This window comes from Pristiophorus japonicus, chromosome 23, assembly GCF_044704955.1.
Source record: "Pristiophorus japonicus isolate sPriJap1 chromosome 23, sPriJap1.hap1, whole genome shotgun sequence".
In the NCBI taxonomy this organism is placed as follows: Eukaryota; Metazoa; Chordata; class Chondrichthyes; family Pristiophoridae; genus Pristiophorus; species Pristiophorus japonicus.
This window is the reverse complement of record NC_091999.1, coordinates 62,829,547-62,901,635: the sequence shown is the minus strand read 5'-3', so window position 1 is coordinate 62,901,635 and position 72,089 is coordinate 62,829,547. Positions and strand designations below refer to the sequence as shown.

At 45.9% G+C, this 72,089-nt stretch overlaps 1 pseudogene; it reads left to right on the top strand.

Annotated features, from left to right (window-relative positions):
- Window positions 1-35,077: 35,077 nt before the first annotated feature.
- On the top strand, window positions 35,078-47,757 carry LOC139235568 (zinc finger protein 239-like; annotated as a pseudogene).
- The last annotated feature ends 24,332 nt before the right edge of the window (window positions 47,758-72,089 follow it).

The window sequence follows — 72,089 nt, the reverse complement described above, 5'->3', positions numbered from 1 at the left end:
TATCAAGCCCCGGGAATTTATCGACCTTCAATCCCATTAATTTCCCCAACACAATTATCTGACTAATAAAGATTTCCTTCAGTTCCTCCTTCTCGCTAGATCCTCGGTGCCCAATATTTCTGGAAGGTTATGTGTGTCTTCCTTCGTGAAGACAGAACCAAAGTAATTGTTCAACTGGTCTACCATTTCTTTGTTCCCCAAGTGACCTGAGTTTGTCTGCTCTAATCTTTTTGTCTTCACATATCTATAGAACTTTATTATGTTCCCAGCAAGCTTCCTCTCATAATCTATTTTCCCCCTCCTAATTAAACCCTTTGTCCTCCTCTGCTGAATTCCAAGTTTCTCCAAGTCCTCAGGTTGCGACTTTTTCTGGCCAATTTATTTGCTTCTTCCTTGGATTTAACACTATCCTTAATTTCCCTTGTTAGCCACGATTGAGCCACCTTCCCCGTTTTATTTTTACTCCAGACAGGGAAACACAATTGTTGAAGTTCATCCATGTGATCATTAAATGTTTGTAATTGCCTATCCACCGTCAACCCTTTAATTATCATTCGCCAGTCTATTCTAGCCAATTCACGTCTCATACGATCGAAGTTACCTTTCCTTATGTTCAGGACCCTAGTCTCTTAATTAACTGTGTCACTCGCCACCTTAATGAAGAATCCTTCCTTATTATGGTCACTCTTCGCCAAGAGGCCTCGCACAACAAGATTGCTAATTAGTCCTTTCTCATTACACATCCCCCAGTCTAGGATGGCCAGCCCTCTAGATGGTCCCCGATATATTGGTCGAGAAAAACATCCTCAGTACGCTCGAGGAAATCCTCCTCCACCGTATTGCTTCTTGTTTGTTTCGCCCAATCTACATGTAGAGTAAGGTCACCCTTGATAACTGTTGTATCTTTATGGCACGCATCCCTTATTTCTTGTTGGATGCTGTCCCCAACCTCACTACTACTGTTTGCTGATCTGTACACAACTCCTCTAGCGTTTTCTTCCCTTTGGTATTCAGCAGCTCCACCCACACATGTTTCCCATCATCCAAGCTAATGTTGTTCCTGACTATTGCCTTAATTTCCTCTTTAACCAGCAACGCTACCCCACCACCTTGTCATTTCTGTCAATGCTTCCTGAATGTTGAATTCCCAGCCTTGGTCACCCTGGAGCTATGTCTCCGTCATGCCAATTATATCTTATTCAGTAATAGCTGCTTGTGCAGTTAATTCGTCCACCTTATTACGAATACTCCTCGCAATGAAGCACAGAGCCTTCAGGCTTGTTATTTTAACACATTTTGACCCATAGAATTTGGCTGTAAAGTGGCCCTATTTGATTTTTGCCATGGGTTTCTCTGCCCTCCAACTTTACTTTTATTCTTTCGCTTCTGTGCCCATTCTACTTCCCACTATCTCTCGTCGCCCTGCCATATTACTTTAAACCCTCACCAACAACACTCGCAAACACTCCCCCTTGGACATTGGTTCTGGTCCTGCCCAGGTGCAGACCTTCCGGTTTAGATCTGGTCCCACCTCCCCCAGAACCGGTTCCAAAGTCCCAGGAACTTGAATCCCTCCCATCTGCAACACATTTCAAGTCATGTATTTATCTGAGCTATCCTGCGATTCCTGCTCCGACTAGCAGGTGGCACTGGTTGCAATCCTGAGTTTGCGACCTTTGAGGTCCGACTTTTTAATTTAACTCTGAGCTCCCTTAATTCAGCTTGTAGGTCCTCAGACAGAGTGAATCAGAGAGTGACAGAGTCTCAAGCACATAAAGATATACAGGCCTCTCAAAGACAGAGAGTGAGAGGCACAGATACATTTCACAATCCCATTTCTTTGTCAGTTGAGAGTGTGACAGAGTTACAGATTCAACAGAAGGCATTCGGATATCACTGAGCAGGATGGGAGAAAATCGGTGTTAAATTCAAGAGTTACCAGGAGTGGGCTTCGAGCCCACGCGGGTATAAAGCCATTAAATCTTAAATGCAACGATTTATACACTCGGCAATTCTGGACTTGTGACCCTTCACATTCTGTCCCTGTGAGAATCTGGGCTTGAGCTCCACCCTCATCGACACACGCATACACACAGGTTTTCAGTGAGCATTTCACAATATTTATATAAAAGTGACACGGGGACAACTCACTGCTCTTTATCGAATAATGCTGTCGGAACTTTCACATTCACCCGAGGGTGCAGACGGTGGTTCAATTTAATATTTCATCCTAAAGTCAACAGCTTCACCAATGCAAAATTCCGCAAGTACTGCACTTGAGTGTCAGATAAGATTATATGCACAAGTCTCAGGAGTGGGACTTGAAGTCGAAAATGCTGCCGCTAAACCAAAGCCGATATCAAATGTCACAACCGTATTATTTTCCCCAAGTCTTTTTAAAAATTTCCAGGACATACCAAATTCATGGTGATGATATCCACAGACAGTTGCACATGATATATACAGATAGACAGACACAGAGACACACACACACATAACCAAAAATATACACGCACCAACGGACATACACAGAGTGCCTTCGACATAAAGAGGGATAGAAAGGCTGAATCACTGTCGCTAATTTGGCTGATTTTTACGTTTTCCTATCCGTTTGTATCGTGAATTTTGCAGATTAATGAAAATGAGAAAAAAATGTCAGTGTTGAAAGGTGTGGGACGTTATTCCAGCCAACTCATGATCCGTTTTGCATGGATCTGGTTAAATTGTAAAATGGAATGGAAAATGCTGAAATCGGTAGTTGGCAGGATCGACCCTGCGCGGGGAAACCCCAATGGGTCTTTTAGGCCATCGCCTTAACCACCCAGGCACGACTATTGGGTTTCTGCCTCTTTAAATGTTCCTCAGATAAAACTCAATCATCCATCTCTCTGCATCAGAACACCACAGAGTCCTGAAAAAGTCTCCGTTTCCTAAAAATCTTGAAGAGCCAATCTCCTCTTGCTGTATTTTTACTCTTCTATGTTGCTCTGGAACTTTTAATATGAATCTATACCGAATAACAGAAGTATAATTCTACATTTCGAAAATGCTTCCTCCCGCGTGACAGGCGGGGATACTCACGACTATACTAATGAGGTACTGACGGGTGTAGATTTTGAGATAGCAGGAATCGAGCTGTGAAAAGAGGTGGACACCATGAGAAAGAGTCAGACACGTTGAGAGACAGACACAAAAAGAGAAACAGGGAGAGACAGACAACGAGCTAGAGAAATAGAGAGAGAGCAAGTGTGAGACTGAGAGGGATAGGCAGACTGAGTGAGACAAAGACTCAAACACACACATACACAGAGATGTGTGTGTGTGTGTGCTCCAAAAAGAGAGGGAGGCAAATAGTAATGGAAAACCAGAGACAAAGAAAAAGACATGGACAAAGGGAGCGACAAAGAGAGAGAGAGATAGAGAGAGAGAAGATAGAGAGAGAGAGAGACAGAGATAAACACAGAAAATGATGGAAATATTCAACAGGTTAGAGACAGGGTCGAACAGAGACAGGCAAAGAGAGACAGACAGGCAGAGACATAGACAGACAGTAATGATGGGAAAGAGAGCGACAGTCAGACAGAGAGGCTGAGAGAATCCCTTTGGAACAGAACTGGACACTGTGAGAAAGACACGGGCAGATTGAGAGACCGAGACAAACAGAGAAACAGGGAGAGACCGAGTGAGTCAGAGCGAGGCAGAGTGAGGGAGACAAAGACTCAAACACGCAAACACATGCACAGATCTCTAAAGAGACAGAGGTAGAGAGTGAGGCAGAGACTGAGAGACACAGATACATTTCACGATTCCATTTCTTTATCGGTTCAGAATGTCATAGAGTTACAGTAAAATGCAGATTCAACAGATTCTTACTGCAGTTGTACAGGGCCTTGGTGAGGCTTCATCTGGAATATTGTGTTTAGTTTTGGTCTCCTAATCTGAGGAAGGACGTTCTTGCTATTGAGGGAGTGCAGCGAAGGTTCACTAGACTGATTCCCGGGATGGCTGGACTGTGATATGGGGAGAGACTGGATCAACTGGATTTTTATACATTGGAGCTTAGAAGGATGAGAGGGGTTTCATAGAAACATAAAGATTCTGTCGGGACGGGACAGGTTAGATGCGTGTAGCTTGTTCCCGATGTTGGGAAAGTCCAGAACCAGGGACACAGCCTTCGGGCAGCCATGTCAACGTGGTGCCAATTATATCATATTCATTAATTGCTGCCTGCGCAGTTAATTCGTCCACCTTATTACGAATACTCCTCACATTGAGGCACAGAGCCTTCAGGCTTATCTTTTTAACAACTTTGTCCCTTTAGACTTTAGCGGTAATGTGGCCCTTTTTGAAAGGAATGACAAGGGTGTATGCGGTTACAGGAAGATGTGAGGGGAAACAAACATAATATGAGGGGAAGAGTACATCCGCGATGGACCAGTATGAGATCAAAAAGAATGGAAATATAAGGGGAATATCTTGATCCATATGTCGGAGAGGAGGAAGCCTAATTATAGGTCCTCACCCTCTGGGAGACGGGAGAAGGATAGATGCGGGTTTGACAATACTACGGAAGGATGTGTCATTGGAATATACCCTGCCCGAACCGAACCCACACATTACACCTATCAAGGGCGAGGAGAATATTGTGTGGTAACTAGCCTGGGAACTTACGTTATTCCAAGACAATCGGTGTCAGTGGGAAGAGCACGCATGACAGGCCAGGAAGACAATGACATGAAATATAAGCGGTGAGATTAAGCAAGATATTGATCTTTACATGTAAGAGCAAGCACAATCAATTCCCCTGTTACTTGAAGATTTAACTGAGCTCAAGAAATAACGTTAAAAGATATTAAGAGCTGAAGGATAAAGCAAAAGAACTGGACAGTGAAATGAAGGAAAACCTGAAAAACCCGCCTTGGTACTTGAGATTAGACATCCCTGGATAACGATCCTTTCAAATAACCTAGTGGCAGTACAAATAGTAATTGCCTTGAGTTACTATCTTGTTATGTAATAAGTGCAAAGACAGGCGAGGCTTACCCGAGCAAAGTTACAAGATAGGGATCAGTATTATATCCCATGTGTTAGTCCTAGTGTAGCTGATCGTGGTGTTGATGCTCCTGGGAGACTGTGCAGGCAGATACAAGAGAAGCAGAAAGAAGAGATTGGCCAAGGCCCGTAACCAAGAATGCAGAAAGCCTTTGCGAGATCCAAAGAAGGTTAATCAATCAAAAAGACGGCATGAATACCTTATCTGAGTCGTGAGTGTCCCAATCTTATTGCCTGATCAATGAAATCGAGGCGGGAGACACACGAATCAAGACAGAATAAGGCAGGGAAAGGAAAATTGTTGTTAATGGTGGGATATTTTTAAGGGCTGTGCAGTCCTCAAATTGATGTGGCATTCAATTGTGATAATAATGGTAGTGGAAGAGATATGTATCGTGATCCAACTATATCTGATGTGTAAGATCAGAGAGATATACAACCACGTGGTTCTAGCCGAACAGCAAACAACCTTGTTAATTGTGTAATGTAGGCATGATAGCGAGGCGAATAACTTTGTAATGCATGAGGGAAACAGCCAAGACCCCCGAGCTTATGCACTGTATGTACAAAAAGAAATATAAGTGGCGTGCCAATATCCCAGGGAAATGGTCAGGGGTAGTATGTAAAGACTCCGCAAAAGATGGAACTACAATGATCCCAGGGATATTGTCTTGATATCACCATTTCCAGCAGATGGATCAGAAGATATATGTGGTCAGCTGATTATTGAGAAATAATCAGGGACCAACAGGGGGGGACTGAAAGGGCAGATTACAAATTGTAATTACAATTAATAACAATAATTGTGATGTTTTAAAATGGAGTTAACAGGTTTTTAAAATGGATCCCACAGCCTGTTTTTCAGACTGTGGGAAGCATATGTGGGATGCCTTCCACAGAGGAGCAGATGTTCCAATTCATAGACCAAAGGGAGCTGGGCACGGACACAGATAACATAGAATTTGAATTTTATAGCAAGATAATAGTTAAATTTAAAAAATCATAACAACATGTATTTGCATTTAATAATTAAGGCATATAGAAGCCAGATTGGAGGAATCGCTGTACCAATCATTCATGTATTAATCAAACAGCATGTATTAATTGTAACTTGCGTAATTATGTAATGCTATAATCTGAAACTGTATAACTTAAGATGCATTTGGCAGTATCTTCGAGGATTCCTTCAAGGATAGCTCCCCTGCCGGCTTGTATTCATAAAACCTGCATTTAGTTTAAGGCTAACAGAATCCGAGTGGTGGTTTGAAGTTAACCCTAACAAGGTTAGAGAGATAGGGAGAGTTGTTGGGGCTCGAGGAGTTTAGAGAGATATGGAGAGGTATAGGGCTGGAGGGGGTTACAGAGATATGGAGGGGTGTCAGGCTGGAGGAGGGTACAGAGATATGGAGGGGTGTAGGGGCTGGAGGAGGTTCGAGATAGGGAGGGGTGTAGGGGCGGGAGGAGGTTCGAGATAGGGAGGGGCGGGGCCATCGAGGGATTTGAACACGAGGCTGAGAATTTTAAAATCAGCGCCTCGCTGGGGCCGAGGAGGAGGAAGAAGTGCAGGAACACACCCCCCTCATCACCTACCCTGCACTAACCCCCATCATCTTTGGACTTTCAGAAGGCTTTCGACAAGGTCCCACACAAGAGATTAATGTGCAAAGTTAGCACATGGGATTGGGGGTAGTGTGCTGACATGGATTGAGAACTGGTTGTCAGACAGGAAGCAAAGAGTAGGAGTAAATGGGGACTTTTCAGAATGGCAGGCAGTGACTAGTGGGGTACCGCAAGGTTCTGTGCTGGGGCCCCAGCTGTTTACACTGTACATTAATGATTTAGACGAGGGGATTAAATGTAGTATCTCTAAATTTGCGGATGACACTAAGTTGGGTGGCAGTGTGAGCTGCGAGGAGGATGCTATGAGGCTGCAGAGCGACTTGGATAGGTTAGGTGAGTGGGCAAATGCATGGCAGATGAAGTATAATGTGGATAAATGTGAGGTTATCCACTTTGGTGGTAAAAGCAGAGAGACAGACTATTATCTGAATTGTGACAGATTAGGAAAAGGGGAGGTGCAAAGAGACCTGGGTGTCATGATACATCAGTCATTGAAGGTTGGCATGCAGGTACAGCAGGCGGTTAAGAAAGAAATTGGCATGTTGGCCTTCATAGCGAGGGGATTTGAGTACAGGGGCAGGGAGGTGTTGCTACAATTGTACAGGGCCTTGGTGAGGCCATACCTGGAGTATTGTGTACAGTTTTGGTCTCCTAACCTGAGGAAGGACATTCTTGCTATTGAGGGAGTGCAGCGAAGGTTCACCAGACTGATTCCCGGGATGGCGGGACTGACCTATCAAGAAAGACTGCATCAACTGGGCTTGAATTCACTGGAGTTCAGAAGAATGAGAGGGGACCTCATAGAAACGTTTAAAATTCTGACGGGGTTAGACAGGTTAGATGCAGGAAGAATGTTCCCAATGTTGGGGAAGTCCAGAACCAGGGGACACAGTCTAAGGATAATGCGGAAGCCATTTAGGACCGAGATGAGGAGGAATTTCTTCACCCAGAGAGTGGTGAACCTGTGGAATTCTCTACCACAGAAAGTTGTTGAGGCCAATTCACTAAATATATTCAAAAAGGAGTTAGATGAATTCCTTACTACTAGGGGAATCAAGGGGTATGGTGAGAAAGCAGGAATGGGGTACTGAAGTTGCATGTTCAGCCATGAACTCATTGAATGGCGGTGCAGGCTAGAAGGGCCGAATGGCCTACTCATGCACCTATTTTCTATGTTTCTATGTTTCTATATGTTAAATCACCTGGAATGTCAGGGACACTCCTCCCCCTCTCTCTTGGTATTTATCTGCTCACTGCCTCACTCAAAGCTTATCTCCTATTGACAGTCCGTGTGAGAGCCCTCGTTGTCCCAGAATTACTCCCCATGGACACCGACTGACCTTCCCTGTGCCTCCGCCGCTCCCCTCCTTTTCCGTGATGGCCGACAAATTCAGGTTGTGTTCCGGTCAGCAAGCAAGAAATCGGGGCAGCGCGGGGGGAGGGCTCGTATAAATTAAAACACGTGGTGGGCCGGTTAGGAATTGGGGGGTTGGGGGGGGCGGGCCGTGTCCGGCCCACACGCCATATGTTTGACACCCCTGATCTAGCCTGTTAAGCACTGTAAGAATTTTGTATGTTTTAAAATGAGATCACCTCTCATTCTTCTAAACTGCAGAGAATATAGGCCGAGTCTACTCAATCTCTGCTCACAGGACAATCCCCCATCCCAGGAATCAATCTGGTGAACCTTCGTTCCAATCCTCAATGGCAAGTACATCCGTCCTTCGGTAAGCAATCAAAAATGTACACAATAATCCAGGTGTAGTCTCACTAGGGCCCTATATAATTGCAGTAAAACGTCCAAGAGCAAGTTATTATTTAAATGGAGAAAGGTTGCAAAGTGCAATGGGACCTGGGGGTACTTGTGCATGAAACGCAAAAGGATAGTATGCAGGTACAGCAAGTGATCAGGAAGGCCAATGGTATCTTGACCTTTATTGCAAAGGGGATGGAGTATAAAAGTGGGGAAGTCTTGCTACAGCTATAAACATTTTTGGTGAGGCCACACCTGGAAAACTGCGTGCAGTTTTGGTTTCCATATTTATGAAAGGATATAATTGCTTTGGAGGCAGTTCAGAGAAGGTTCACTAAGTTGATATAAGGGATCAGCAGGTTGACTTATGAGGAAAGGTTGAGCAGTTTGGGCCTCCACTCATTGGAATTCAGAAGAATGAGAGGTGATCTTATCGAAACGTGTAAGGTTATGAGGGGGCTTGACAAGGTCGATGCAGAGCTGATGTTTCCACTGATGGGGGAGACTCAAACTAGAGGGCATGATCTTAGAAGAAGGTGCCGCTCATTTAAAACAGATGAGGAGGAATTTCTTCTCTCAGAGGGTTGTAAATCGGTGGAACTCGCTGCCTCAGACAGCTGTGGAAGCTGGGACATTAAATAAATTTAGGACAGAAATAGTTTCTTAAATGATAAGGGGATATGGGGAGCGGGCGGGTAAGTGAAGCTCAGTCTATGATCAGATCAGCCGTGATCTTATTGAATGGCGGAGCATGCTCGATGGGCCGTATGGCTACTCCAGTTCCTATTTCTTATGTTCTTATGTTTACTATTATTCTCAAATCCTCTTGTAATAAGCAACATATCATTTGGTTTCGTAATTGCTTGCTGTACCTGCATATTAACTTTCAGTGATTCGTGTACAGGGACACCAAGGTCCCTCTGAACACAAACATTTCCCAATCTCTCACCATTTCAAGTAGCTGTTTCCACTCCAATTTGGCTAAATCACATCTCAGCATAGTAAAATTGGCTTTTCCCCAATTGAGAACTTTTATTCCTGGTCTATCTTTGTCCTTTTCCATAACTACCCTAAATCTAACTGAATTACGATCGCTAGCACCAATGCTCACCCACTGATAGCCCTTCCACCTGCCCAGCTTCAGTCCCTAATATTAAGTCCAGAACTTCCCCCTCTCTTGTTGGGCTTGCTACGTACTGGCTAAAAGGTTCAGCTGGTTGCTGACCCCTCTGCGAAGGGAAATAGATCCTTCCTATCCACTCGACCTCGGCCCCTCATTATTTGATACACCTCATTAACGTCTGCCCTCAGCCTCCTCTGTTCCAAAGAAAACAAACTATTAAGAGGGTTGATGGGCTGGAGGAGGTTACAGAGATAGGGATGGATGAGACCCTGGAGAGATTTGAACAAGAGAAGGTGTATTTTAAAGGCTGATGCCACCAGCCATCTCGCCCATCACAGAATGTGACTCACTACCAATAGGAAGGATGTTACGTTAACTACTACAAATGCATAATTTGAGGAAATTAATCTCTGTCCCTTTAACTAACAGCTACATGGAAAGAGGGAAACGAACGACCTTTAAATACCTGGTCCACTTGGCACTGAAGTGTCTGAAACTCATAATAGGAACTCATAAATAGAAATAAAATACTGACAGATGTTAAACTGTTTTGTTGACAAAATAAATCTTGATTTAACTTTTAAAAGATAAATTGTTTAACAGGGGTTCACACAGACTCACCTGATAGGCCGACTCAGGATCCACCCCTCAAGCACCGCGATTGGTTGCAGAACACGCTGCTCCCTTGGCCCTCCGGTCTCTGACCTCTCTTCCTGTTGGTTCCCAGGGCAATCATTCACCACTCATCAACATTACACTGCCAGATTAAGTTGAGGGTCTCGGAGGAAGAAATAAAATGAGGCCGTGAATCTGAGTTAAGAAATAAAATTAGAAAAGCATGATTAATTGAACGAGGAGAGACAATATAAATGAAAGGGTACAATCCAAAAGGGGCTGCATGAACAGTGAGACCTATGTGGAAAAATCGCTGAAGAGACAGGAAAGGTTGGGAAAGCAGTTTAAAAAAGCTTGCAAGATCCTGGGCATCACAGAGTAGAAAAGCAAGGAGGTTATGATGAACCTTTGTAAAACACTGGTTCGGCCTCAACTGGAGCATGTGTCCAATTCTGGGCTCCGCCCATTGGGATGGGATACCCTTAGAAAGGGTGCAGAAAAGATTGACAAGAATGATTCACGAGATGAGGGACTTCAGTTATGTGGATTGACTGGAGAAGCTGGGGTTGTTCTCCTTGGAGCAGAGAACGTTGAGAGGAGAATTGATAGAGGTTTCCAAAATCATGAGGGATCTGGACAGAGGAGATAGAGAGATACCGATCCCATTGGTGGAAGGGTCAAGAACCAGAGGAGACTGATTTAAGGTGGATGAGCAGAAGAACCAAAGGCGATGTAAGAAAAATCTATTTCATGCAGCGAATCGTCAGGATCTGGAATGCACGGCCTGAAAGGATGGTGGAGGCAGACTCATTCACAGCTTTCAAAAGGGAATTGGATAAGTATCTGAAAGAAAACATTTGCAGGACTGGGGGGAAGTGCGGGCAGTGGGACTAGCTGGGAGCCGGCAAGGGCTCGATGGGCCGAATGGCCTTCTGTGTTGTAACCATTCTCTGATTGTGTGAGCAGAACGACTCTGTTTCCTGACTCAATCTAAAGCCTTCCTGATTGTGAGCACCTCTGTTAAACCTGTCTATCTCCGCCTTAAATATATTCAATGATCCAGCCTCCACAGCTCTCTGGGGCCGAGAATTCCACAGATTTGCAAGAAGAAATTCCTACTCATCTCGTTTTTAAATGGTCTGAGGAGAAAGGCTGCATTTGTAAATAGAACAGGATTTACTGGGATTGCTTTGGGCCCTGAACCATGTTCATTCTGGCAGCTCTTGTTTGTTTCTGATTATCTTAATAGCCCCTATATATGGGCTGGAGATTAATATCTTGTATAAATGTTGAACAAATTATCTTCGTTTCAAACACAGCGTGTCGAATATTTGATTCCTCCATGATCAGAGGAGACGAAATGATGTTCTGTTACCGACTGTTTCATTTTAGTGCTTTTTCTTAATCTAACTTATATCACTTCTCACCTAGTTCACCTTCTATTATATCAAACCCCAAACTTGTCCCGTTTGAGTACATGAGTTGTAATTGTAGTAGACTTAACTGCAGTGTCTTACTTTAATCTCAGCTGAAATCCTTTGAACCGCCCCTTTATTGAACTGCCTTGCAAAAGGTTTGAAATCCGTTACTTTCTGTAACCTGGTTTTGGAACCGATTGAATTTTAAAATGCATCCACACATTTTGCACGTGATAGCCTGTGAAATATTCTGATATTTGTAATTGTCATTGTCACAAACTCAGCTCTCTAGCCACCGACTCAATCCCTCTCCCCAACTTGTGTCTGTGCCTGAACCGGACTGTTTGCAATCTTGGTGCCATATTTAATCCTGAAGTATGTTTTTAACCACATATCCACAGCTTAATTAAGAATGCATATTCCCACCTCTGTAACACCGCCCTTGCCTCAGCTCATCCGCTGCTGACCCCTCATCCCTGCCTTTCTTACTTCGGGACTTGACTATTACAACGCACTCCTGCCACATGCTCACCTGCATAAACTAGAGTGGATCCAAAATTCGGTTGCCCGTGCCCTAACTCTCACCAAGTCCAGCTCACCCATCAGCCCTGTGCTCGCTGAACTACATTGGCTTCTGGTTCAGCAACGCCTTGATTTCAAAATTCTAAAACTTATTTTCAAAACTCTTCATGGCCTCGCCCCACCCTAGCTCTGTAAACTCCTCCAGCCCCAACCAGCACCACATCGCCCCACCCCCTCCGCCCACCCATGTGATATCTATCTTCCTGAGCATCCCTGATTATAATTGGTGGCTGTGCCTTCTGTTGTCCAGACCCCAAGTTCCTGAAAACCCAGCCTAAACCTTTCTGTCTAACCTGTGCAGTACCTGCCCTGGCAGTTCCTGATGGGATACTGCAGAGCAAGCTTTTCTCTCTTATCTAATCAATGCTGCATCTTTCCACGGAGTGTTTGATAGCAGAGTGTAGGGTGAACTTTACTCAGTATCGAACCAGTGTTGTTCCTCCTCTGGGTATGTTTGATGGGATGGTGTAGAGGGGGATTTACTCTGTATCTATCCCGTGCTTTACCTGTCCTGGAAGTGTTTGATGGACAGTGTCGGGGGAGCTTTACAGCATATGTAAACTGTACTGTACCTGCGCTGGGAGTGTTTGATGGGGCAATGTCGCAGGAGTTGTACTCGATATCTAACCCATGCCGTAACTGCGATGGGAGTGTTTGATGGATCAGTCTAGGAGCTTTACTCTCTGACTAACCCATGCTGTGCCTATTGTGCGAGTGTTTGATGGAACAGTGTAAAGGGCGATTAACTCTGTAACTAAGCAGTGCTGTACTTACTTTGGGAGTGTTTGGGACAGGCTTGAGGATGATTTAACCTTCAATATCCAAAGCTTTATCTGCCTGGGAATGTCTGGTGAGACATTGTAGAGGGAGCTTTGCTCTGCATCTAACTCGTGTTGTCATCATCATCATCATCATCATAGGCAGTCCCTCGGAATCAAGGAAGACTTGCTTCCACACCTGAAGTGAGTTATTTGGTGGCTGAACAGTCTAATACGAGAGCCACAGACTCTGTCACAGGTGGGACAGATTGTCGTTGAAGGAAGGGGTGGGTGGGACTGGTTTGCAGCACGCTCTTTCCACTGCTGCACTTGTTTTCTGCATGCTCTTGGCGATGAGACTCCCGGATGCACTTCCTCCACTTAGGGTGATCTTTGGCCAGGGACTCCCAGATGTCAGTGGGGATCTCGCACTTTTTCAGGGAGGCTTTGGGGGTGTCCTTGTAACATTTCCGCTGCCCACATTTGGCTCATTTTCCGTGAAGAAGCTCCGCATAGAGCACTTGCTTTGGGAGTCTCGTGTCTGGCATGCGAACTATGTGGTCTGCGTCGCGGAGCTAATCGAGTGTGGTCAGTGCTTCAATGCTGGGGACGTGAGCCTGAACGAGGACGCTGACGTTGGTGTGCCTGTACTGCCAGGTTATTTGTAGGATTTTGCGGAGACATCGTTGGTGATATATCTCCAGCGAGAAAAAGTGTCTACTGTCCATTGTCCATGCCTCGGAGCCATACAGGAGGGCGTGTGTTGCTACAACCCTGTAGACCATGAACTTGGTCGGACCTGCCCAGGGAATGGTTAATGAGACAATGTCGAGGAAACTTTACTCTGTCTCTAACCCATGTTGTATCTGTCCTGGGAGTGTTTGATGGGACAGTGTAGAGGGAGCTTCACTCTGTATCTCACCCGTGCTGCACCTGACCCGGAAATATCCGCTGGAATAGTATAGAGGGAGATTTTCTCTACATCTAACAGATGCTGTGTCTGCCTTGGAATGGCTGGGCCAAGTTAGAGGGAGATGTAGTCTGTGTATAACCTGTGCTATACTTGCACTGTAAACGTTTGGTGGATTAGTATAAAGGGAGCTTTATTCTATATTGAACTTGTTAAGTCCAGAAAAAGTAATGTGATTGAGTACTGTAGACGTGAGTAAGTGTGACCTGTCTCTTTATTCTAACTTCAGAGTGCACGGACAACATGGAATGTCTGCTTCTATACCCTGCTGCCAAGGGACGCTGGGATCCCTTGGGACTCCAACAGATACGTCCTGTGGTGGTGGTAGAATTCTGGTTACATAGGGTTGTATACATAACATCACTCCCTCCCAAAGTCAAGAGTACACTTATTTGCAAGTTGAGACGATCTGGGGCTTTTCGCTCCCGAGTCGATCGTCTCGGTACAAATGCAGGTGCAGGTGAGTTGCTTGGTTCTTCGCTGGTCTGCTGCACAGCTGACCTTGCTGGGATGCTGGGGATGATGAGTTCAGCTTCGTGGTCAACCATGATGTTGGTTTCCACTTGTGTGTTTGTCGGAGGGTGGAATTTGGTTGCTTGTGGCTGCCTGTGAATCTCAGATTGGCTTGGTCAAAATGCTTTCTGCAAGTTAATCCATTTGCGAATTTGGCCTGAAACACCCTCCTCCCTTCTTTGGCTATGACAGTGCCAGCAAGCTATTTGGAACCATGTCCATAGTTGAGTACAAATACAGGGTTATTGATTTCAATATTGCGTGACAAATTTGTGCAATCACGGTACATGCTTTGTTGATGCCGCCTGCCTTCGACTTGATCATGGAGATCAGGGTGAACGAGAGAAAGCCTTGTTTTGAGCACCCTTTTCAGGAGCTGCTCAGCTGGTGTACCCCGGTGAGAGAATGGTGTCTGGTGCAGTGGCTGAGCAGGACTCAGGATAGGTGGGTCTGCAGGGAGCCTTTTGACATGTGTATCAAGCTTTGCTTGATGGTTTGGACTGCACATTCTGTCTGGCCATTGGATGCGGGCTTGAACGGGGCAGATGAGATGTGCTTGATCCCATTGCATGTCATGAATTCCTTAAATTCAGCGCTGGTGAAGCATGGCCCGTTGTCACTGACAAGGACATCAGGCAGGCCATGCGTGGTTCGGAGGTTTTCGAGGATGGCAGTGGACGTGCTTACAGACATTATTACATACTCAATCCAGTTAGAATAAACATCCACAAGAACGAAGAACATTTTGCCTAGAAATGGGCCAGCAAAGTCAACGTGGATCCTAGACCACGGTTTGAAGGGCCATGACCGCTAACTTGGGTGCCCTGGGTGCATTGCTCAGTTGCGAGCAAGTGGTGCATTGGCGCACGCAAGACTCCAAATCTGAGTCGATATCGGACCACCACACATGGGGTCTGACTATAGCTTTCATCATTACTATGCCTGGGTGGGCACAGTGTAGGTCATGTTTGAACATTTACCTCGCTTTCTTGGGCAAAACCACTTGATTACCCCACAAAAGACAGTCCGTCTGTATGGACATTTCGTATTTACGCTGCTGGAACAGTTTGATCTCTTCATGCATCTCTGCTGGAAGAACTCCCATGGAGGACACAGTTTTTACAAGGGACAGTAATGAATCCTGGCTGGTCCAGGTCCTTATCTGGCGGCCGTAACGGGTGACTTTTCATTTTCAAATGCATTCATCACCAAGAGCAAGTCTGCAGGCTGTTCCATTTCCACCCCGGTGGTGGGAAAAGTAGCCGACTGAGGGCATCAGCGCAGTTCTCTGTGCCTGGCCAGTGGTGAATTACATACTTATATGCATACAGCGTGAGCGCCCATCTTTGGATGCGAGCAGATGCATTTGTATTAATACCTTTGCTCTCTGTGAATAGCGATATGAGCGGCTTATGGTGAGTTTCTAACTCGAACTAAATCCCAAAATGATACTGGTGCATTTTTTCACCCCGTAAACGCATGTCAGAGCTTCTTTTTCAATCATGCTGTCGGTCCTTTCGGCCTTGAATGAACTCCTAGACGCATAGGCGACAGGTTGCAATGTTCCCAATTCATTTGCTTATTGTAACACACGCCCGACCCTGTACAAAGATGCATCGCAAGCTAGCACTAAACATTTACATCGATCATACAGGACAAGCAGTTTGTTGGAACATAACAGATTTCGGGCTTCCTCAAAATCAGTCTCTTTTGATTTTACCCATGCCTAATAATCTCCCTTGCGCAGCCATATGTGTAGAGGTTCTAGCAAGGTGCTTAACCCGGGTAGGAAATTACCAAAATAACTGAGGAGCCCCAGGAAGGACCACAGCTCCGTCACGTTCTGTGGTCTCGGCGCATTCTTGATGGCCTCCGTCTTGGCGTCAGTGCGTCTGGTGCCATCTGCCACGATTCTTCTCCCTAAAAACTCGACCTTTGCCGCCAGGAAAACACACTTCGAGCGTTTCAACCTGAGTCCCACATGATCGAGCCGACTTAGAACCTCTTCCACGTTCTGCATGTGCTCGATGGTGTCCCGACCTGTGACCAGTATATCATCCTGGAAAACCACGATGTGCAGCACAGACTTTAGCAGACTCTCCATGTCCCTCTGAAAAATAGCCGCGGTCGATCGAATTCCAAACGTGCATCTAATGTCGATGAACAGACCTTTGTGCGTGTTGATGCAGGTGAGGCCTTTTTAAGATTCCGTCAGCTCCTGCATCATGTGGGCCGAGGTCAGGTCCAACTTGGTGAATGTCTTTCCTCCTGCCAGTGTCACAAATAGTTCATCTGCCTTGGGTTGCGGGTACTGGTCCTGCAGTGAAAAATGGTTAATCATTACTTTATAGTCCCCACAAATTCTGACCGTGACATCGCCCTTGAGAACCAGAACAACCTGACTGGCCCACTCGTTGAACTCCATGAGTGCGATGATGCCCTCTCGTTTCAGCCTGTCTAACTCGATCTTCACTTTCTCTCGCATCATATATGTCACTGTCCTTGCCTTGTGATGGATGAGTCATGTACCGGGAATTGAGTGGATCTGCGCCTTCGCCCTCAAGAAACTTCCGATCCCTGGCTCAAACAACAATGGAAACCTGCTCAGAACTTGGTCACATGAGGCATCATCGATGGATGAAAGCGCTCGGATGTCATCCCAGTTTCAGCGTATTTTTCTCAGCCGGCTTCTGCCGAACAGTGCGGGGCCATCTACTGACACTAACCTTAGTGGTAGTTCGTGTACTGTTCCATCATAAGAGACTTTTTAATATGCTGTGCTGTCAGTTACAGGGATCAGCTCTTTAGTGTAAGTTTGCAGTTTGGTGTGAAAGGGGCTCAGCTTGTGCCTGTCGTAGGCCCTTTTCCCATGATGGACTGACTCGCACCCATGTCCAATTCCATGAATACTGGAATTCCGTACAGTTCAACATTTAACATGATCGGTGGATATTTCGTGGTGAAGGCGTGTACCCCGTACACTTCTGCCTCCTCGTGTTGAGTCTCTAGTTCAGTTTGAACCACCATGGATCGGTCTTCCACTGCAATGTGCTGCTTTGCAGTGTTTGCAGCTCATCTGCACATTCGCTGGAGGTGTCCCCTTGTTCCACAGCCTTTGCACGCATAGTGTTTGAAGCTGCATTGATGGGCTCGATGATCACCTCCGCAGTGCCAACAAGCTGTTAACTGCCTCGCATTAACGCTTTATGGCAGACTCTGAGTCATCTGAGATCAGGCAGCTGCAGGCGTGCACATTCTGCCATATGCATTCCTGCCTGAAAACGATTTTACTTTGTGCACAGTATTTGCCGAAACATCTGTACACTGCGAAATTTGTTTCGTGTTATTGCTGGTGGACATAAATGCCTAGGCTATCGTTATGGCTTTGCTCAGGAGCAGTGTTTCAACAGTCAATAGTTTGCGAAGGATATCCTCATGGCCAATGCAAAGCACAAAAAATCTCTTCGCATTTACTCCAGGCATCCATCAAATTCACAATGTCCTGCAAGATGCCTTATTTCACCGACGTAGCTCGCCACTTCCTGGCCTTCAGACCGTTGACATGTGTAAAATCGATACCTTGCCATCAGAATGCTCTCCTTCGGATTTAGGTGCTCCTGGACAAGAATACATAGTTCTTCATGCGATTTGGTTGTTGGTTTCACCGGAGCATGAAAATTCTTCATGAGGCCATAGGTTGTTGCCCCGCAGAGAGTGAGGAGGATCACCCTTTGTTTGGCAGCATTCACATTCCCTGCCAGCTCGTTGGCCATGAAGTATTAGTCGAGTCGCTGCATGAAGAGCTCCCAATCGTCCCCTTCTGAGAATTTCTCCAGGATATCAACAGTTCTCTGCATTTTCGCATGATGGTTCATTATCTCATCGCCAATTGTTATGTCCAGAATAAAGTAATGTGATTGAGTACTGTAGACGTCAGTAAGTGTGATCTTGGTCTCTTTTTTGTAACTCCAGAGTGCACGTACAGCATGGGAGGCCTGCTTCTATACAGTGCTCCCAAGCGATGCTGGGATCCCTTGTGACTCCAACAGATATGCCCTCTGATGGCGGTAGATTGCTGGTTACATCGGGTTGCGTACACAACATAACCCATGTTGTACTTGCCCTGGGAATGTCTGATGGGACAGTGTAGAGGGAGTTTTAATCTGTATGTACTCCATGTCCGTTGTACTCCGTAGAGGACGAAATCCACATTGTGACTCCAGGAGGAGCTCCTCAGCCACAGGGGAAGACGGTTGAGGAGGATTCTAGCGATGAATTTCCCAGTGGCTGGTAACAGGGAGACTCATCTGTAATTGCCACAGTCGTACTTGTCCCCTTTGCTAAAAATGGTCACGATTACTGCATCTCTGTGATCTCCAGGCCTGCTCTCCTCCTTCCAGATGAGAGAGATGAGATCAAGCATTCATGCCAATATTGCCTCTACACCATACTTTAGTGCCTCAGCGGGGATTCCATCCGCTACCATTGTCTTGTTGTTCTTGAGCTGGTGGATGGCCTTTTCTATCTCGTGCAGGGCTGAGGTTTTGCTGAGATGTTGGCGGGCAGCATGCTGCAGGATGGAGTCGAGGACACTCGAGTCAAAGGCAGAGTCTCGGTTAAGGACATCTTTGAAGTGTTCCTTCCAGCGGGTCCTGACTGCCTCAGTGTCCTTGTTGAGTGTTTCCCCATTCTTGGCCAGCAGTGGAGTGGTGCCTTGGGTGCTTGAGCCATAGGTGGCCTTGACTGCAATGAAGAATCCTCGCACATCATGGCTGTCGGCCAGCTGCTGAAACTCCTGTGATTTCTCCACCCACCATTTGTGCTTTAGATCACAGATTTTTTCTTGGACCTCGGCCTTAAGCCCTCTGTAATGATGCTTTGCTGCTCCCGAGTTGGGTTGTTGTTTTAGGTTCAGAAATGCCCTGTGCTTGCAATTAATTAGCTCTTGGATCTCTTGCTCATTCTCATCAAACCAGTCCTGGTGTTTCCTCGATCAGGCCAACATCCCCAGCATCGAAGCACTGACCACACTCGACCAGCTGCATTGGGTGGGCCACATTGTTCCCAACTATTTTAAGTAGAACGCTAATCAAGTTCCTCCTGATTAAAGGGTGTCGGGGGGTCACACTCCAGAAACTTTCAGGAAAGTGCCCACTTTTTATTTAGCAACTAAAAACACAAATTAACAATTCAACATAAAGGTAACTTTTGTCAAATCAAATCAAATTAATTAAAATTACAACTTTGTTCCCTCTTGAATGATGCACTCCAGTCTCTCTGGTGCTCACCTCTCATGGAAGGCCACGAGTCTACCGGTGGACACTGCATGCTCAATCTCCAGGAATACCATGGCTCGACACATTGTTCACATGCCTGGCACAAGACTCCTAAAGCAAGGCTCCACTCGGAACTCCTACACGGCAAGTGAACCTACAGTGGGAAGAGGAAACCTTTCAACGACACCCTCAAAAGGCTCCTTGATCAAATTCAACAACCCCCCGATACCTAGGAGTCGCTGACAAAAGTCCGCCCTAAGTTGAGGAAGTGCATCCGGGAAGGCTCTGAGCACCTCGAGTCTCATCGCTGAGTGCATGCAGAAACCAAGCATAGGAGCATGTGGCAAACCAGTCCCACCCACCCATTCGTTCAACGACTCTCTGTCACACCTGTGACAGAGACTGTCATTCCCGTATTGAAGTGTTTGGTCACCAAATAACTCACCTTTCGAGTGTAAGCAAGTCTTCCTCGATTTCGACGGACTGCCTGTGATGATGATGATGTGTACCTAAACTGTGTTGTGCCTGTCCTGTGCGTTTTTGGATTGGCTGTTTAGAGAGACGTTTACCCTGCATCTAAATTATGCTGTACTTGCCCTGGGAATGTTTAATGGGACAGTATAGAGGGAGCTTTATTCTGTATCTAACCTATACTGTGCATGCCCTGGGAATACCTGGTGGGACAGTGCAGATGGATCCTTGCTGTGTATTTAATATGTGCTGTACCTGCCCTGGGAGTGTTTGATGAATCAGTGTATAGCAAGCTTTAAATTGTAACTAACCCGTGCTGTACCTGCCCTGGGATTCTATAGGACAGTACAGAGGGAGCTTTACTCTGTGTATAACCCGTGTATTATCTGCCCCACTTCTGCTCCGGTTTCTCATGCTCTTATGTACCCAGCATGCCCCGCGGGTGAGAATGTGCCGCACCCAGACGACAGGAGCACAATGCGCAGGCGCGGGCCCTGGCTGTGTTTGGAGCATGCGCGGTGCGTGTAATGACGGAGAAGGCATGTTTTGTCCAGGCTCCTCAGAAGTATCCTTTTCATCGGGACGGAGCGAACTAAGGGACCAGCGGGAAGCCGGGGAGGCTTCATAAACAACCGGTGCCCGCCGTAAGCCCGGAGTAATAACCGGAATATCGGTGGTTGCAGCTTCACGGCTTTCTCCGGTCACAGGCCCAGGATAACGGCGGCCATCTTCGTACAGGTTCCGCGTTCGGCCATCTTGATTCAGTGAGTAGCACAGCGCATGCGCTACCATCTTGGTGCAGGATCAATGTGAACGATGTCACTGGAACTGAACCCAGCCAGAGTCAGTACCTTCAGGGGAGGGGAACCAGTGAGTGTAGAACTGAACCCAGCCAGAGTCAGTACCTTCAGGGGAGGGGAACCAGTGAGTGTAGAACTGAACCCAGCCAGAGTCAGTACCTTCAGGGGAGGGGAACCAGTGAGTGTAGAACTGAACCCAGCCAGAGTCAGTACCTTCAGGGGAGGGGAACCAGTGAGTGTCGAACTGAACCCAGCCAGAGTCATTACCTTCAGGGACCAGTGATTGATTGGTGCCCGGCCCCGCCCCCCGCCACTGATTGGCGCGGAGCAGCGCGCTGGGTGGGCTGGTGCCCCGCGCCGCCTCGCCATTGGCTGCGGGCTGAGTGTTGCGGTTGAGGGGTTTGTTGGGGGGGACTCCGCTCGCAGCCTTTAAGCTCGGGGCCCAGGTGAGGCGAGGCGGAGTTGTGCGCAGGCGCGGGGCCAGCCTATTGTGGGAGATTAGCTGCGGACGGACGATGTTTTGCCCCCTCCCCCGCGGAGGATGGATGAGCAGCCCGGGCAGTGCGCTCAGCCTCCCTGAGGACTCACCTTCTCACGGACACGCGCGGGCGGTGAGATTTGCCGCGGGTGGCGGCTGTGGGGCACCTTCGGTTGGGGACGGGCCTTGGTTACCGTCGGAGATTACCGGGAGTTTAGCCGCCATCTTTGGGCAGCACGGGTCCGCCCGCCACGGGGAGCAGGGAGCAACAGGGACGGGGCTTCCTCGACGTCACAATACTTTCCATTGTCCCGCTGCAGGGCAGGGAGCATGCGCGGCGGCCATCTTACTGCAGGGAGCAGGTGCAGGATGGGGACCAGTGACATGAACACATGAGAACATCAGAAATAGGAGATGAGTCGGCCCTTTGGCCTCTCGAGCCTGCCGCCATTCAATAAGATGATGGCTGCAGCATCTGGGGTGGTTCTCCTTGGAGCAGTGAAGGTGCAGGGCAGGTTTAACAGAGATGCTCACAATCAGGAAGGCTTTAGATTGAGTCAGGGAACAGAGTGGTTCTGCTCACACAATCAGAGAATGGTTACAGCACGGAAGGCCATTCGGCCCGTGGAGCCCTTGCCTACTCCCAGCTAGTCCCACTGCCCTGCCCTTCCCCCAGTCCGGCAAATGTTTTTTTTCAAATACTTATCCAACTTTTTTTTTTGAATGCTGTGATTGAGTCTTCCTCCACCACCCTTTCAGGCCGTGCTTTCCGGATCGTAACCACTCGCTGCGTAAAATAGATTTTCTGATGTCACCTTTGGTTCTTTTGCCATTCACCTTAAATCCATCTCCTCTGATTCTCTACCCTTCTGCCAGTGGGAACAGTATCTCTCTATCTACTCTGTCCACACCCCTCATGATTTTGAACACTTCTATCAATTCTCCTCTCAACCTTCTCTGCTCCAAGAGGAACAACCCCAGCTTCTCCAGTCAATCCACGTAACCGAAGTCCCTCATCTCATGAATCATTCTTGTCAATCTTTTCTGCACCCTCTCTAAGGCCTTCACATCCTAATCTGCGGTGCCCAGAATTGGACACAATGCTCCAGTTGAGGCCGAACCAGTGTTTTACAAAGGTTCATCATAACCTCCTTGCTTTTTTACTCTGTGGTGCCCAGCAACCTGTAAGCTTTTTAAACTGCTTTCTCAACCTGTCCTGTCACGTTCAGTGATTTGTGCACACATACCCGCAGGTCTCACTGTTCATGCACCCCCTTTCAGATTGTACCCTTCAGTTTATATTGTCTATCCTTGTTTATATCATCATGCTTCTCTAATTTTATTTCTTCACTCAGGTTCACGGTCTTGTTTTATTTCTTCCTCCAAGCCCCTCAACTTAATCTGGCAGTGTAATGTTGGCGAGTGGTGATTGATTGCCCTGGGAACCAACAAGAAGAGAGGTCAGAGGCCGGAGGGCCCAGGGAGCAGCGTGTTCTGCAACCAATCACGGTGCTTGAGGGGAGGATCCTGAGTCGGCCTGTCAGGTGAGTCTGTGTGAATCCCTGTTAAACATAGAAAATAGGTGCAGGAGTAGGCCATTCGGCCCTTCTAGCCTGCACCGCAATTCAATGAGTTCATGGCTGAACATTCAACTTCAGTACCCCATTCCTGCTTTCTCGCCATACCCCTTGATCCCCCGAGTAGTAAGGACCTCATCTAACTCCTTTTTGAATATATTTAGTGAATTGGCCTCAACAACTTTCTGTGGTTGAGAATTCCACAGGTTCACCACTCTCTGGGTGAAGAAGTTCCTCCGCATCTCGGTCCTAAATGGCTTACCCCTTATCCTTAGACTGTGACCTCTGGTTCTGGACTTCCCCAACATTGGGAACATTCTTCCTGCATCTAACCTGTCTAACCCCGTCAGAATTTTAAATGTTTCTATGAGGTCCCCTCTCATTCTTCTGAACCCCAGTGAATACAAGCCCAGTTGATCCAGTCTTTCTTGATAGGTCAGTCCCGCCATCCCGGGAATCAGTCTGGTGAACCTTCGCTGCACTCCCTCAATAGCAAGAATGTCCTTCCTCAAGTTAGGAGACCAAAACTGTACACAATACTCCAGGTGTGGCCTCACCAATGCCCTGTACAACTGTAGCAACACCTCCCTGCCCCTGTACTCAAATCCCCTTGCTATGAAGGCCAACATGCCATTTGCTTTCTTAACCACCTGCTGCACCTGCATGCCAACCTTCAATGACTGATGTACCACGACACCCAGGTCTCTTTGCACCTCGCCTTTTCCTAATCTGTCACCATTCAGATAATAGTCTGTCTCTCTGTTTTTACCACCAAAGTGGATAACCTCACATTTATCCACATTATACTTCATCTGCCATGCATTTTCCCACTCACCTAACCTATCCAAGTCGCTCTGCAGCCTCACAGCATCCTCCTCGCAGCTCACACTGCCACCCAACTTAGTGTCATCCGCAAATTTGGAGATACTGCATTTAATCCCCTCATCTAAATCATTAATGTACAGTGTAAACAGCTGGGGCCCCAGCACAGAACCTTGCGGTACCCCACTAGTCACTGGCTGCCATTCTGAAAAGTACCCATTTACTCCTACTCTTTGGTTCCTGTCTGACAACCAGTTCTCAATCCATGTCAGCAAACTACCCCCAATCCCATGTGCTCTAACTTTGCACATCAATCTCTTGTGTGGGACCTTGTCGAATGCCTTCTTAAAGTCCAAATATACCACATCAACTGGTTCTCCCTTGTCCACTCTACTGGAAACATCCTCAAAAAATTCCAGAAGATTTGTCAAGCATGATTTCCCTTTCACTAATCCATGCTGACTTGGACCTATCATGTCACCTCTTTCCAAATGCACTGCTATGACATCCTTAATAATTGATTCCATCATTTTACCCACTGCCGATGTCAGGCTGACCGGTCTATAATTCCCTGTTTTCTCTCTCCCTCCTATTTTAAAAAGTGGGGTTACATTGACTACCCTCCAATCTTTTGGAACTGATCCAGAGTCAATGGAATGTTGGAAAATGACTGTCAATGCATCCACTATTTCCAAGGCCACCTCCTTAAGTACTCTGGGATGCAGTTCATCAGGCCCTGGGGATTTATCGGCCTTCAATCCCATCAATTTCCCCAACACAATTTCCCGGCTAATAAGGGTTTCCCTCAGTTCCTCCTCCTTACTCGACCCCCCGACCCCTTTTATAACCGGAAGGTTGTTTGTGTCCTCCTTAGTGAATACCGAACCAAAGTACTTGTTCAATTGGTCTGCCATTTCTTTGTTCCCCGTTATGACTTCCCCTGATTCTGACTGCAGGGGACCTACGTTTGTCTTTACTAACCTTTTTCTCTTTACATATCTATAGAAAGTTTTGCAATCCGTCTTAATGTTCCCTGCAAGCTTCTTCTCATACTCCATTTTCCCTGCCCTAATCAAACACTTTGTTCTCCTCTGCTGAGTTCTAAATTTATCCCAGTCCCCAGGTTCGCTGCTATTTCTGGCCAATTTGTATGCCACTTCCTTGACTTTAATGCTATCCCTGATTTCCCTTGATAGCCACGGTTGAGCCACCTTCCCTTTTTTATTTTTACGCCAGACAGGAATGTACAATTGTTGTAGTTCATCCAAGCGGTCTCTAAATGTCTGCCATTGCCCCTCCACAGTCAACCCCTTCAGTATCATTCGCCAATCCATCCCAGCCAATTCACGCCTCATACCTTCAAAGTTAGCCTTCTTTAAGTTCTGGACCATGGTCTCTGAATTAACTGTTTCATTCTCCATCCTAATGCAGAATTCCACCATATTATGGTCACTCTTCCCCAAGGGGCCTCGCACAACGAGATTGCTAATTAATCCTCTCTCATTACATAACACCCAGTCTAAGATGGCCTCCCACCTAGTTGGTTCCTCAACATATTGGTCTAAAAAACCATCCCTTATGCACTCCAGGAAATCCTCCTCCACCGTATTGCTTCCAGTTTGGTTAGCCCTATCTATGTGCATATTAAAGTCACCCATTATAACTGCTGCACCTTTATTGCATGCACCCCTAATTTCCTGTTTGATGCCCTCCCGGACATCACTACTACTGTTTGGAGGTCTGTACACAACTCCCACTAATGTTTTTTGCCCTTTGGTGTTCTGTAGCTCGACCCATAAAGATTCCACATCATCCAAGCGAATGTCCTTCCTAACTATTGCCTTAATCTCCTCCTTAACCAGCAATGCTACCCCACCTCCTTTTCCTTTTATTCTATCCTTCCTGAATGTTGAATACCCCTGGATGTTGAGTTCCCAACCCTGATCATCCTGGAGCCACGTCTCCGTAATCCCAATCACATCATATTTGTTAACATCGATTTGCACAGTTAATTCATCCATCTTATTGCGGATACTCCTTGCATTAAGACACAAAGCCTTTAGGCTTGTTTTTTTAACACCCTCTGTCCTTTTATAATTTTGCTGTACAATGGCCCTTTTTGTTCTTTGCCTTGGGTTTCTCTGCCCTCCACTTTTCCTCATCTCCTTTCTGTCTTTTGCTTTTGCCTCCTTTTTGTTTCCCTCTATCTCCCTGCATTGGTTCTCATCCCCCTGCCATATTAGTTTAACTCCTCCCCAACAGCACTAGCAAACACTCCCCCGAGGACATTGGTTCCGATTCTGCCCAGGTGCAGACCGTCCGGATTGTACTGGTCCCACCTCCCCCAGAACCGGTTCCAATGCCCCAGGAATTTGAATCCCTCCCTGCTGCACCATTGCTCAAGCCACGTATTCATCTGTTAAAAGTTAAATCGAGATTTCTTTTGTTAACAAAACAATGTAACGTTTGTCAGTATTTTGTTTTCCTAGAGTTCCTATTATGAGTTTCTGACACTTCAGTGCCAAGTTAATCAGGTGTTTAAAGGTCATTCATTTCCCTCTTTCCATGACGCTGTTAGTTAAAGGGACAGAGATTGATTTCCCCGCATTATGCATTCGTAGTAGTTAAAGTAACATCCTTCCTGTTGGTAGTGAGTTACATTCTGTGCTGGGCGAGATGGCTGGTGGCATCAGCCTTTAAAATACGCATCCTCTTGTTCAACTCTCTCCAGGGTCTCACCATTCCCTATCTCTGTAACCTCCTCCAGCCCAGCAACCCTCTTAATAGTTTGATTTCTTTGGAACAAAGGAGGCTGAGGGGAGACCTTAATGAGGTGTATACAATTATGAGGGGCCTAGATAGAGTGGATAGGAAGGTCCTATTTCCCTTCACAGAGGGGTCAGCAACCAGCAGAACTTTTTAGCCAGTACGTAGCAAGCCCAATAAGAGAGGGGGAAGTTCTGGACTTAGTATTAGGGACTGAAGCTGGGCAGGTGGAAGGGGTATCAATGGGACAGCATTTTGGTGCTAGTGATCATAATTCAGTTAGATTTAGGGTAGTTATGGAAAAGGGCAAAGACAGACCAGTAATAAAAGTTCTCAATTGGGGAAAAGCTGATTTTACTAAGCTGAGATGTGATTTAGCCAAAGTGGACTGGAAACAGCTATTTGAATTGGTGAGAGATTGGGAAACGTTGGTGTTCAGAGGGACCTTGGTGTCCTTGTACACGAATCACTGAAAGTTAATATGCAGGTACAGCAAGCAACGAAGAAAGCAAATGGTATGTTGGCCTTTATTATAAGAGGATTTGAGTACAGGAGTAAAGACATCTTACTGCAATTATATAGGGCCCTGGTGAGACTGCAGCTGGAGTATTGTGTACAGTTTTGGCTGCTTACCAAAGGAAGGATGTACTTGCTGTTGAGGATGGCAACGAAGGTTCACCAAACTGAATTCCTGGGGTGGGAGGATTGTCCTATGAGGAGAGATTGAGTAGACTAGGCATGTATTCTCTAGAGTTTAGAAGAATGAGAGATGATCCCATTGAAACAAACAAAATTCTTACAAAGCATGACAGGATAGATGCAGGGAGGATGTTTCCTCTGGCTGAGGAGTCTCGAACCAGGGGTCACAGTCTCAAAATAAGGGGTTGTCCATTTAGGACTGAGATGAGCAGAAACTTATTCACTCATTAATCTTTGTAATTCTCTACCCCAGAGGGCTGTGGAGGCTCTGTCTTTGAGCATATTTAAGACAGAGATCGATAGATTTTTGTAAATTAAGGTAATCAAGGGATATGGAATAGTGCAGGAAAGTGAAGTTGAGGTAGAAGATCAGCCATGATCTCATTGAATGGCAGAGCAGGCTCGAGGGGCCGAATGGCATACTCCTGCTCTGAAATCTTATGTTCTTATGTTGAAGTTAAATCAGTCTCAGAGCAGTGGGAGGCATTCAATGAAGAGATAATGAGGGTTCAGAGGAAGTATGTTACCTTCAAGAAAAAGGGTGGGACTAATAAATCTAGAGTCCCCTGGATATCAACATAAGAAATAGCGGCAGGAGGAGGCCATAATGTCCCTCGAGCCTGCACGGCCATTCAATAAGATCATGGCTGATCATCGCCCTCAACGCCACTTTCCCGCCTGATCTCCATATCCCTTGCTTCCCTTAATATACAAAAATCTATCTATCTCAACCTTGAATAGACTGAGCATCCACAGCCCTCTGGGGGAGAGAATGCCAAAGATTCACAACCCTCTGAGTGAAGAAATTCCTCCTCAACTCTGTCTTAAATGGCCTACCCCTTATCCTGAGACTGTGCCCCTAGTTCTTGACAGTCCAGCCAGGGGAATCAACCTCTCAGCATCTAACCTGTCAGTCCCCTTCAGAACCTTGTATGCTTCAATGAGATCACCTCTCATTATTCTAACCTCGAGAGTATATAGGCCCATTCTACACACTATCTCCTCATAAGACAGCCCTCTCATCCCAGGAATCTTGTGAACCTTTGTTGCACTGTCTCCAAGGCAAGTGTTTCCGTCCTTTGATAAGAAAACAAAACTGTGACCAGTACTCCAGGTGTGGTCTCACCAAGGCCCTGTACAATTGTAGCAAGACCTCCTTACTCTTTTCCTCCAAACCCTTGCAATAAAGGACAAACCATTTCCCTTCCTTATTGCTTGCGTACCTGCATGCTCACTTTCTGTGTGTCTTGCACAAGGACACCCCAAATCTCTCTGAACACCAATGTTTAAAAGTTTCTCATAATTTAAAAGATACTCTGTTCTTCTGTTGTTCCTACCAAAATGAATAACCTCACATTTCCCTACATTATACTCCATCTGCCACCTTACTGCCCACTCACAGTCTATATATATATCTTGCAGACTCTTGTGTTCTCACAGCTTACTGTCCCACCTAGTTTTGTATCATCAGCAAATTTGGATACATTACACTCGGTCCCTTCATCTAGATCATTAATCATAAAATCATCGAACTTTACAGCATGGCAGGAGACCATTTCAGCCCACCGCGTCCGTGCCGGCCAACAAACAGCTATCCAGCCTAATCCCACTCTCCAGCTCTCGGTCCGTAGCCCTGTAGGTGATGACACTTGAAGTGCACATCCGAGTATTTTTCAAATGTGCTGAGTGTTTCTGCCTCTACCACTACCACTCTTTCAGGCAGTGAGTTCCAGACCCCTACCATCCTCTGGGTGAAGAAAATTAACTTCGTATCTCCTCTAAACCAATTACTTTAAATCTGTGTCCCCTTGTTGTTGATCCCTCTGCCAAGGGAAACAGGTCCTTCCTATCCACTCTATCCAGGCCCCTCATAATTTAATACACTTTCATCAGGTCTCCCCTCAGTGTCCTCTGATCCAAAGAAAATTGACTCTGCATCTCCAATCTTTCCTCATAGCCAAAATTCTCCAGTCCAGGCAACATTCTTGTAAATCTCCTCTGTACCCTTTCCAGTACAATCACATCTTTCCTGTAATGTGGTGACCAGAACTGCACACAGTATTCCAATTGCAGCCTAACCAGTTCAAGCATAACCTCCTAGCTCTTGTATTCCATGCCTTGACGAATAAAGGCAAGTATTCCATGTGCCTTCTTAACCACCTTATCGACCTGGCCTGCCACTTTCAGGGATCTGTGGACCTACACTCCAAGGTCCCTTTGTTCCTCTACAATTTTCAGTGTTGTAGCATTTAATGTATATTCCCTTGCCTTGTTAGACCTCCCCAAATGTATTACCTCACACTTAGCTGGATTAAATTCCATTTGCCACTTTACTGCCCACCTGACCAGTACATTTATAGTTTCCTGCAGTGTGCAGTTTTCTTCTTAATTCTCAACCACACAGCCTATTTTAGTGTCACCTTCAAACATTTTAATCATACCCCCAACATTGATGTCCAAGTCATTGATATATACCACAAAAAACAAGGATCCCAGCACTGAGCCCTGCAGAACCCCACTGGAAACAGCCTTCCAGTCACAAAAACACCGAATGGTCCACTACTGCAACTATTTTCTATGTTTCTATGACCCAACTTCCACAGCTCTCTGAGGCAGCAAATTCCACAGATTTACAACCCTTTGAGAGAAGACATTCCTCCTCATCTCAGTTTTAAATGGGTGGCCCCTTATTCTAAGATTATGCCCTCTAGTTCGAGTCTCCCCCATCAGTGGAAACATCCTCTCTGCATCCACCTTGTCCCGCCCCCTCATAATCTTATACGTTTCGATAAGATCACCTCTCATTCTTCTGAATTCCAATGGGAAGAGGCTCAAACTACTCAACCTTTCCTCATAAGTCATCCCCCTCATCCCCGAAACCTTCTCTGAACTGCCTCCAAAGCAAGTATATCCTTTCATAAACATGGATCAGGAAGGCCAAGATTCCGTTCGCCTTTCTGATCACTTGCTGTACCTGCATACTATCCTTTTGTGTTTCATGCACAAGTACCCCCAGGTCCCGCTGTACTGCAGCACTTTGCAATCTTTCTCCATTTAAATAATAACTTGCTCTTCGATTTTTTTTTCTGTCAAAGTGCATGACCTCATACTATCTAATATTATATTCCTTCTGCCAAATTTTTTCCCATTCACTTAGCCTGTCTATGTCCTTTTGCAGATTTTATGTGTCCTCACACATTGCTTTTCCTCCCATCTTTGTATCGGCAGCAAACTTGGCAACGTTACACTCAGTCCCTTCTTCCAAGTCCTTTAATATAGAATGTAAATAGTTGGGGTCCCAGCACTGATCCCTGCAGCACTCCACAAGTTACTGGTTGCCGACCAGAGAATGAACCATTTATCCAACTCTCTGTTTTCTGTTAGTTAGCCAATCCTCTATCCTTGCTGATATATTACCCCCAACCCTGTGAACTTTTATCTTGTGCAGTAACCTTTTACGTGGCACCTTGTCAAATGCCTTCTGGAAGTCCAAATACACCACACTCACTGGTTCCCCTTTATCCACCCTGTTTGTTACATCCTCAAAGAATTCCAGCAAATTTGTCAAACATGCCTTCCCCTTCATAAATCCATGCTGACTCTGCCTGACTGAATTTTGCTTTTCCAAATATCCTGCTACTGCTTCTTTAAGAATGGACTCCAACATTTTCCCAAGCACAGAAGTGAGGCAAACTGCTCTATAGTTTCCTGCTTTTTTTCTGCCTCCTTTTTTAAATAAGGACGTTACATTTGCAGTTTTCCAATCGCTGGGACCTCCCCAGAATCCAGGGAATTTTGGTAAATTACAACCAATGCATCCATTATCCCTGCTGCGACTTCTCTTAAGACCCGAGGATGCAAGCCATCAGGTGCAGGGGATTTATCCGCCTTTAGTCCCATTATCTTACTGAGTACCACCTTCTTAGGGATTGTGTTAAGTTCCTCCCCTCTAGCCCCTTGACTGTCCACTGTTGGGATATTGTTCGTGTCCTCTGCCGTAAAGGCTGATAGAAAATATTTGTTCAGAGTTTCTGCCATCTCCATGTTCCCCATTACTAATTCCGCGGTCTCATCCTCTAAGGGACCAACATTTACTTTAGCCACTCTTTTCCATTTTATATACCTATAGAAACTCTTGCTATCTGTTTTTATATTTTGTGCTCGTTTACTTTCATAGTCTATCTTCCCTTTCTTAATCATTTTTTTCAGTCATTCTCTGCTGGCTTTTAAAAGCTTCCCAGTCTTCTGTCCTCCCACTAGTTTTGGCCACTTTGTATGCCCTTTTTTTTAATTGGATACCGTCCTTTATTTCTTTAGTTAGCCACGGATGCTATATTTTCTTTTACACCATTTCCTCCTCACTGGAATATATTTTTCTTGAGAGTTATGCAATATCTCCTTAAATGTACACCACTGTTCATCAACCGTCCTGCACTTTAATTTATTTTCCCAGTCCACTTTACCCAACTCTGCCCTCATACCTGCATAGTCTCCTTTATTTAAGATTAGTACGCTGGTTAGAGATCCAACTTTCTCACCCACCATCTGAATTTCAAATTCAGATCATGCTATGATCACTCATTCCAAGGGATCCTTTACTAGGAGATTGTTAATTAATCCTGTCTCATTACACAGGACCAGATCTAAGATAGCCTGCCCCCTGGTTGGTTCCGTTACATACTGCTGAAGGAACCCATCACTTATGCACTCTATGAACTCCTCCTCAAGGCTACCCTGACCAATTTGGTTTGTCCAATCAATATGGAGGTTAAAATCACCCATGATTATTGCTGTTCCCTTTTTACAAGCCCCCACTATTTCCTGGTTTATGCGCTGACCAACAGAGTAGCTCTTGTTGGGGGGCCTATCGACTACACCCACCAGTGACTTTTTCCGCTTATTGTTCCTTATCTCCACCCAAACCGTTTCAACATCCTGATCATTTGAGCCAATATCGTTTCTTACTATTGCAGTGATTCCATCCTTTATCAAAAGAGCTACTCCACCTCCTTTTCCTTTCTGTCTGTCCTTCCGGATTGTCCAGTACCGCTGAATATTTAATTCCCAGACCTGGTCACCTTGCAACCACGTCTCTGTAATGCCGATCAGATCATACCCATTTGTATCTTTGTGCCGTCAACTCATCTATTTTGTTACAAATGCTACGTGCATTTAGACAAAGTGCCTTGTTTTTTTACACTTTTTTCCTGCTTGTTTCCTCTCTCCTTCAAACTCACTTTCTTTCTTTTTGCTTCCTAATTCCAGCTTTACTCCCCTCCCTACTGACTCTATTTTCAGGTTCCCTTCCCCCTGCCAAGCGAGTTTAAACTCTCCACAACAGCACTAGCAAACCCCCCGCGAGGTTATTGGTCCCGGCTCTGTTGAGGTGCAATCCATCTGGTTTGTCCATGTCCCACCTCCCCCAGAAGTGGTCTCAGTGCCTCAGGAAACTAACGCCCTCCCGCCTGCACCATCTCTCCAGCCAGGCATTCATCTGCTCTATCCTCCTGTTTCTGTACTCACTAGCTCGTGACATTGGGAGGAATCCGGAGATTACTACCTTTGAGGTCCTGCTTTTTAATCTCTCTCCTAGCTCCCTAAACTCTGCCTGCTGGAGAGGGGAGGGAGGGGAAACAGTGAGTGTGGAATTGAACACAGCCAGAGTTAGCGCTTTAAGGGACAGGGCAGATGGGAGGGAGGGGAACCACTGAGTATACAACTGGACCCAGCCAGAGTCAGCACCATCAGGGGAGGAGATGGAGGGGAACCAGTGAGTGTAGAACTGATCCCAGGCAGAGTCAGCACCTTCAGGGGAGGGGAACCAGTGAGTGTAGAACTGAACCCAGCCAGAGTCAGTACCTTCAGGGGAGGGGAACCAGTGAGTGTAGAGCTGAACCCAGGCAGAGGCAGTACCTTCAGGGGAGGGGAACCAGTGAGTGTAGAACTGAACCCAGCCAGAGTCAGTACCTTCAGGGGAGGGGAACCAGTGAGTGTAGAACTGGACCCAGCCAGAGTCAGCACCTTCAGGGGAGGGGAACCAGTGAGTGTAGAACTGGACCCAGCCAGAGTCAGTACCATCAGGTGAGGAGAGGGAGGGGAACCAGTGAGTGTAGAACTGGATCCAGCCAGTGTCGGCATCTTCAAGGGATAAGAGGGAAACCAGTGAGTGTAGAACTGATTCCAGCCCGAGACAGCACCTTCAGGGGCAGGGACAGAGGGGAGGGAGGGGAACCAGTGAGTGCAGAACTGAAACCAGACAGATTCAGCATCTTCAGGGGAGGAAAGGAGAGGCAGTTGGAAGAAGGTTCATGAGTTGATTCCGGAGATGAGAGGGTTGACTTATAAGGAAACATTGAGTCGGGATAAATGGTTCATTCTCAGTTTGGGAATCAGTAACTAGTGGGTTGCCGCAGGGTTCAGTGCTGGGACCCCAACTATTTACAATCTATATTAGCGACTTGGAAGAAGGGACCGAGTGTAGTGTAGCCAAGTTTGCTGATGATACAAAGATGGGAGGAAATGCAATGTGTGAGGAGGATACACAAAATCTGCAAAACGACATTGACAGGCTACGTGAGTTGGCAAAAATTTAGCAGATGGAGTATAATGTTGGAAAGTGTGAGGTCATGCACTTTGGCAGAAAAAAAATCACAGAAGAAGTTATTATTTAAATGGAGAAAGATTACCAAGTGCTACTGTACAGCGGGACCTGGAGGTACTTGTGCATGAAACACAAAAGATCAGTATGCAGGTACAGCAAGTGATCAGGAAGGCCAATGGAATCTTGACCTTTATTACAAAGGGGATGGAGTATAAAAGCTGGGAAGTCTTGCTACAGTTGTACAGGGTATTGTTGAGGCCACACTTGGAATACTGCGTACAGTTTTGGTTTCTGTATTTACGAAAGGATATACTTGCTTTGGAAGCAGTTCAGAAAAGGTTCACAAAATTTATTCTGGAGATGAGGGGGTTGAATATGTTGGGCCTCTACTCATTGGAATTCAGAAGATAGAAAAGTGATCTTATCGAAATATATAAGATTATGAGGGGGCGTGACAAGGTGGATGCAGAGAGGATGTTTCACTGATGGGGGAGAGTAGAACTAGAGGGCATAATCTTAGAATAAGGAGCCCCCATTTAAAACTGAGATGAGGAGAAATTTCTTCTGAAGGTTGTGGATGTGTGGAATTCACTGCCTCAGAGAGCTGTGGAAGCTGAGACATTGTATAAATTTAAGACAGAAATAGACACTTTCTCAAACGATAAGGGGTTATGGGGAGCGAGCAGGGAAGGGACCTGAGTCCATGATCGGATCAGCCACGATCGTATTAAATGGCAGAGCAGGTTCGAGGGGCCGCATGGCCTACTGCTGCTCCGATATCGTATGTTAACCAGTGAGTGCAGAACTGAACAAAGCGAGAGTCAGTGCTTTCAGGGAGGAGGCACAGAGGTTTCGGGAGGGAGTTCCAGAGCTTGGAGCCTCGGCAACAGAAGACAAGGCCACCAATGGTTGGGCGATTATAATCAGGGATGCTCAGGAGGCAGAATTAGAGGAGAGTAGACATCTCTGGGGGTTGTGTGGCTGGAGAAGATTACAGAGATAGGGAGGGGCGAGACCATGGAGGGGTTTGTAAACCAGGATGAGAATTTTGAAATCGAAGCTTTGCTTAACCGGGAGCCAATGTAGGTCAGTGAGCACAGCGGGTGATGGGTGAACGAGACTTGGTGCGAGTTAGGACACGGGCAGCCGAGTTTTGGATTAGGTGAAGATTACGTGGGGTAGAATGTGGGAGGCCAGCCAGGAGTGTGTTGGAATAGTCAAGTCTAGAGATAACCGAGGAATGGGCGAGGGTTTCAGCAGAGGGTGAGCTGAGGCAGGGATGGAGACGGCCGATATTACACAGATGGAAATAGGCGGTCTTGGTTTTCTGGGGATATGTGGTCGCAGCATTCTGGAAAAGATCATCCGCCATTTTCATAGAATGAAAGTGCAGGAGACCATTCGGCCCATCGTGCCTGTGCTGGCTCTATGGTCGAGCTATCCAGTTAGTTCCACTCCCCTGCTCTTTCCCCATAGCTCTGCAAATATTGTCCCTTTAGTATTTATCCAATTCACTTTTGAAAGCCACTATTGAATCTGCTTCCACCGCCCTATCAGGCAGTGCATTCCAGATTGCAACAACTCGCTGCTTATACAATGGTTCCTCATGTCGCCTCTGCTTCTTTTACCAATCACCTGAACTCTGTGTCCTCTGGTTACTGACCCTTCTGCCACTGGAAAGTGTTTCTCCTTATTTAGTCTATTAAAACCATTCATGATTTTGAACACTCTATCAAATCTCCTCTTAACCTTTTCTGCTCCAAGGAGAATTACCGCAGCTTCTCCAGTATCTCCACATAACTGAAGTCCCTCCTCCTTCGTACCATTCCAGTAAATCTCTTCTGGTCCCTCCCTAAGGTGTAGATACCCTTCTGAAAGTGTGGTGCCCAGAATTGAGCACAATGTGTCAGCTGAGGCCTAACCAGTGTTTATAAAGTTTGGTCATAACTAAACATCAAATGCTGCTATTTGTGTGATGGGGTTTAGACGGGCGAGGATTATCCAGTCAGTTGGATGTGAGCTGAAACATGTGCACTTGGAGCGGGGAGCCAGGGACACGCTGTGTAACCGGGCACAGACACTCTGCACAGCCCACACATCACTTGTTTCCACTTGGCCCAGAAGGATGTATTAAATGCAACAATTCATTTGATTTGACTTTAAATAGTTTTGTTTATAAATTTAATTATGCTTCTCTAATTTTATTTCTTATATCAGATTCACGGCCCCATTTTATTTCTTCCTCTGAGCCCCTCAACTTAATGTGGCAGTGTCATGTTGGCGAGTGGTGATTGATTGTCCTGGGAACCAACAGGAAGAGAGGTCAGAGACCGGAGGGCCCAGCGAGCAGCGTGTTCTGCAACCAATCGCGGTGCTTGAGGGGTGGATCCTGAGTCGGCCTGTCAGGTGGGTCTGTGTGAACCCCTGTTAAACAATTCATCTTTTAAAGTTAAATCGAGATTTCTTTTGTCAGCAAAACAGTTTAACATTTGTCAGTATTTTGTTTCCCTGGAGTTCCTATTATGACTTTCAGACACTTCAGTGCCAAGTGGACCAGGTGTTTAAAGGTCATTCATTTCCCCCATGTCACTGTTAGTTAAAGATACAGAGATTGATTTCCCTTCATTATGCATCTTTTGTAAGTAAACACAAATCCTTTCTGTTCGCAGTGAGTCACATTCTGCACTGGGGGAGACGGCTGGTGGCTTCAGGCTTTAAAATTCTCATCCTCTTGTTCAAATCCCTCCAAGGCCTCACCCCTTCCTATCTCTGTAACTTCCTCCAGCCCGCCAATCCTCTTAATAAGGAGAAACAATTTCCAGTGTCAGAAAGTTCAGTAACCAGAGGCACAGATTGAATGTGATTGGCAAATGAACTAGATGCTACATGAGGGGACTAATGAAGCAGCGAGATGTTCTGGCCTGGAACGCACTGCCTGTTCGGGTGCTGGAAGCAGATTCACTTGTAACTTTCGAAAGAGATAAACATGAGTTTAAAACATTTTCAGCGTTATGGGGCAAGAGTAGGACAGGAGTCCCCTGAGTGCATCTCGCTCGCTAACCGGTTTTCAGTTCTGGATACCGCTGGTTTCTCTGGGGAGTGCAGCCAGAGCCATGTCCACGACACCGTGGGTGGCTCAGCTGCACAGAGCGGGGAGGAAGAAGAGTGGAAGAGCAATAGTGGGAGTGGATTTGATAGTTAGGGGAACAAACAAGCGCTTCTGCAGGCACAGACATGATGCCAGGATGGTATGTTGCCTCCCTGGTGCCAGGGTCAAGGATGTCACTGAGTGGCTGCAGGACATTGTTGAGGGGGGAGGATGAACATCCAGAGGTTGTGGTCCACATCGGGACCAATGACATTGGCAGAAAGAGGGATGAAATCCTGCAGGCAGATTTTAGGGAGCTAGGAAAGAGATTAAAAAATAGGACCTCAAAGGTAGTAATGTCCGGATTACTCCCGGTGCCACGTGCTGGTGAGTACAGAAATAAGAGGATAGAGCAGATGAATGCATGGCTGGAGTTTGGTGCAGGAGGGAGGGTTTTAGATTCCTGAGGCATTGGGAGCGTTTCTGGGGGAGCTGGGACCAGTACAAGCCGGACAGGTTGCACCTCAACAGGACCGGACAATATCCTCACTGGATAGAGAGAGAGGGCACGGTATGGATAGAGAGAGAGGGGACAGTATGGATAGAGAGAGAGTATGGCTATTGTTTGGAAGGCAGAGGAAACAAAGGCTAGAAAATAGACAATAAGGGAGTTTGGCAGCGCTAAATGCCAGTGCCAGTGTGTTTCAATGAGATCACCTCTCATTCGTCTAAACTCCAGAGAGTATAGGCCCATTCTACACAAACTCTCACCATAAGACAGTCCTCTCATCACAGGAATCAATCTAGAAATACTTCAATGCCAATGCAAGGAGTCTAGGGATTAAGGCAGATAAGCTGAGGGCACAGACTGTCTTGTGGGGGTATGATATTGTAACTATTAGTGAAACACAGCTCAAAGAACTGCAGGAATGGCAGCTCAACATTCCTGGTTTCAGGGTTTTAAGACGAGATAGAGACGGGGATAAAAAAAGGAGAGCGCGTCGCAGTGTTGATTAAAGAAACAATTCCAGCTGTGGAGATGGATGATATGTTCGAAGGATCATCAAATGAGGCCACATGGGAGAAGTGAAGAACACAAAAGGGGCGATCACACTGCTGGGGATGTACTATAGATCCCCAAACAGTCAGAGGGAGACAGAAGAGCAAATATGTCGGCACATTTCTGATACGTGCAAAAATAATAGGGCAGCAATAGTCGGGGATTTCAACGACCCAAATATTAACTGGGATAGAATTAGTGTGAAAGATATAGAAGGAGCAGAATTCTTAAAATGCATTCAGGAGAACTTTTTTTAGCCATTACGTAGCAAGCCCAACAAGAGAGGGGGTGGTTCTGGACTTAGGTTTAATGAATGAAGCTTGGGCAGGTGGAAGGGGTATCAGTGGGAGAGTATTTTGGTGCTGGTGATCATAATTCAGTTAGATTTAGGGTCGTTATGGAAAAGGACAAAGATGGACCAGGAATAAAAGTTCACAATTAGGTTAAAACTAATTTTACTAAGCAGAGATGTGATTTAATCAAAGTGGACTGGAAAAAGCTTCTTGAAGGTAAATTAGTGTCAGAGCAGTGGGAGGCATTCAAGGAGGAGATAGCGAGGGTTCAGAGCAAGTATGTTCCCTTAAGATAAAGGGTGGGACTAATAAATCTAGACCCTTCAGATATCAATATTAGAATATCAGAGATAGGAGCAGGAGTAGGTCATACGCCCCCTCGAGCCTGCTCCGCCATTCAATAAGATCATCGCCCTCAACTCCACTTTCCCACCTGATCTCCATATCCCTTGATTCCCCGAGAGTCCAAAAATCTATCTATCTCAGCCTTGAATAGACTGAGCATCCACAGCCCTCTGGGGGAGAGAATTCCAAAGATTCACAACCCTCTGAGTGAAGAAATTTCCCATCTCTGTCTTAAATGGCCTCCCCCTTATTTTGAGCCCCCGAGTTCTAGCTCTCAGCATCTCCCCTGTCAATACCCTTCAGAATCTTGTATGTTTCAATGAGATCCCCTCTCATTCTTCTAAACTCCAGAGAGTATAGGTCCATTCTACACAATCTCTCATCGGAAGACAGCTCTCTCATCCAGGCAATCAATCTTGTGAACCTCCGTTGCACCATCTCCAAGGCAAGTATATCTTTCCTTCGATAAGGAGATCGAAACTGCCCAGTACTCCAGCTGTGGTCTCACCAAGGCCCTGTACAATTGTAGCAATAGATCCTTACTCTTATACTCCACCCCCTTACTGCTTGCTGTACCTGCATGCTCGCTTTCTGTGTTTCTTGCACAAGGCCACCCAAATCTCTCTCAACACCAACATTTAAAGTTTCTCACCATTTAAAAGATATTCTGTTTTTCTATTCTTCCGACCAAAGTGAATAACCTCACATTTCCCGACATTGTACTCAATCTGCCACCTTACTGCCCATTCACATCGTCTGTCTATATATCTTTGCACTCTTGTGTTCTGCTCACAGCTTACTGTCTCACCGAGCTTTGTATCGTCAGCAAATATTACACTGGGTCCCTTTATCTAGGTCATTAATATAGATTGTAAATAGCTGAGGCCCCAGCACTGATCCTTGCTGCACCCCACTAGTTACAGCCTGCCGGAAGCCCCGCCCCTCACACACTCCAATTGGTTGGAGGACCAACCACCCATCCGGTCCTCCAGCCCCGCCTCACTCTTCCTATTGGTGGAGAGCTGCCGTTAATCACCCGGGCAGTGTGAGCTGAGCATGTGCAGGCGGTGGTGGCAGACGCTGACGCAGGAGGTGAGCGAGCTCCAGGGAGCGGGTTAAAGAAACGCTGGGGACAACAACACCGAGTGCAGCCCTGGGCCCGGATATAAACCGGGGAACATTCTCCCCACACCGGGGGGGGGGATATAAACCGGGGAACATTCTCCCCACACCGGGGGGGGGGATATAAACCGGGGAACATTCTCCCCACACCGGGGGGGGGGTGGATATAAACCGGGGAACATTCTCCCCACACCGGGGGGGGTGGATATAAACCGGGGAACATTCTCCACACACCGGGGGGGGATATAAACCGGGGAACATTCTCCCCACACCGGGGGGGATATAAACCGGGGAACATTCTCCCCACACCGGGGGGGATATAAACCGTGGAACATTCTCCCCACACCGGGGGGAGGGGGGGATATAAACCGGGGAACATTCTCCCCACACCGGGGGTGGGGGGGATATAAACCGGGGAACATTCTCCCCACACCGGGGGGGGGGATATAAACCGGGGAACATTCTCCCCACACCGGGGGTGGGGGGGATATAAACCGGGGAACATTCTCCCCACACCGGGGGGGGGGGATATAAACCGGGGAACATTCTCCCCACACCGGGGGGGGGGGGAGATATAAACCGGGGAACATTCTCCCCACACCGGGGGGCGGGGGATATAAACCGGGGAACATTTTCCCCCTGTCTGCCGGGTCCTGGGTCCGCTCCAGCCCGAAGGAGCGGTCAGTGCATGCGCTGTGTCTGCGTCAAACTCTCGGAGCGTCTGTAAATCAACGAGAAATAGTAATGGACCAGGGAGCATCTGTAAATGAAGGAGCAATGGTGACTGAGCAGGGAGCGTCTGTAAAGAATTCTAGAATCACAGAATATTGCAACACAGAAGGGGGCCATTCGGCCCATCGAGTCTGCGCCGATACTTTCGGGGAGCAATCCGGTTATCCCACTTCCCCGCCCTTTCCCCAAATCCCTGCAATATCATTCTGCTTCAAGTCTTTGTCCAATTCACTTTTGAAGGCCACTATTGACTCTGTCTCCACCGCTCCGTCAGGCAATGCATTCCAAACCCTAACCACTCCTTGTGTGAAAATGGTTTTCCTCATGTGACCTCTGTTTTTGCCAATCGCCTCAAATCTGTGCCCTCTGGTTATTAGTGTTACAAACAGTTCCTCTTTTTATTCTATCTCATCTTCATGATTTTTAACATCTCTATCAAATCTCGTCTTCACCTTCTCTGCTCGAAGGAGAACAATCCCAGCTTCTCCAGTCTCCACATAAATGAAGTTCCTCATCCCTGGCACCATTCCAGTAAATCTCTTCTGTCCCCTCTCCAAAGCCTTTGTGTCCTTCCTGAAGTGTGCCCAGAATTGGGCCCAATCCTCCAGCTGGGCTCGAGCGAGTGTTTTATATTGCTTTAGCAGAACTTCCCAGCTTTAGTACTCTGTGCCTCGATTTATAAAGCCCAGGATCCTTTACGCTTTATTAACAGCTTTGTTAACCTGTCCTGCCACCTTCAAAGATTAAAATCTTTAAATATTTCAAAAAATGGAGCAGAAATGTAGAGTGGTCAGGGAGCGTCTGTAAAGGAAGGAGAAATGGAGAGTGGTCAGGGAGCGTCTGTAAAGGAAGGAGAAATTGAGATTGGTCAGGGAGCGTCTGTAAAGGAAGGAGAAATGGAGAGTGGTCAGGGAGCGTCTGTAAAGGAAGGAGAAATGGAGAGTGATCAGGGAGCGTCTGTAAAGGAAGGAGAAATGGAGAGTGGTCAGGGAGCGTCTGTAAAGGAAGGAGAAATGGAGAGTGGTCAGGGAGCGTCTGTAAAGGAAGGAGAAATGGAGAGTGGTCAGGGAGCGTCTGTAAAGGAAGGAGAAATGGAGAGTGGTCAGGGAGCGTCTGTAAAGGAAGGAGAAATGATGACTGGGCACGAAGCCTCAATTTAAAAATTCTCATCCTTGTTTTCAAATCCCTCCGTGCCCTCGCCCCTCCCTATCTCTGTAACCTCCTCCAGCCCTACAACCCTCCAGGATCTCTGGCCTCGCATTCCTGGCTTTAATCACACCATCATTGGTGGCCATGCCCTCAGCTGCCGAGGCCCTAAGCTCCAGAATTCCCTCCCTAAACCTCTCCCTCCTCCTTTAAGACCCAAACAACAGAAGAAATAGGAGCAGGAGTAGGCCATTTGGCCCCTCGAGTCTGCTCCGCCATTCAATAAGATCATGGCTGATCTGATCATGGACTCAGCTCCACTTCCCTGCCCGCTCCCCGTAATCCTTTACACCCTTATTGTTCAAAAATCTGTCTATCTCCACCTTAATTATATTCAATGCCCCAGCCTCTGCAGCTCTCTGGGGCAGAGAATTCCACAGATTTACAACCATCTGAGAGAAGAAATTTCTCCTCATCTCTGTTCTAAATGGGCGGTCCCTTATTCGAAGACTATGTCCTCGAGTTTTAGTTTCCCCTATGAGTGGATGCAAATATCCTCTCTGCATCCATCTTATCGAGCCCCCTCATTATCTTATATGTTTCAATAAGATCACCTCTCATTCTTTTGAACTCCAATGAGTGTAGGCCCAACCTATTCAACCTATCTTCAGAAGACAACCCCCTCAGATCCGGAATCAACCTAGTGAACCTTCTCTGACAGCCTCCAATGCAAGTATATCCCTCCTTAAATAAGGAGACTAAAACTGTACACAGTACTCCAGGTGTGACCTCACCAATACCCTGTACAGTTGCAGCAGGACTTCTCTGCTTTTATACTCTATCCCCCTTGCAATAAAGGCCAACATTCCATTTGCCTTCCTGATTACTTGCTGAACCTACATACTAACTTTTTGTGTTTCATGCACAAGGACCCCCAGGTCTCTCTGTACTGCAGCACTTAGCAATTGTTCTCCATTTAAATTATAATTTGTTTTTCTATTATTTCTGCCAACGTGGATAATCTCACAGTTTCCCACATTATACTCCATCTGCAAAATTTTTGCCCACTCACTGAGCCTTTGCAGATTTTTTGTGTCCTCCTCACAATTTGCTTTCCCATCCATCTTTGTATCATCAGCAAACTTGGCTACATTACACTCTGTCCCTTCATCCAAGTCATTAATATAAATTGTAAATAGTTGAGGACCCAGCACCGATCCCTGCTGCACCCCACTAGTCACTGTTTGTCAACTGGAAAAAGACTCATTTATCCCGACTCTGTGTTTTCTGTTAGTTAGCCAATCCTCTATCCATGCTAATATATTGCCCCCAACCCAGTGAGCTTTTATCTTGTGCAGTAACCTCTTATGTGGCACCTTATCGAATGCCTTCTGGAAATCCAAATACACCACATCCACTGGTTGCCCCTGATCCATCCTGCTCATTACATCCTCAAAGTACTCCAGTGAATTTGTCACACCTGATTTCCCTTTCATAAAACCATGCTGACTCTGCTTGATTGAATAATGCTTTTCCAAATGTCCCATTACTGCTTCTTTAATAATGGACTCGAGCATTTTCCCAACGACAGATGTTCGGCGAACTGGGCTATAGTTTCCTGCTTTTTGTCTGCCTCCTTTTTTGAATAGGGGCGTTACATTTGCGGCTTTCCAATCTGCTGGGACCGCACCAGAATCCAGGGATTTTTGTGAGATTACAACCAATGCATCCACTATCTCTGCAGCCATTTCTCTTAAGACCCTGGGATGCAAGCCATCAGGTCCAGGGGAGTTGTCCGCCTTTAGTCCCATTATTTTACCTCGTACCACTTCATTACTGATAGTGATTGTATTAAGTTCCTCCCTACCTATAGCCCCTTGATTATCTAATATTGGGATGTTTTTAGTGTCTTCCACCGTGAAGACCGATACAAAATATTTGTTCAATGTCTCTGCCATTTCCCTGTTCTCCATTATTAATTCCCCAGTCTCATCCTCCAGGGGACCAACATTTACTTTAGCCACTCTTTTCCTTTTTAACCCTCTTTAAAATGTGCCTCTTTGACCCTCGGTGTCAAATTATATCTGATAATGCTCCTGTGAAGCACCAGGGGACATTTTACAGAGTTATTTCAAGGCTGAGATAGATACATTTTTGGTGTTTCGGGGAATCGAGGGATATGGAGATCGGGCGGGAAAGTGGAGTTGAGGTTGATGATCAGCCATGATGTTATTGAATGGTGGAGCAGGCTCGAGGGGCCGTATGGCCTATTCCTGCTCATAACTCTTATGTTCTTAAAGGCGCTATATAAATGAAAGTTGTTGTTGTCTATAGAGGAAGGAGAAATGGTGATGGGTGAGGGAGAGCATTTGATCAGAACTGGGAGATAGGCAGATGGACAGCTTATAGGGAGCGATAGAGTGAGGGAAAGGAGAGAGAGAGACCATGTACACAAGAAATGAACTGTAAAGTTGGGTGGGGAAGAAGAGGTGGGGAAATGACAGCAGACAAAAGGAGGCACAATGGGAGAAGGGAGAGGAATAAAAGACACATAGAAAATAAAAAGACTTGCATTTATTTTGCACCTTTCACCACCACCAGATGCCCCAAAGCCCTTTACAGTCAATTAAGTTCTTTTTGAAGTGTAGTCACTATCGTAATGTAGGAAACGCAGCAACCAATTTACAATGTGATAATGACCAGATAATCTGCTTCACTGATGTTAAGGGAAAATATTGGTCAGGACATCGGGGATAACTCCCCTGTTCTGCTTGAAATAGTGCAATGGGACCTTTTACGTCCACCTGAGGGAGCAGACGGGGCCTCGGTTTAACATCTTATCCAAAAGACAGCACCTCCGACATTACAGCAGTCCCTCAGCACTGCACTGGAGCATCAGCCGAGAGTTTTGTGTTCATGTCTCTGGAGTGCGACATCAACCCACAACCTTGTGACCCAGAGGCAAGTGTGTTACCCACTGAGTCACAGCTGACACAAATACTGACATAGTTAGAGCAGGTTAGCTCAGTTGGAGATGTTAGATGATGCATTTATCAATGCTTAGATATTTTTCTATTGCTCAAAATCAGTAACATTTTGGAAGGTTCAGGTCAAGGTTCACAGATTAACAATAAGAAATAGGAGCAGGAGTAGGCCATTGGATCCCTCGAGCCTGCTCTGCCATTCAATAAAATCATGGCTGATCTGATCTTGACCTCAACTCCACTTTCCTGCCTGCTCCACATAACTCTTGACTCCACTATAATTCAAAAATCTGTCTATCTCCCCTTTAAATATATTGACTGACTCAGCCTCCACAGCTCTCTGGGGTAGAGAATTCCAAAGATTCACCACCCCGAGAGAAGAAATTCCTCCGCATCTCCGTTTTAAATGGGCGACCCCTTATTCTGAAACTATGCACCCGAGTTCTAGATTCCCCCACGAGGGGAAACATCCTCTCTGCATCTACCCTGTCAAGCCCCCTCAGAATCTTACACATTTCAATAAGATCACCTCTCCTTCTTCGAAACTCCAATGAGTACAGGCCCAACCTGCTCAATCTTACTTCATAAGACAACCCCTTCATCTCAGGAATCAACCTCGTGAACCTTCTCTGAACTGCCTCCAATGCAAGTATATCCCTCCTTAAATAAGGAGACCAAAACTGTACGCAGTACTCCGGGTGTGATCTCACGGACACCCTGTACAGTTGTAGCAAGACTTCTCTACTTTTATACTCCATTTCCCTTCAATAAAGGCCAACATTGCATTTACCTTCCTGATTACTTGCTGTACCTGATGCTAACTTTTTGTGTTTCATGCACAAGGACCCCCAGATCCCTCTGTACCGCAGCATTTTGTAGTCGCCATTTAAATAATAATTTGCTTTTTTATTCTTCCTACCAAAGTGCATAACCTCACATTTTCCCTCATTATACTCCATCTGCCAATGTTTTACCCACTCACTGAGCCTGTCCATAACCCTTTGCAGATTCTTTGTGTCCTCCTCACAACTTGCTTTCCCACCTATCTTTGTATCAGCAGCATATTTGGCTGCAGTGCACTCCGTCCCTTCATCCAAGTCATTAATATAGATTGTAAATAGTTGACGCCCCAGCACTGATCCCTGTGGCACCCCACTAGTTAGAGTTTGCCAACCTAAAAATGACCCATTTATCCCGACTCTGTGTTTTCTGTTAGTTAGCCAATCCCACATCTATGCTAATATATTACCCCCAACCCTGTGAGCTATTATATTGTGCAGTAACCTTTTATCTGGCACCTTATCGAATGCCTTCTGGAAATGTAAATACACAACTGCTACTGGTTCCTCTTCATCCACCCTGCTCGTTACATCCTCAAAAGAACTCGAGCAAATTTGTCAAACCTGATTTCCCTTTCATAAAACCATGCCGTCTCTGCTTGACTATTATGGTTTTCTAAATGTCCTGCTACTATTTCCTTAATAATGAACTCCAGCATTTTCCCAATGATAGATGTTCAGCGAACTGCTCTATAGTTTCCTCCTTTCTCTCTCTCTCTCCCTCCCTTGTTGAATAGGGGTGTTGCATTTGAGGTTTTCCAATCCACTGGAACCTTGCCAGAATCCAGGGAATTTTGGTAGATTACAACCAATCCATCCACTTTCTCTGCAGCCACTTCTTTTAAGACCCCAGGATGCAGGCCATCAGGTCCAGGGGACGTCCACCTTTAGTCCCAATAGTTTGTCTCGTACTTTTTCTCCAGTGATAGTGATTGTTTTAAGTTTCTCGCTCCCTGTGACCCCTTGATTATCGATTTATTATTGGGATGCTTTTAGTGTCTTCCACCGTGAAGACCACACAAAATATTTGTTTAAAGTCTCTGCCATTTCCCCGTTTAATTCTCTCAGGGACCAACGTTTATTTTTGCTATCTCTTCCTTTTTATATATCTGTAGAAGCTCTGACTGTATTTATGTTCCTTGTCAGTTTACTCTCAATCTATCTTCTCCCTCTTTATTATTTTTATTAAGTCAATACTTAAAGCCACACAGCAGAAGGAAAGAATGTTCCATAGAAACTAGAATTGTCTCTTCTGAATTTCGATCCTGTACTTAGTGATGACTTTTGTAAACTCCTTTTGCAGGGTGTTAGAAGGAGAGGATTTGAAGGAGGGAAACTCAAACTAAACATCACTTCATGATCAGATAGAGTCACTCGATTCATCAGGACTTGAATATCATCGGCCTTTGAATGTGGAAGGAGCATTGTTTGTTTATTCTGTCTGTGGCGAAAGATTACAAACATCAGTGTGACTGAAAAAGCAGAGACCCACACACCCGAGTGAGAGTGTTTCAGTGCACTGATTGTGGGAAGAGCTTTAACCAGTTACACAGCCTGAAAAACCATCGCACCATTCACAGCGGGGGAAAACTGTAAACGTGTTGTGTGTGGAGGAGGCTTCAACTGATCATCCAACCTGGAGAGACGGAAGCACACCCGCACCACGGAGAAACCGTGGAAATGTGGGGACTGTGGGAAGGGATTCAGCTACCCGTCTGCGCTGCAAATTCATCAACACATTCACACTGGGGAGAGGCAGTTCACCTGCCCCGTGTGTGGGAAGCCATTCACTCAGTCATCCAGCCTGGTGAAACACCAGCTTGTTCACACTGGGGAGAGGCCGTTCACCTGCTCTGAATGTGGGAAAGGATTCACTCAGTCATCCGATCTACTGGCACACCAGCGAGTTCACACTGGGGAGAGGCCGTTCACCTGCTCCGTGTGTGGGAAGGGATTCACTGTTTCATCCAACCTGCTGGCACACCAGCGAGTTCACACTGGGGAGAGGCCGTTCACCTGCTCGGAGTGTGGGAAGGGATTCACTGTGTTATCCAATCTGCTCAAACACCAGTGAGTTCACACTGGGGAGAGGCCGTTCACCTGCTCGGAGTGTGGGAAGCGATTCACTCGGTCATCCAACCTGCTGACACACCAGCGAGTTCACACTGGGGAGAGGCCGTTCATCTGCTCCGTGTGTGGGAAGGGATTCACTGTGTCATCCCGCCTGCTGACACACCAGCGAGTTCACAAGTGACTGCAGTGGTTAGATTCTGCTATCATTGCTGCTGTTAATCACATCCCGACTGAATCGTGTCCATTCCGACAGTTGAAGTTTGTTTCTGATGATAATAACCCCTATAACTGGGCTGGAATATAATATTTGATGTTTCAATAACAGAGTGTGTCGACATTTAATGTTCCAAGATAAGAGGAGACTAATTGATGTCCTGTTACTGACTGCACCATTTTGGGGCCTTTTCTCCTTTCTAACTCTGGATTATTTCAGTTCTCATACCTTTGGTTACTCACGTGGACAAATGCCAGTTCCCCATACCTTCCAGAGTGCCTCTCCTCGCCTTGGTATTGTGGGAAGGTGTCGGTAACATGCCCCGGATCACTAAACACAAAACCCAGTCTGTGAATCACTTTCAGATACTGGACTTAGTGTGCCCCACAGCATCTCTCTCACCTTCGATGGGTGAATGGAGCATCACGCCTGCAAATCTGGGTTCAATTTAAATTTGAATTTATTCAGGAAATGTATTTAAGAAAATACAGATCACATCAAATAATTGGCAACGCTTTAGAGTCAACAAAATGAACAAGTAAATACATTCCGGCCCAATATTCCAGCTCTACATTCACAGGAGAAAGCCTGTTATCAAACTCCTCGAGTAGACAGAATATAGAACAATGCTAACTCTAAGAATATCGAGCATCTGTTGCAAATATCTTTCAAATCCCGACTGTTAAAATCTGGCGTTTTCCTTTCAGTTGAAGTGAATGGAAGATGAGAGGGGTGTTGGCATCCGGAACTCGGTTAATTCAGCTTCTGAAAGGTGTTCATGTTTAGTTCATTCCATATCGGGGAAAATGTGGTTGTTATCATTAGAGAGAGATTTCACTGAGCAGCAGTTGGTGTTTGCAACCAACTGGCCGTGGATATTTTCATCATAGAATGTTTAGATTAGAAATATTATGTTCGAATAAGAAAAGTTCAGAGACTAGTGGTTTGTGCTTGCCACAGGAAGACCAGTGTTTTACGTGCTTCTAACATTGTTGATGTATGTTGAAGAAAATGCAGACTTGTGTCTCTGGACTATGCCGTAGCCAAAGACTACCATATTAGGCAATGCCAGTTGCAGTTGGATAAGAGGTTGATGGAATAGCAAAAGATCCAGCAGTTAAAACAAAATTATCTCCAGTTATCTGCAGCATGCTGACAAAGTTGGACTTAAGAATTTAAAGTATTGAGTTAAATTATTGGGATCGATTGTTATAGAATTGAATTGTTGTAGAATAGAAAAGTAGTGAAGTTATGCTAAACTTGTATCGAACCTTGGTTAAACTTTGTGTGTGCAATTCTGGTCACCATATTATAAAAAGGGTATGGAGGCACTGGAGAGGGTGCAGAGAAGATTTACAAGGATGATACCAGAAAGGCGAGTGTATACCTATCGGAAAAGGATGGACAGGCATGGTGTCTTTTCTCTTGAAAAAAGAAGACTGAGAGGTGACCAAATGTTTTTAAAATGATGAAAGGTTTTGATAGAGTAGACACAGTGTTTCCACTTGTGGGGACCAGCATAACTGGAGGCCATGAACATAAGATAGTCACCAAGAAATCAAAAAGGGAATTCAGAAGAAACCTCTACCCAGAGAGTGGTGAGAATGTGGAACTCACTGCCACAGGGAGGGGTTGAAGCGAATAGTATCGCATTTAAGGGGAGGCTAGACAAGTATATGAGGGAGAAGGGAATCGAGGGTTATGTGGATATAGTTAGATGAGGAAATAAGGGAGGAGGCTCGAGTGGAGCATAAACGCCGGCATGGACTGGTTGGGCCGAATGGCCTGTTTCTGTGCCGTATATCCGATGTAATCCTATTGTCCAAGTCACACTGCTCGAAGGGGAAGATAAATGACCTGTATCCAAACACGATTGTTACTTTTGTCTTCTATGTAAAATGACAAAGTCTGGGCATAATTTGTTTGTGAAATTAAAACTGATTTTATATATATATATATATATTGCTAAGCGTCGCTGGTTAAACACATGGGAAGGAAAATTTAGCTCAAAATTGAGATAATTAAGTTTTATTTTTGAAAAAGTCCCGTATCTGGGGTTCTGTCCAAACTATGTATTCAGAAATAAGTTTTTGGGGGAGACTGTTATGCTAAAGGTAACTAACATCCTTCCTCTTGTAGACTGAATTGATCTCTGGCATATTTTGTAGAATAAAAGGTCCAAGAAGAGGTTCGGTTAAATAAAATTAAACAAAGAAACTGGGTCAAAACTTGGACCAAGTGGGAATGTTTGATCGATGTTTAAAGACAGTATGATAATATTGTATTCGACAGTAAAGTTCCTCCGGGCTCATGAATGAAATGGTGAACACTGTATAAAATGTAATGAGAGGAAATGAGTGAGGATATAAGAAGAAAACAGGAAAGTTACACCTCCAAATAGAAATGTTTGTTCACTCATTGTTCCTGGGTGAATTGTCATAAATCACCTGGGTACAATCTGGTGTTAATGTAAATTCTTGTTAAAGTCAGGGAAATGTAGGAAATTGCTAAGATTTCTCTGAGATGTTTGTGTCATTGCCTACACTGAACAATAAGAAAACTGAATTTGATCGCCTGGCCACTACCCCAGACATCGGGACCGTGCAGAGGGAGATGAGCAAAGATCTTCAGACACCCCACGATCTTTTGATAAGATCACCTCAAATGGCTTGGATCAGATGTCACATGTGGCATGATACTGGGATACCGCTGCGTGTGTGTGTGAACGGGTCTCAGGCATGCTCAGTTATCGACAACAGCACAACATGAAATGGCTAATGTGGCTCAGGAGAGTGAGTGAACTTTTTTAAACCATCAAGGCCGTGACACATTCTCCATAGAGAAACCGACTTTGAAATAATCCGGATAGAGTTAAACACACTGCTACCTGTCAGAGGCATTAGAATTAACAGGAGCGAGAATGCTGATCAAATTAGGATTTCCTTACAGCTGGAATGGTCATCAGTTTCAAGGCCTCCACTAAGTACTGAACAAAGAAAGCTTGTAGAGAGGCTAAAAACAAAAAAAGTCAGCCTGTCTCTGTCTGGACAAGGTGCCATGGCTGTGTACAGATCAGCTACAAACTGAAGGTGGGAGATAAGGAGGCCAGACCTTACAAGCTCCATAAAAAAAACATGGATCCAAGTGAAAGGCGATCTCCAGTAGGAAACAGAGGACCTCAAAAGAGTGAGTTTTGGAATCCGTGATAAACCGAGGTATAGACCCTCAAAAGCATAATTTTAGAGGTAATAGAGAAAGAACCCTAAAGCGTGCTTCTTGGGAAGATTGGGAGACCAGGAAGACTCCCCTGAACCAGGTGGGTTAGGACACATCCTGACCCCAAACACTAAATTAATAGTGTTCACTTAAAGAGTTAGTATCACTCCAGGACAATAAGTAATTCAAGACCATTATAAAATACTTCAATACAAACTTAAAAGGTAATGACGACAGGTTATTTTAAAGTAAGAAATATTGTATGTTGATCAGTAATGTTAACTATTGGTTTGCCAAGTACAAACGCTGATCGTGATCATCATATGTGGGACTTAAATAAAATGACATCCCACCTCACAAAGAGAACTCGACCTGTCCCATCCAGTAAAAGAACCCACATTTAATGGACTAGAAGTAACTGAATTAGGAAATGTATTATATGACAATGTGTGTTTTTAAATTGTTCATTGAAATCAAAAGTTTTAAACATGAGCTTGAATCTATCAACTAGATTTTGTGAAGGGAGATATTCACAATTAATAGACAAAATGGGAAGTGAATTAGTAAAGAATGTGTTAGTAAAGAATAGAAAACAAGAACCAAGCAATGAGGAAGATGGAGAACACAAGGAGAATCAGTTTAAATCACAAGGAAAGTGAGAGCTGACAGGATAGCTCAGAATAGGAGCCACAGCAAGGTTAGCAGGAGTAAACAGAATAGATATAGAAAGTGAATGGGAACACGATGTGTCTTACTGGTGGTATTGTGTGTAGCCTCTGTGACATTTATGATGAATGTGGTACAGAAGGGACTGGACAAGAGAGAGAGTAATCAAATCCCTTTGTTTATTCATGAAGAACAACTGAGAAAATGGTTTAGGGGAACCAAGTCATAGGCTTTGATGTGATGCAGCCAATAGGAATGGGGATTTTGGCCCCGAGGGAAGAAGAAAGAAGTGAAGATATTAGACCAGTGGGATTGATCTTGCCTTTGCTAAAGAAAAGTGGAAATGAAACGAAACCTTGGCCGGTGTATAGGGTAGAATCGTTTGCAAGGGTGGAAGACTGAGTTAGGTCCGATCCATAAACAGTATGAGGAATATCCAAGATATCTGATTAAGAAGGGAGGAACTTGGATAGCACCAGATATGTACTGTTGTACTCTGAAAGGGACAACATGGGTTTGTAGATGTTCCAGCTTGTGGGTTCACCCTCGACAAAGAATCTCCAGAATGCCAGATTGAAATAGTAAATGGGGTGAAGGCCAAACTAATACAGTGTATAAAGGGAAAGGACAGTATTGTGTGACTACTACTTTCACGTATATGACTGTGGGTTTAACCCGATGCCCCATACTAGAACATCACTTTAGCTTGATTCCACCGAGGAACACATTTATCGGTGCTAAACGTTGGTTCTGGTACATCATCATAACGCAACTTATCTGCAGATGAGACTGCCTCTGGAGGATGAAGCCATTCGAGTCATTCCACATATAGGACATTATATTCTCCCTGTTTCTGGCTTTAAAGCTCATAATTTAGCGAATTAGGACATCCCAGAAACACACAGTGCAAATCATATAGAGGAAGAGAGAGACAGATCAGGCAATCCCGAGACATGAGAATCAGGAATGGTGGAAAGTAGCATCTAGTTAGATTGTTCCAGCTGGGATTGGTGATAGCACGGATAATAGCTTCAGGGATTCTGGTCTTTGCATTATGCTGTAAGGAAGTCAATAAGGGACATTGAAAATATAAGAAAAGGGAAGGACGCTGAGAGGAAACCAGGATTAGTAAAGACAAAGAAAGATATAAAACACTTTATCAACAGGTAATGTAACCCATAAAAAAACCTGTAGGACAGGTTGACATGTGGACCCTGGTTAATTCAGCTTCTGAAAGGGGTTTATGTTTCATTCATTCGATAGAGGGAAAAATGTGGTTCGTATTATTAGGGAGAGAGAGAGACAGAAGAGCAACAGCTGGTGTTTTGCGATCAACCAGGCTTCGATATTCATAATAAAATGGATTAGAAGTATTGTTTGGATAAGATAAGTCCAGAACTAGTGGTTTATGATCACCGTGGCCAGGCCGCAATGCTTCTAAATGTGTTGCTGATGTAAACTTGTGTCTCTGGACTATGCAGTAGCCAGAGACTACCATATTAGGCAATGCCGGCTCCAGTTTGATAAGAAAACAGTCTATAAATGTAAGCTTTTTCCTTTGTTCGTTAGCGTGGAGATACCCGTGCCTGGTTACACGTGCTCCATCTGTGACTATACTCCACTTGTAAATTGATTATAAACAGAAGACTGAATTTGTTACTACTCAAGTGAACAAACAGAAGTTTGTTTTAAATCAACACTTGGTTCTTTTTTTAAGTTTGGAACTTCAAAACTTCCTTCGGAATTAAAAATCCGTTAAAACAGCAAAAATCATTCGTAAAGCTATCATCATTAACCTTGAATAAAACATAACTTAGTTAATTTCAATAACTCCAATTTAATTCGGACCAATATTTTATTAACTAAACACAATACAGAACAGATAAAATAAAACAAAATAGCACATGCTTACAGAACACAGTAAATTACATCATTGTTACCTTCAGGTGCTTTTAAGGAAAGATAAACTTGCTATAGACGGAGTGCAATGAAGGTTCATCAGACTGATTCCTGGGATGGGGGGATTGTCCTATGAGAGATTGAGTAGACTAGGCCTATATTCTCCAGTGTTTAGAAGAATGAGAGGTGAGAGGCGACACCCACATCCCATGAACAAATTTTTAAAAAGATGTGAGATGTTTAAATTTGATAAAGGACACCAGCCAAATTAATAGAGACACTCCCTGTCCTTCAGGACCTGTGTCCAGGGGAGAAGCTGATGGGTTTATCTGATCATCTTTGGGATAAATGTTGTGCTCATCGAGCTGAGCAGCTCATGCCAGCATCAAACACTCTCCAGTCAGGCACAGCACGAGTTAGATACAGAGTGAACCCATCGGTCGCTCCCCGACACAGATACTGAGGGACAGGGAGTGTCCGGGACACTGACATTTCTCACTCAATAAGGTATAAATTGATCCTGTACCTCTCCCCATTAATCCTGGGCTCCACACGACTCGAATCCTGCTCCTGTTTCCCTTCCTGTAACAGCACTGAGCTCAACCCAGCCCATAATGAGCAAGGCTCAGGGAGGGTGGTTGCTAGGCACTGCAGTGATGTCATAAAGCAGGGCAATTCAGCCCAGCTGGTCCTCTCCTTGTCCCTTTAAAGGTGGAGAGCTGGGACATCCTGTCTCAATACACATCCCCCTGTTCATACTGAGTCCCCGGGGAAGGCCCAAGGCCCAAGGCCCAGATTGTGGATGACAACCAAGGGGGAAAGAGGAGGAGAGAAGGGGAGGTAAATCAAGGAGTGGGGACGGAGTGGGGACTGAGGGGCATCAAGCTTCAGTTTTAGAGCCTGGAGACTTCAGGAGGGATCAGCGAGTTCTGTAGTTTCAGGATCCAGGGAGAGAACAAGGAGCAGATGGGGAGACTGGTGTGGATTCCAGCACAGTGAGGATGTCGGGGGAGGGAGATTGTGTCGGGCCGTGTATTAGGGATGTAGGAGGGACAAGAGAGGAAAGGTCAGAGGAGCAATTACTGCAGCAGTGTCCATCAATAGTGAGAGAGAGAAGGTGGGGGTCAGAGTGGGCCCTGGACAGGCCGGTAAACTGTTTGTTTGCTGTGACCAGCTTTCCTTCTGTCACAAATAGCCTCCTGTAGCCCAGTGACACAAACAGCCCATTAAACGCCACCAATGTCCTTTGGTCTGGTGAGGTCTCCCTTTGTGAAACATCGGCTGTTGTTAAAGCTTCTCATTCTAACTCGCTCACAGTGAGACAGTATCCACTGTCCCTTTTATTCCATGGGCTTCATCTTTGCTGGTATTGGTAACACGCCCGGGATCACTAAACACAAAACCCAGTCTGTTAATCACTTTCAGCTACAGGACTTAGTGTGTTCCCCACAGCACCTCTCTCACCTTCAATGTGTGAATAGAGCATCACGCCTGCAAAGCTGGTTTAAGTTTATATCCAGGCAGAAAATCTATTTAAGAAAAGCCTGTAGGCCGATGAGACTCTGTTCAGGTGCCAGTGTGCTGCTGGTTTGTCCGGCATTGTGCCTGTAATGGAAAATAACTGAACATTTCTCCCAGTGTAACCTTTGCTGTAATGAAATGTGTCTTTTAATAAGCCTCATGTCCTTGCTCATGTCTGCTGCAATTGTGTAGAACGAGGATGTGTGAAGTGATGGTGTTTGTATGGAGATGTGAAACAAGGAAACAGTATCTGTGTGTGGCAGTGACACAGCCCTGTGGTCACAGGCAGAACCATGCACCGATATCCTCATGGTTATGGTTTGAGCAGGGTTCGTTCATGAATGCTCAAGCTAAGATGTGCCAGGGATCGGGAGCAGCGGCAGTAAATAAAATCTAAATGTAAATTCCGATGTAGTTTATCTTCATTTATTCCTCTTTTAATAGCTTTTTCTGAATGTGTCCCATGCCAAGTGCCAGGATATAGGATCGGGCCCACCATAGAAAATGAGTTTGACACCTTGAGGTAGACAATGTCAACCAGATTCCCCCATCCACCAACCTAACAACTTCTTTACAAACTGAAGATAGTTTGTAAGACGTGACCATGTTTCCCGGAATCCGTGTTCAGTATCTGTAATGGCCCCTTCCCTTTCCCCATCATGATGGAAAACAGCATCTCTCAGGATCCCTTCAAGCACCTTCCCAGTGATCGAGGTCACGTTGATGGGCCTTCAGTTCCCGAGTTCTGACTTGTGCCCAATTTGCAAAATGGGAACGACATATGCTACCTTCCAATCTCAGGGAACAACCCATGACTCTACTGAGCTGTTGGAGATATGGGCAAGGGGCTGGCAGAGCACCCATCCCATCTCTTTAAACACCCTTGGGTGGATATCATCTGCACCTTACACGTCAAGGTTAACCCACGCAGTGACTTTGCTGTCAGTGAAGAGAAATGAGAAAGACCAAAGTGCCGTTTGCCCCTCTCAGTGTGACCTTGAAGGACTGTGTCCAGGCTGAAGTTTTCTCCCCATATGATCCTCCACCCAGTGTGTCCTCTCTGAGCTCCAGCCAGGTGATGATAAACACACAGGTGGGAAAGACAAAAATCTACAGCAATGTGTTGAAAGCAACACGAATTTATTTGTCTATAACCCAAATATTAAACTCCAGTCCAGTTACTGGAGTTATTGACATCAGCAGAAACAAACCCCAACTGTCAGAATGAACATGGTTCACTCGGGATGTGATTAACAGCAGGATTAACAGCAGATCCCAACCCCTGCAGTCACCTGTGAACTTTCTGGTGCCTCAACACATGGTCTAACGTACTGAATCCCTTCCCACACTCAGAGCAGGTGAACAGCCTCTCCCCAGTGTGAACTCGCTGGTGTCTCAGCAGGTGGGATGATGTAGTGAATCCCTTCCCGCACTCAGAGCAGATGAACAGCCTCTCCCCAGTGTGAACTCGCTGGTGTTTCAGCAGGGTAGATGAATGAGTGAATCCCTCCTCACACTCGGAGCAGGTGAACGGCCTCTCCCTCGTGTGAACTTGCTGGTGCCTCAACAGGTGGGATGAACAACTGAATCCCTCCCCACACTCTGAGCAGCTGAATGGCCTCTCCCCAGTGTGAACTCGCCAATGTATTTCCAACTGGGATGGGTAGTTGAAACATTTCCCACAGTCCTCACATTTACACAGTTTCTCCCCAGTATGACTGCACTTGTGTTTCTCCAGGTTGGATGATCGGCTGAAGCCTTGTCCACACACAGAGCACGTGTACTGTTTCTCCCCGCTGTGAACAGTGCTTTTCCCTTTCATGGTCAAAGGCCGATGATATTCCGTTCCCGATGAATCGAGTGACTCTGTCACATCTTAATGTGATGTTTGGTTTGAGCCTCTGGTCGACAAATCCTCCCCTTTTAATACCCTGTAAAGTGAGTTTCAAACAGGAAAAAGGGTGGGTGAGAGAGAACCCACAAAAACACAAAGGCAGGTTGTGAAATTGAGCTGAATGAACCTGGCTATTTGTGCGGCCATCAGCAGAAAATAAGTGACCATGAAAGCTGTTGGATTGTCGTAATAACCCAACTGGTCACTAATGTCTATAGGATTCACAACATTCTGGGACCCCCTACTCAATGGACATGTGTCTGGAATTTAAATTGGAACTGTGTTAGACTTTTGGAGGAGAAATGTGGACAGAAATATCTCACTATTAGGTGCCTTTGGACTAAACTAGGGCCTTTTATATTGAGTTTGGACATTTTAAATTGTATGCTGGGTCTGCATAGGGTTGCTAACCCACCTGGGAGGCAGGCCCCAGGGAGACATTAGCAGTCTAACAAAAGCCCACTTACCAGGGACCCAGATACATACATATTTTAATAGTTCTTAAAACGGCTATACAGAAAAACCCTGGATTCAGCAAAACACACAATGGACAGTATCAAGACCTGATTACATTCTAACGGCACCATTTGAAAACCCCATCAACACCTTTGGGAATCTTGTATCAGGCTAATACTCAATCAGCCCACCAAAATATCTCACAAAGGGATCACATTAGAGTTGATCAGCCTGCCAACATCGCACAAAAGCAGTCGTCAGAAATCAATTGTGCACTCAGGTATAACTGGGGGCCTTGGTAGTGACTTTTAGGCTGTGGTACCTTTTGGGCATAGAAAGTAGGTGCAGGAGTAGGCCATTCAGTCCTTCGAGCCTGCACCACCATGCAACAGGATCATGGCTGATCATTCACCTCAGTACCCCTTTCCTGCTTTCGCTCTATATCCCTTGATCCCTTTCGCCGTAAGGGCCATATCTAACTTCCCCTTGAATATATCAAATGAACTGGCATCAACAACTCTCTGCGGTAGGGAATTCCACAGGTTAACAACTCTCTGTGTGAAGAAGTTTCTCCTCATCTCAGTCCTAGATGGCCTACCCCTTATCCTTGGACTATGTTCCCTAGTTCTGGACTTCCCCAACATCGGGAACATTCTTCCTGCATCTAACCTGTCCAGTCCCGTCAGAATTTTCTATATATCTATGAGAACCCCTCTCATCCTTCTAAACACGAGTGAATACAGGCCCAGTGAATCTAGTTTCTCCTCATATGTCAGTCCTGCCATCCTGGGAATCAATCTGGTGAACCTTCGCTACACTCCCTCAATAGCAAGAACGTCCTTCCTCAGATTAGGAGAACAAAACTGAACACAATATTCCAGGTGAGGCCGCACTACGGCCCTGTACAACTGCAGTAAGACCTCCCTGTCCCTATACTCAAATCCCCTCGCTATGAAGGCCAACAAAGCATTTGCCTTTTACACCGCCTGCTGAACCTGCATGCTAACTTTCAATGACTGATGTACCATGACACCCAGGTCACGCTGCACCTCCCCTTTTCCTAATCTGCCATCATTCAGATAATATTCTGCCTTCGTGTTTTTGCCACGAAAGTGAATAACCTCACCTTATACTGCATCTGCCACGTGTTTGCCCATTCACCTAACCTGTCCAAGTCACCCTGCAGCCTTTTAGCGTCCTCCTCACAGCTCATACTGCCACCCAGCTTAGTATCATCTGCAAACTAGGAGATATTGCACTCAATTCCTTCATCCAAATCATTAATATATATTGTAAATAGCTGTGGTCCTAGCACTGAGCCCTGCAGTACCCTACTAGTCACTGCCTGCCATTCTGAAAAGGACCCATTTATCCCAACTCTCTGCTTCCTGTCTGCCAACCAGTTCTCTATCCACGTCAGTACATTACCCCCAATACCATGTGCTTTAATTTTGCACACCAATCTCTTGTGTGGGACCTTGTCAAAAGCCTTTTGAAAGTCCAAATACACCACATCTACTAGTTCTCCCTTGTCCACTCTACAAGTTACATCCTCAAAAAATTCTAGAAGATTTGTCAAGCAGGATTTCCCTTTCATAAATCCACGCTGACTTGGGCCGATCACGTCACTGCTTTCCAAATGTGCTGCTATTTCATCTTTCATAATTGATTCCAAGATTTTCCCCACTACTGATGTCAGGCTAACCAGTCTGTCATTACCCATTTTCTCTCTCCCTCCTTTTTTAAAAAAGTGGTGTTACATTAGCTACCCTCCAGTCAATAGGAACCAATCCAGAGTCGATCGACTGTTGGAAAATGGTCACCAATGCATCCACTATTTCTAGGGCTACTTCCTTAAGTACTCTGGGATGCAGACTATCAAGCCCCGGGGATGTATTGGCCTTCAATCCCATCAATTTCCCTGACACAATTTCCCACCTAATAAGGATTTCCTTCAGTTCCTCCTTCTTACTCGACCCTCGGTCCCCTAGTATTTCCGGAAGGTTATTTGTGTCTTCCTTTGTGAAGACAGAACCAAAGTATTTGTTTAACTGGTCCACTATTTCTTTGTTACACAGTATAAATTCACCTGAATCTGACTGCAAGGGACCTACGTTTGTTTTCACTAATCTTTCACATATATATATAGAAGCTTTTGCAGTCAGTTCTTATGTTGCCAGCAAGCTTCCTCTCATACTCTATTTTCCCCCTCCTAATTAACCCATTTGTCCTCCTCTGCTTTATTACAAAATTATCCCAGTCTTCAGGTTTGCTGGTTTTCTGGCCAATTTATAAGCCCCTTCCTTGGATTTAACACTATCCTTAATTTCACTTGTTAGCCACGGTTGAGCCATCTTCCCTGTTTTATTTTTACTCCAGACAGGGATGTACAATTGTTGAAGTTCATCCATGTGATCTTTAAATGTTTGCCATTGCCTATCCACCGTCATCCCTTTAAGTATCATTCATCAGTCTATTCTAGCCAATTCATGTCTCATACCATCAAAGTTACCTTTCCTTAAGTTCAGGACCCTAGTCTCTGAATTAACTGTGTCACTTTCCATCTCAATAAAGAATTCTACCATATTATGGTTACTCTTCTCCAAGGGGCCTCGCACAACAAGATTGATAATTAGTCCTTTCTCATTACACATCACCCAATCTCGGATGGCCAGCCCTCTAGTTACGTCCTTGATACATTGGTCGAGAAAACCATCCCTAATACACTCCAGGAAATACTCCTTCACCACATTGCTACCAGTTTGGTTAGCCCAATCAATATGTAGATTAAAGTTGCCCATGATAACTGCTGAAGAGAGAAAGCAGTGTGCAACTGGTCTAAACTGTGGAGAAATCCTTTGGTGAGCATAGTCTCTGCAATTTCTGAGCCGAGCTCAGTTAGTGTAGTGGTGGGAGGTGTTTTTTTTCCACTGCATAGCCTCTGTACCCGTTGCGTATATGTTTTTCCCCCTTTTTCTGTACATTTTGTTATATGCTATTCAGGTAATTAGTGTGGTGTGCTATTTCCTAAATAAAATATTTGTTCTTGCACCAAACAGTTGTCTGTCTACATCTATCACATCTCCTAAATAATTCCAAGCCCGAGAACCAGGGAGTGGGACGATTCGGACCATCAAGGTCAGAAAAGGCTGACACACCCACCACCCCCTACATGTCCTTCAGGGACAGGAACTCACCACCCAGTCTGGGCCGACACAAGACTCTGGTCTCTATGGGAGGAGGAAGAGGTGGGCGGGGTGAAGGGGAGGGAATGTATACATCTGCAACTCGACCAGAACTTTGACAGAACCTCCCAAACCCACAACCTCTCCCACCTAGATGGACCAGGGCAGCAGGTGTATGGGAAATCCATCACCTCCAAGTTCCTCTCCAAGTCTCACACCATCCTGACTTGGGCATATATCACCGTTCCTACATCGTCACTGGGTGAAAATCCTGGAACTCCTCACCTAACAGCATTGTGGGAGGGCCTTCACCACACGGACTGCAGCAGTTCGAGAAGGCCCACCATCACCTTGTCAAGGGGCAAATGGAAATTGGAAATATATTCTGGCCCGACTGGTGACATCCACATCCCAAGAATGGATTAAAACAAATCTGTATATTGAAAGCCCCTACAGAAAAGTTGTTCCGAAAACAATACTCTTCTACATTGTGCGGGCAGTGTCTGTTTCACAACCTAATCTCCCCTAGAATCCACCGCTGTTGACAGTCTCTCATCGGAAATTGTTGGGCCCGACTGGGCCCAGAGGTACTGGGGGTTAAACCCAGCAGCTTCTCCCCCTCTCCACTCCAGCTCAAACTGATGCAACAAACAGACGCACACAGGAGGCCAGGGAGCGACTTCTGCATCCAGCGCCCACCCTGATACAGAGCGGCTCTGGATTGGTCGCTCTGTGTTTCCAGTATCGATGCACTGAAGATCAGCATATGAGGGAGAAGGGAATAGAGGCTTATGCTGAGAGAGTTAGAACCATAGAATGGTTACAGCACGGAACAAGACCATTCGGCCCGTCGAGCCCGTGCCAGCTCTCTGCAAGAGCACCTCAGCTAGTCCCACTCCCCCGCCCTTACCCCACAGCCGTGCAAATGTTTTTCTTTCAGATACTTATCCAACTCCCTTTTGAAATCCGTGATTGAGTCTACCTCCACCACCCTTTCAGGCCGTGCAATCCAGATATTAAACACTCGCTACGCAAAAAGGTTTTTTCTTGTGTCGCCTTTGGTTCTTTTGCCAATCACCTTAAATCTGTGTCCTCTGGTTCTCGACCCTTCTGCCAATGGGAACAGTATCTCTCGACCACTCATGATTTTGAACACCTCTGTCAAATTTCCTCTCAATCTTCCCTGCTCTAAGGAGAACACAAGAAATAAGAGCGGGAGTAGACCATTTGGCCCCTCGAGCCTGCTCCATCATTCAATAAAATCATGGCTGATCTGATCCTGGACTCAACTCCACTTACCCCTCGCTCCCATAAACCTTTACTCCCATATCGCTCAAAAAATCTGTCTATCTCCGCCTTAAATATATTCAATGATCCAGCCTCCACAGCTTTCTGGGGCAGAGAATTCCACAGAATTAGAACCCTCAGAGAAGAAATTCCTCCTCATCTCAGTTTTAAATGGGCAACCCCTTATTCTGAAACTATGCCCCCAGTTCTAGATTCTCCTATGAATGGAAACACCCTCTCTGCATCCACCTTGTCAAGCCCTCCAGTATCTTTTATGTTTCAATAAGATCACCTCTCATTATTCTGAACTCCAATGAGTATAGGCCCAAACTACTCAACCTTTCTTCATAAGTCAACCCCCTCATCTCAGGAATCACCCAAATGAACCTTCTCTGAACTGCCTCCAATGAAAGTATATCCTTCCTTAAATACAGAGACCAAAACTGTTCACAGTACTCCAGGTGTGGCCTCACCAATACCCTACAGTCGTAGCAGGACTTCTCTGCTTTTATACTCTATCCCCCTTGCAACCCCAGCTGCTCCAGTCTGTCCAGGTAACTGAAGTCCCTCATCCCTGGAATCATTCTCGTAAATCTTTTCTGCACCCTCACCAAGGCCTTCACATTATTGCTAAAGTGTGTTGCCCACAATTGGGCATAATACTCCAGTTGAGGCCGAACTAGTGTTTTGTACAGGTTCATCATAATATCCATGCGTTTGTACTCTATACTTCTATTTATAAACAGGGATACTGTCAAGTGTAGTATAAACAGGGACAGGGTCTAGTGTATATAAACAGAGGCAGGGTTGAATGTAATATAAACCGAGACTGGGTCATGTGTAATTATAAACAGTGACATGGTCTTGGGTAATATTTAGAATGACTCCTGGCGCCATGAACTAGTGAGTACAGAAATAGGAGGATAGAGCAGATGAATGCCTGGCTGGAGAGATGGTGCAGGAGTGAGGGCTTTAGATTCCTGATGCATTGGGACCGCTTCTGGAGGGAGGTGGGAGCTGTACAAACCGGACGGGTTGCACCTCAACAGAGCCGGGACCAATATCCTCGTCCGGGGCGGGGGGGGGGGGGGGGTTGTCAGTGCTGTTGGACAGAGGAAAAAAGCAGGAAAAACAGGTAAAAATAACAAATTTAAAGCTCTTTGTCTAAATGCACATAACATTTGTAACAAAATAGATGAGTTGACGGCACAAATAGATACAAATGGGTACGATCTGATAGCCATTACAGAGACGTGGTTGCAAGGTGACCAGGACTGGGAACTAAATATTCAGGGGTATTTGACAATTCGGAAGGACAGACAGAAAGGAAAAGGAGGTGGGGTAGCTCTGTTAATAATGAATTATATCAGTGCGTTAGTGAGAAACGATATTTGCTCAGAGGATCAAGATATTGAATCAGTTTGGGTGGAGGTGGGGAATAATAAAGGGAAAGTCACTGGTGGGCAGAGTCTATAGGCCCCTAACAATAGCTACACTGTTGGACGGAGTATAAATCAAGAAATAATGGAGGCTTGTAATAAAGGAACGGCAATATTTATGGGTGATTTTAAACTTCATATTGATTGGACAAAGCAAATTGGCCAGGGTAGCCTTGAGGAGGAGTCCATAGACTGTATCTGGGATAGTTTCCTTGAACAGTATGTTGTGGAACCAACCAGGGAGCAGGCTATCTTAGATCTAGTACTGTGTAATGAGGCAGGATTAATAAATGATCTCGTACTAAAATGGTTGGTGAGAAAGTTGGTTCTCAAACCAGGGTCCCAAGCTGCAATAAAGGAGACTACAATGGTATGAGGGCAGAGTTGGCTAAAGCGGACTGGGAAAATAGATTAAAGAATGGGACGGTTGATGAGCAGTGGCAGACATGATTGAGAGGGAAGATCGATTATGAAAGAAAACTAGCACAAAATATAAAAACAGATAGTAAGAGTCCTTCATGGTAGAAGACACTAAAAACATCCCAGCAGTGGATAAGCGAGAGGCAAGAGATCGGGAGGAAAGCAATACAATCACGATCACTAATGACGTAGTACTAGGTAAAATAATAGGACTAAAGGCAGACAAGTCCCCTGGACCTGATGGCTTGCATCCTAGGGTCTTAAGAGAAGTGGCTGCAGAGATAGTGAATGCATTGGTTGTAATTTACCAAAATTCCCTGGATTCTAGGGCGGTCCCAACAGATTGGAAAGACGCCAATGTAACGTGCCTATTTGAAAAAGGAGGCAGACAAAAAGCAGGACAATTGAGACCAGTTAGTCTAAAATCTGTCATTGGGAAAATGCTGGAGTCGATTATTAAGGAAGCAGTAGCAGGACATTTGGAAAAGCATGATTTAATCAAGCAGATTCAACATGGTTTTATGAAAGGGAAATCATGTTTGACAAATTCGCTGGAGTACTTTGAGGATGTAACAAGCAGGGTGGATTAGAGGGAAGCAGTGGGTATGGTGTATTTGGATTTCCAGAAGGCATTCGATAAGGTGCCACATAAGAGGTTACTGCACAAGATAAAAGCTCACAGGGTTGGAGGTTATGTATTAACGTGGATAGAGGATTGGCAAACAAACAGAAAACAGAGGGTCGGGATAAATGGTAATTTTCCAGTTGGCAAACATGACTAGTGGGGCGCTACAGGGATCGGTGCTGGGTCTTCAACTAATTACAATCCATATTAATGACTTGGATGAAGGGACCGAGTTTGCTGTTGTTACAAAAATTGTGCGGTGGACACAAAAAATCTGCAAAGGGATATAGACATGTTAAGTGAGAGGGCAAACATTCGGCAGATGGAGTATAATGTGGGAAAATGTGAAGTTATCCACTTTGGCAGAAATAACAGAAAAGCAAATTATAATTTAAATGGAGAAAAATTGCAAAGAGCTGCATTACAGAGAGACTTGGGGGCCTTGTGCATGAAACACAAAAAGTTAGTATGCAGGTACGGCAAGTAATCAGGAAGGCAAATGGAATGTTGGCCTGCATTGCAAGGGAGATAGAGTATAAAAGCAGAGAAGTCCTGCTGCAACTGTAAAGAGTATTGGTGAGGCCACACCTGGAGTACTGTGTACAGTTTTGGTCTGCGTATTGAAGGAAGGATATACTTGCATTGAAGGCTGTTCAGAAAAGGTTCACGAGGTTGATTCCGGAGATGGGGGGTTGACTTCTGAGGATAAGTTGAGTAGTTTGGGCCTATACACATTGGAGTTTCGAAGAAATGAGAGGTTATCTTATTGAAACTTAATGATAATGAGGGGGCTCGCCAAGATGGATGCAGAGAGGATATTTCCACTCATAGGGGAAACTAAAACTCGGGGGACATAGTCTCAGAATAAGGAGCCGCCCATTTAAAAGTGAGATGAGGAGGAATTTCCTCTCTGAGGGTGGCAAATCCCTGGAATTCTCTGCCCCAAAGAGCTGTGCAAGCTGAGTCATTGAATAATTAAAGGTGGAGATAGACACATTTTTGAATGATAAGAGAATAAAGGGTTATGGAGAGCGGGCAGGGAAGTGGAGCCATATCCATGATCAGATCAGCCATGATCTTATTGAATGGGGAGCAGGCTCGAGGGGCCAAATGTCCTATTCCTGCTCCTATTTCTTATGTTCTTATGTTATAGACTGTTTTCCCTCCACTCCCAATTTTCACCACCAATTCTGGCTGCGTTCAGTTCGACACTCACTGGCTCCCCTCCATCTCCCTCCATCTCCTTCCCTGAAAGTGCTGGCTCTGGCTGGGTTCAGTTCTACACTCACTGGTTCTCCTCACTTCCCTCAAGATGCTGACTGTGGCTGGGAACAGTTCCACACTCACTGGTTCGCCTCTCCTCCCCTGAAGACGCTGGTTCTGTCTGGGTTCAGTTCCACACTCACTGGTTCCCCTAGCTCACCTCCGCTGATGGTGCTGACCCTGGCTGGGTTCAGTTCCGCACTCACTTGTTCCCCTCCCTCTCATTACCAGAGGGTGCTGACTGGCTGGGTTCAGTTCTACACTCACTGGTTCCCCTCCCCTGAAGGTGCTGACTCTGGCTGGGTTCAGTTCTACACTCACTGGTTCCCCTCCTCCCCTGAAGGTGCTGACTCTGGCTGGGTTCAGTTCTACACTCACTGGTTCCCCTCCCCTGAAGGTACTAACTCTGGCTGGGTTCAGTTCTACACTCACTGGTTCCCCTCCCCTGAAGGTGCTGACTCTGGCTGGGTTCAGTTCTACACTCACTGGTTCCCCTCCCCTGAAGGTACTGACTCTGGTTGGGTGCAGTTCCAGACATTGACATCATTCACTTGGTTCCAACACCAAGATAGCAGCGCATGCGCTATGCTACTCACTGAACCAAGATGGCGGAGCGATGAACCTGCCTTCCTATACGAAGATGGCCGCCGTTAGTCTGGGCCTGTGACCGGGAGAAAGCCCCGAAGCTGCAACCGCCGATATTCCGGTTATTATTCCGGGCTTGCGGCGGGCACCGGATGTTTATGAAGCCTCCCCGGCTCCCCGATGGTCCATTATTCTGCTCCGTCCCGCTGAAAAGGAGACTTCTGAGGAGCCTGTCCAAACCGTATCTCCTCCGCCATTACACGCACCGCGCATGCTCCAAACACATCCAAGATCCGCGCCTGCGCACTGAGCTCCTCTAGTCTGGATGCGGCTCAATCTTCCGCGCGGGACATGCTGGGTACATAAGACCATGAGAAATTGGAGCAGGAGTGGGCCACCCGGACCCCCGAGCCTGCTCCCCATTCAAGACGATCATGGCTGGTCTGATCATAAACTCAGCTCCACTTCTCTGCCCGCTCCCCAGAACCCTATACTCCATTATCGCTCAAAAATATGGCTATCTCCGCCTTAAATATATTCAATGACCCAGCCTCCACTTCTCTCTGGGGCAGAGAATTCCACAGATTTACACCCTCTGAGAGAAGACATTTCTCCTTATCTCAGTTTTGAATGGGCTGAGGAGAAAGGCTGCATTTGTAAATAGAACAGGATTTACTGTGATTGCATTGGGCACTGAAACATGTTCACTCCGGCAGCTCTACTTTGTTTCTGATGATCTTAATAACCCCTATACCTGAGCTGGAGATTAATATTGTGTATAAATGTTGAATAAATTATCTTTGTTTCAAACACAGTGTGTCGAATATTTGATTCCTCCATGATCAGAGGAGACTAATTGATGTTCTGTTACTGACTGTTCCATTTTAGTGCTTTTTATTAATCTAACTTATGTCATTCCTCACGTAGTTCGCCTTCTATCAAACCCCAAACTTGTTCCATTTGAGTACGAGTTGTAGTTGCAGTAGACTTAACTGCAGTGTGTCAGTTTAAACTCAGCTGAAATCCTTTGAACCACCCCTTTATTGAACCATCTTGCATAAGTTTCGAAATCTGTTACTTTCTGTAACCCGTTTTTGTAACCGATTGAATTTTACAAACTCATCCACACATTTTGCACGTGATAGCCTGTCAAATATACTGATATTTGTAATTGTCATTGCCACAAACTCCGTTCCCTAGCCACAGACTCTGTCCCTCTCCCCAACTTCTGTCTGAGCCTGAACCAGACTGTTTGCAACCTTGGTGTCATACTTGACCCTGAAATAGGTTTTTTAACCAGATATCCACGGCATAATTAAGACTGCCTATTTCAATCTCTGTAACATCATCCGTCTCCGCTCTTGCCTCAGCTCATCCACTGCTGAAGCCCTCATCAATGCTTCTGTTACTTCTGGACTTGACTATTCCAACGCACTCCTCCCACATTCGACTCTAGATAAACTAGAGTTAATCAAAAATTCGGCTGCCCATGCCCTAACTCGCACCAAGTCCAGCTCACCCATCACCCCTGTCCTCACTGACCTACATTGGCTTCTAGTTAAGCAACGCCTTGATTTGAAAATTCTAATATTTTTAAACCACTCCATGGCGTCATCCCTCCCTAGCTCTGTAAATTCCTCCAGCCCCACAACCACCATCCTGTCCCCCACCCATGAGATATCTGTCTTCCTGAGCATCCCTGATTATAATTGGTGACGGTGCCTTCTGTTGCCCAGGTCCCAAGTTCTGCAAAACCCAGCCTAAACCTTTCCGTCGAACCCATGCTGTACCTGCTCTGGCAGTTTTTGATGGGATAGTGTAGAGCAAGCTTTTCTCTCTTATCTAATCCATGCTGTATCTTCCCTCGTAGTGTTTGATGGGACAGTGTAGAGTGAGCTTTACTCTGTATCTAACCTGTGTTGTTCCTGCCCTGGGTCTGTTTGATGGGACAGTGTAGAGTGAGCTTTACTCAGTATCTAACTCGTGCTGTACCTGCGATGGGAGTGTTTGATGGATCAGTATATGGAGAGCTTTGCTCTCTGACTAACCCGTGCTGTGTCTGTTGTGCGAATGTTTGATCGGACAGCGTCGAGGGAGATTAACGCTGTATCTAACCTATGCTGTACCTACCCTGGGAGTGTTTTGGGCAGGCTAGAGTGAGATTTAACCTTTAATAACCCACGCTGTACCGACCTGGGAATGTCTGGTGAGACAGTGTAGAGGGAGCTTTACTCTGCATTTAACCTGTGTTGTCATCATCATCATCATAGGCAGTTCCTCGGAATCGAGGAAAAATAGAAGGAAGACTTGCTTCCACTCCTGAAGTGAGTTATTTGGTGGCTGACCAGTCCAATATGAGAGCCACAGACTCTGTCACAGGTGGGACAGATAGTCATTGAGAGAAGGGATGGGTGGGACTGCTTTGCCGTATGCTCCTTCCACTGCCTGCGGATGATTTCTGCATGCTCTCGGCATTGAGACTCGAAGTGCTCAGAGCCCTCTCGGATTCACTGTCTCCACTTAGGGCAGTCTTTGGTCAGGGACTCCCAGGTGTCAGTGGGGATGTCGCACTTTATCAGGGAGGCTTTGAGGGTGTCCTTGTAATGTTTCCACTGCCCACCTTTTGCTCATTTGCTGTGAAGGCGCTCCACATAGGGCACTTGCTTTGGGAATCTCGTGTCTGGCATACGAACTATGTGGCCTGCCCAGCGGAGCTGATCAAGTGTGGTCAGTGCTTCAATGCTGGGGACATTAGCCTGGACAAGGACGTTGATGTTGCTGTGCCAGTCCTCCCAGGGGATTTGTAGGATCTAGCGGAGACATCATTGGTGATATATCTCCAGCGACTTGAGGTGTCTACTGTAGATAGTCAATTCCTCTGAGCCATACAGGAGGGCGGGTATTACTACAGCCCTGTAGACCATGAGCTTGGTGGTACCTGCCCTGGGAATGGTTGATGGGACAGTGCAAGGGGAGCTTTACTCTGTATCTAACCCGTGCTGTAACTGCCCTGGGAATGTCCAGCAGAACAGTATAGAGGGAGATTTTCTCTATATCGAACTGATGCTGTATCTGCCCTGGGATGGCTGGACAAGTCAGAGGGAGATGTAGTCTGTGTCTAACCTGTGCTGTACTTGCCCTGGGAACGTCTGATGGAAAAGTATAGAGGGAGCTTTACTCTCTATTTAAGCAATGTTGTACTTGCCCTGGGAATATTTGATGGGACAGTGTCGAGGGAGCTTTACTCTGTATCTGACCCATGCTGTATCTTCCCTGCAAGTGTCTGGTGGGAGAGTGTATTGAGATCCTTACTGTGTACCTACCCATGTCCGTTATACTCCGCAGAGGATGAAAACCACACTGTGACTCCGGGAGGAGCTCCTCAGCCACAGGGAAAAGATGGTTGAGGAGGATTCTAGCGATGGCTTTCCCAGGGCGATTCATCTGTAATTGCCGCAGTCGAACTTGTCCCCTAGTTAAAGATGGTCACGATTACTGCATCTCTGAGATCTCCAGGCATGCCTTCCTTCTTCCAGATGAGAGAGTTGAGGTCATGCATTTGTGCCAATAGTGCCTCTCCGCCATACTTTAGTGCCTCAGTGGGGATTTCATCCACTCCCATTGCCTTGTTGGTTTTGAGCTGGCAGATGCCCTTTTCCACCTCATACAGGGCTGGGGTTTTGCTGAGATGGTAGTGGGTAGCATGCTGTGCGTTGGAGTCGAGGACACTCGAGTCAAAGGCAGTGTGTCGGTTAAGGAGATCTTCGAAGTGTTCCTTCCAGCGGGTCCTGGCTGCCTCGGTGTCCTTGATGAGTGTTTCCCCATTCTTGGCCTTGGGTGGTTGGGCTGTAGGTGGCGTTGACTGCTTTGAAGGATCCTCACATATCATGGCTGTCAGCCAGCTGCTGAACCTCCTGTGATTTCTCCACCCACCATCTAGGCTTTAGGTCACAGGTTTTTTCTTGGACCTCGGCCTGAAGCCACCTGTAATGCTGCTTTGCTGGTCCTGAGTTGTGTTGTTGTTTTAGGTTCAGAAATGCCCTGCGCTTGCGATTTATTAGCTCTTGGATCTCCTGGTCATTCTCATCAACCATTCCCGGTGTTTCCTCGATCAGGCCAACATCCTCAGCATCAAAGCACTGACCACACTCGACCAGCTGCATTGGGTGGGCCACATTGTTCACAACTATTTTATGTCGAACAATGATCAAGTGCCCCCTGATTAAAGGGGGGGGGGGGTCACACTCCAGAAACGTTCATTGAAGTGCCCCCTTGTTTTTTTTTTGAGGGCACCAAAAACACAACTTAATAATTCAACATAAAGGGAACCTTTGTCAAATCAAATCAAATTAATTAAAATAAAAATTCTGTTCTCTCTTGAAATGATGCACTCCAGTCTCTGCAGTGTCCATCTCTTGTGGACACGGCGTGCTCCAACTCCAGAGATACCCTGGCTTGCCACATTTTTCACATGGCTGACACAAGACTCCCAAAGCAAGCGTTCTGCTCAGAACTCCTACATGGCAAGCGAGCCCAAGGTAATCAGAGGAAACATTTCAAGGACACCTTCAAAGCCTCCTTGATAAAAATGCAGCATCCCCACTGATACCTAGGAGCCCTTGGCTAAATTCTGCCCTGAGTGGAGGAAGTGCATCCGGGAGGGTGCTGAGCACCTCGAGTCTCATCACTGAGAGCATGCAGAAACCAAGTGTAGGAGCATGCGGCAATCCAGTCCCACCCACCCTTTCCTTCAATGACCGGCTGTCACACCTGTGACAGAGACTGTAATTCCCGTATTGGAATGTTTAGTCACCTAAGAACTCACCTTTTGATTGTAAGCAAGTCTTCCTTGATTTCGAGGGACTGCCTATGGTGATGATAACGTGTACCTAACCTGTGTTGTGCTTGTCCTGTTAATTTTTGGATTGGCTGTTTTGAAAGACGTTTACCCTGCATTTAAATTATGCTGTACTTGCCCTGGCAGTGTTTGATGGGACAGTGTAGAGGGAGCTTCACTCTGTCTCTAACCCCTGCTCTACCTGCTACCGGTACGCTTGCGGCCTTCTGTAAGAGGTTGGCACTGGAGGGACTGGAGTGCATCGTCACCTCGAGCAACCAAATTTTAATTTGATTTAAGTTTACCATCCAAAGTTTAATTAGTTTATTTTGTTGGTTATAGTGCCCTCCTCCCTTTAATCAGGGGCATTTGATTTACAGATTAACAACAAAATAGTTGCGCTGTACCTGCCCTGGGATTGTTTCTTGGGACAGTGCAGAGGGAGCGTTATTCTGTGTCTAACCCGTGCTGCACATGCCCTGGGAATACCTGGTGGGACAGTGTGCAGGGACCCTTACTGTGTATTTAACATGTGCTGTACCTGCCCTGGGAGTGTTTGATGAAAGTCAACGGACAGCAAGCTTTAATGCAGGAGCTGACTTTGGAGCATGCGCGGTGCAAGTAATGGCGGAAAAGCCATGTTTTGGATAGGCTCCTCAGGATTCTCTTTTTCAGCGGGACGGAGCGGGGTTAGGGACCAGCGGGGAGCGGGGGAGGCTTCATAAACAACTCGTGCCCGCCACAAGCCCGGAATAATAACCGGAATATCGGTGGTTGGAGCTTCGGGGCTTTCTCCCGGTCATCGGCCCAGGCTAACGGCGGCCATATTTGAGCAGGAAGGCAGATTCAGTGAGTAGCACAACGCATGCGCGGCCATCTTTGTGCAGGTACAAATTGAGTGAATTCAGTGTCTGGAACTGAACCCAGCCAGAGTCAGTACATTCAGGGGAGGGGAACCAGTGAGTGTAGAACTGAACCCAGCCAGAGTCAGTACCTTCAGGGGAGG